The 72,089-nt window shown below is 37.6% G+C and overlaps 3 protein-coding genes, 1 long non-coding RNA gene and 1 pseudogene across 7 annotated transcripts; 3 read left to right on the forward strand and 2 right to left on the reverse strand.

Moving 5' to 3' along the window:
- Window positions 1-30,228: 30,228 nt before the first annotated feature.
- On the forward strand, window positions 30,229-32,442 carry LOC113281885. 3 transcript variants are annotated; one of them, XM_026530787.1, is made up of 3 exons: window positions 30,229-30,505; window positions 30,643-31,864; window positions 32,311-32,442. In XM_026530787.1, the coding sequence occupies exon 2, from the start codon at window positions 30,735-30,737 to the stop codon at window positions 31,788-31,790; it is 1,056 nt and encodes a 351-aa protein (XP_026386572.1). In that variant the 5' UTR covers window positions 30,229-30,505; window positions 30,643-30,734; the 3' UTR covers window positions 31,791-31,864; window positions 32,311-32,442. The 3 variants fall into 3 exon arrangements, with proteins under 3 accessions (XP_026386572.1, XP_026386571.1, XP_026386573.1); XM_026530786.1 differs by having other exon boundaries at window positions 32,198-32,385; XM_026530788.1 differs by having other exon boundaries at window positions 32,302-32,385.
- LOC113279170 lies at window positions 32,065-43,996 on the forward strand (annotated as a pseudogene).
- LOC113281888 lies at window positions 37,031-39,408 on the reverse strand. The gene is made up of 3 exons (XR_003326393.1): window positions 39,148-39,408; window positions 38,561-38,713; window positions 37,031-37,325 (listed from the first exon to the last, which is right to left on the reverse strand). It is a non-coding gene; the product is annotated as an uncharacterized LOC113281888 (long non-coding RNA).
- LOC113281887 lies at window positions 37,321-38,562 on the forward strand. Its single transcript, XM_026530789.1, has 2 exons — window positions 37,321-37,475; window positions 37,746-38,562. The coding sequence occupies exon 2, from the start codon at window positions 37,806-37,808 to the stop codon at window positions 38,541-38,543; it is 738 nt and encodes a 245-aa protein (XP_026386574.1). The 5' UTR covers window positions 37,321-37,475; window positions 37,746-37,805; the 3' UTR covers window positions 38,544-38,562.
- An 801-nt stretch (window positions 43,997-44,797) lies between the features above and the next one.
- Window positions 44,798-48,257, reverse strand: LOC113281889 (amino acid transporter AVT6A-like). Of its 2 annotated transcripts, XM_026530791.1 has the most exons (6): window positions 47,166-48,257; window positions 46,850-47,002; window positions 46,153-46,356; window positions 45,592-46,057; window positions 45,267-45,446; window positions 44,798-45,068 (listed from the first exon to the last, which is right to left on the reverse strand). In XM_026530791.1, the coding sequence occupies exons 1-5, from the start codon at window positions 47,575-47,577 to the stop codon at window positions 45,302-45,304; spliced, it is 1,380 nt and encodes a 459-aa protein (XP_026386576.1). In that variant the 5' UTR covers window positions 47,578-48,257; the 3' UTR covers window positions 44,798-45,068; window positions 45,267-45,301. The 2 variants fall into 2 exon arrangements, with proteins under 2 accessions (XP_026386576.1, XP_026386575.1); XM_026530790.1 differs by having other exon boundaries at window positions 44,800-45,446.
- Window positions 48,258-72,089: the final 23,832 nt, after the last annotated feature.

Here is a 72,089-nt window from a genome sequence, read left to right on the forward strand (position 1 = left end):
TCATAAAATCATCAAAATATTATAAAATTAAGGAAAAAGCACCACGGGACCGTGCTCACGACCGGCCGACTATGCTCTGAGACGCGGACGCCTTGGGGACACGAGCATGCTATCTTGACCGACCAAGATTGGCTCTTTGGCTCACGGAAGCCGGTCCCATCAATTTTCACAGTTTTGACCTAATTTGCACAATTGCTCGTATTAGGTCCAAAACTCTTCCAAACACTTTGGATTTTCATGAAGTGATCGTCAGACGGTCACGTGACAACCCAGGGCCGGTTTCATGACTCCATGGTCGGTCCCTCGCCTCGTCGTGATTAATTAGGTTTTCTCACCTAAGGCTCAGACGAGCATTTTGAATAAATGATTAAGCCAGCATTTAATCATTCTTCCACCAACAAATCGTCAACTCTTCAGGAGTTCTTCGTATTTTCTCACGTGAGCATATGGACACTACATGGTTGATCCACGGTCCCATATAGTCGCTCCCTCCTTCGTCCTATGGTTAAACTTCTGACGAACCATGTATTGATCATCAATTGATCAAATTAGGGTTTCTGAATCCAATGATCATCATTCCAGATTCTAACCTTAATAATTTTACGACGGCCTCGTGGTCATTAATTTTATTAATTATGCTCGGTTCAACGACCAGTATTCTAATTAATATTTTTGGTGCGCTGCCAATAATCCATCAGATGAGCAACACATGCTCAGACGATCAAATATTCAACAATTCATCACATGAGCAACACTTGCTCGGATGATAAATATTTTCTCAAACCAAGGAATATTGGCTCAACAATCATTATTCAACGATCCATCGAATGAGCAATACTTGATCACTTCATCATAAGAATTATACCTCTGTCTCATAACATGTTCAATTCATGAGTTTCAGAACATCATGTTCGACACTCAGCAACTACATGGACTCATCGTCCCATCAAACCACGAGACGTCAATCGTGTCACTTGGGGGGATATCACTTAGGGTTTTGGTCTGGAGGTCTACGACACATGTGTTTAAACACACGATGGAATGTGAGCAAGTCGTGCAGTCAGTTGAAGGAATTCACGAGGTAGTGGGTGGAAAATCGACCAAGTCTCCACATGTTGAGCAACTGGTTTCAAACACGATCTCCACTTTCCCACTCCTTGATTCCATCAACTGTCACACTTCATGGGATCATGGTGTCTAAAATTCCAGCAATATAAATAAGTCTCTGAATCATGATTGAATCAGCATCATCAGTATCATCAATCTCACGTCAAACTGACAACACGAGATCATCAACTCATCAATTGAGCAACTACTCTCAATTGAGCAATTTCAATCATTCAGAGCTTATCATATTCAGAATTCACACACCCACAATCTTTGATTACCATTGATTCAACGCATTTCTCAGCTTCCCTCCTACAGATCAACCCATCCTCTCTTGTGACCGAATTTACTCTGGAACGGTCATTGTCTTGATTTAGGCCGGAGTACTACAGATTGATCTCTCGAATCTAAACCACCCCCTTTGCAGAGGTGCATCTGTGTGAGGTTTAACATTTCGCTCGGTTCGAGGAGTCTCCTCCGTACGGTCGTCTCCTCAATTCCTTAAAAACCAGCAAATCGTTTTTCCCCATCCACAGATTGGCGACCACATTGGGAGATCATTCTATCGGTTGCAATCTCAAAATTTTACAATATGGTTGGTCTTAGGACTAATTCAACTAATCCATATCAAACTCTTTCAAATGGCGTTCCTCATACTACACCTGGCGGTACAAAAGACAGAAGAATCCCAACCTTGGCAGAATTGGCTCAAATTCTAGAGGTCCATACCAGGAACATGGACCTGATGAAGAACACGGTAAACCACATCCTCGACTTTCTCATCAAATTAACATCCGAGTTAGGCGGTACCTCCGCTCCAGAAGTCTCAACACTGGGGACTGAATCGTCACCTGATCCTCAAATCAACAGCTTCACCACATACGAGAAGTCGGTGGAACAAGAGGTCACACATTTGATCGAAAGTCTATGTGAACTCCTACACTTCTCCAGGACCAACGCATGGACACGTTTTCTGCACTCAACCAGATATCATCTAGCGTGCAAATAACGCCACCAACACCATCAGTTGCAGAAGTCTCCCTAGTGTCTGAGCACTCGATCGACAACATCTCTTTTGGAGAAGAAGATCGCATGACGGATGAAGGACACAACCGAGCTTTGTATGTCACTGGTTTCATCAAAGGCACCGAATTTAGAAGAGATCTTGTCGACATCGGTGCTTTTACCAACATTGTCACTATGAAAACTCTCAGTATGGCCAAATTCCCACAAGATAAAATCGTTCGCCATCCCATCCTAATGACAGGATTTGAAGGAAGTCAAATCCATACATATGGATATGCATACATAGATTTGAGGGTGGGGTCGATTCAATCGAAAGCAAAGTTTCATGTGATCGAGCAAGAACCTGATTACCACATAATACTGGGACGCCCATGGCTCCATGATAACAAGGTGGTTCCTTCAACATACCATCAATGCATGAAGGCCCTGCTCGACAACAAGATCGTTTGCATTCCGGCTTCGTCATCTTCTTATGCTCCTGTCTATGATACTGAGTTCCTTGAATCTCAAAAAAACATCCCGGAACCTCCAAACAAGATTCGCAGTATTCCCCTTCCAAGATGGAAGACTATCGAGAAGGATGATGACGATCTGTCATCCTTTGCTAAAATGATCAAGTCACCTACTACACCGACTAAATGCCATAACGATCAGGCTTCAACTCCAGGGTCAAACTTCACGACTGATCGAGATACAGAAGGGAGAGTCATTTATCGCCGACGGAAAGATTAGCAATTAATAGGGGAGAACGATGAAAAGTCTCCCCACCATGAAGAATCATGTCAGAGTGAACTATCACTTGAAGAAGAAGTTCAAACGCCCCATGACAACTACAAGACGACACTGACGATCTTGAAACAATCAACATTGGGACTGAAGACGATCCGAGGCAAATCCTGATCAGTTCAGCACTATCAACGGAGGAGTAGACCGAGCTGATGAAATTATTGAGAGAATATCAAGATGTCTTCGCTTGGATGTACGAAGAAATGTCGGGTTTGGATGACAAACTCGTCACCCATCACCTGCACATCGTCCCTGGTTCCAAAGTTGTCAAACAACCTCCCAGAAAATTTAGACACGAAGTGGAGGAGAAAATCAAAGTAGAAATCCAAAAACTGTTGGCAGCGGGGTTCATCAAACCTATCCTTCATCCAACGTGGCTAGAAAATGTGGTACCTGTTAAGAAGAAAAACAGTCAAATCAGATGTTGTGTCGATTTCAGGAACTTGAATAAATGTTGCCCAAAGGATGATTTTCCTATACCCAACATTGACATGCTCGTCGATGCAACCAGTGGTCACGGTATGTTCTCATTCATGGACGGCTATAGTGCATACAACCAGATCAAGATGTATGAATATGACGCCAACAAGACTACGTTCCGTACTCCCATTGGGAATTTTCACTACACTGTGATGCCCTTTGGATTAAAAAATGCTGGTGCCACCTATCAACGAGCCATGACTGCCATATTCCACGACATGATGCACAAGCAAGTAGAAGACTATGTTGATGATGTGGTGGTAAAATCGAAGACTTGGGAATCTCATCTCGAAGTTCTAAGGCAGGTGTTTGAAAGATGCAGGGAATAAAAATTAAAAATGAATCCTTTGAAGTGCGCATTCAGAGTTTCTTTCGGAAAATTCTTAGGATTCCTGGTCACGGCTGAAGGGATCAAAGTCGACCCGGACAAGGCAAAAGCTATTACCACCATGACCCGGTCAAGCGGTCACAGATTTGCTCGCTGCTTTTCCAGGAGAAGATACAACAACCCTACATGAAGAAGTGCCCGGCGAATTCCCAGATATCTTGGTCATCAAGGAAGAAACATGGCTTCTATACTTTGATGGATCTGCCACCCCTAGTAGTGACACCGGAGGAGCGGGCATAGTGTTGGTGTCTCCATCTGGTGAAGTTTTCTCATATTCGTTCAAGTTGGATTTCCACTGCACCAACAACTCAGCGGAATATGAAGCCTTCTTATTAGGATTATCCTTGGCCAAGCAAGCAGGAGAAACACACCTCGAGATAAGGGGAGATTCAAAATTATTGGTCAACCAGATGAATGGAACGTATTCTCTCAAAGAAATCACACTTGATCCATTCAGAACCGAAGCTCAGCGACTGTTGACCTATTTTGCTGACGCAACGATCGTCCATACTGGACGGACTAACAATAGGCATGTTGATTGCCTAGCAACTCTTGCCTCCAAGCTGCAATTCGAAGGATCACAGAAAATGATCACTGTACAGAGGCGTACAATATCTTCAACTTGGCTCACTCAGATCGAAGACATTCTAGCGAACGATTGGCGAGCACCCATCATTCATGAATTGAGCAGCTCTATTTCAGAAGGCCAAGTCAGCCTCAAGGAATTGAAGAACTACTTCTTGCTTCATGGAGGGATATACTATCAAAACCCTGATGGATCTCTATCACGATGTCTTGAGAGCGACGAAGCGGAAGAACAACTCAAGCGCATAGATGAAGAAGTCTGCGGGCAAACGTTAGTGGTAATACTTTACAGAAAGCTTCAAAGAATGGGGTACTACTGTCCATCCATGGAGACTCAGTCAAGAGATTTACAAGGATCTTGTCCTGATTGCCAAACACCTCCTCATCACTTGGAGTTTTTGACGGTCCACCACACTGGGGACTGGAGGGAGCCTTACATCAAATACCTCCGGGACAACGAACTACCACTGGAAAAGAAGCAAGCAGTCAAACTCATTCAGAAAGCTAAGAGATTCGTCTATCTCGATGGGATCTTATACCGCAAAATCTTTGGTGGAAATTTACTGAGGTGCTTAGACGAACATGAAATCCCTACAATCCTGAAGGAAGTACATGATGGAGAACATCAAGGAAAGAGGAAACTATTTCTTCAAATTCATGAGAAGTATTATTGGCCGACCATGGAAGATGATGCAGCCGCACACGTTCAGAGGTGTCACCAATGCCAAAACCATGGTAATCTCATCCACACTCCTTGTCTCCCGTTGAATTCAGTGAATAGTTCGTGGCCTTTCTACAGCTGGGGACTAGATATCATTGGGAAGATCAATCCAGCATCTTCAAAACAACATGAATACATCATCACTACAACAGAGTACTTCACCAAGTGGGTCGAAGCTATTCCTCTTCGAAGCACCACTGGAGTTACGATTGCTGCCTTCATCAAAGAGCACATAATATGCAGATTCGGAGTTCCTAAGCACATCATCACAGATAACGGAACTCCTTTTGCCAATCAATATGTTGAGAAGCTGCTCAATAAATATGGGATCAAACAAATCTTCTTTACGCCTTACTATCCACAAGGAAATGGCCAAGAAGAAAGTATCAACAAGACTTTGATCAGGATTATCAGTCGGACAATTCATGACCATCCTCGATCGTGGCATGAGCAATTACCCAATGCTCTGTGGGCTTATATAACTGCACCAATGAGCTTGATCGGTACTTCACCATATTCCCTCGTCTATGGAGCTGACGCCATACTTCCAGCAGGAATCAAAATTCCCTCAGCCAGGATTGCAGCATCCAGTGGCGTACAATGGGATGAGGCTGAAATCTCCAAATCAAGAATCACTGAATTGGATATGCTTGAATCAAGGAGAGCCAAGGTGGAAAAATATGTGGAAGCTTACAAACAGAGGATATCAAGATCCTACAACAAAATGGTAAGACCTCGAACATTTCAAGTAGGAGATTTGGTATTAAAGACGGCAAAGCACATTCAACAAGATATGTCTGCTCCTAAGTTCTCTCTTAAATGGGAAGGGCCATATGTTATTATCAAAGCAGTGTCTAGCGGATACTACAAAATTTTAGCAATCAATGGAGGAAAGGAAGGAAACATCATCAATGGCAAATGGCTCAAAGCTTATTATGCCTGATCCATGAAACACACTACCTCTTCATCATTTCAAGCATTTTCAAAATGTAATTTCATTCCTCCAAAGGGCATGCGAATGCTCCTTTGTTCATTAAACATTTCATAAATGAGCAAAATTCGTTCACACCATGATCAATTGTTTCACCTAACTAGAAATTCAGATCTATTCAAAAACAACAACCACAAATGCTCACTCAGAGCAAACCATCCAACAACGGATAGTCCCTGTAAGAAGCCTCGTCAAGCTTCTTCTGAAAAATCTTGGTCTTTGCCTTCAAGTCTTCCACCGCTTTCTCAACCCTTGCTGACTCCAGAGCCAGTATCCTCTCCTCATCTAGTAAAGACGCATTCATGGAAATTGCATCAGCAGCCTCTGCCGCCTTATGAACCTTGATTATCTCAAGACGACGACAGAGCCAGCTTACATTGAATCGCAATATCTCACAATTCGATATCATTTCATCCCATTTGTGCAGTTCATGGTTTTTGACGTCTCGCAAGTGCATCTGATTTATTTCCTCGATGATCGGAAATAGCCCCGCTATCGTGGTTAAAAGGGTTGGAAGAAAACCTTTCCACACTTCTGTGGTAGCAATATGACCATACTTCTTCCAGATCTTGGTGTACAGAGACGCATAACATTTGAGAATCACCGCCGACCATTTCATTGTATGGGAAGGTATTAATCAATGGTCCTTCGAATAAAAGTCCAGCGGTTGGGTATTCACAAGCATGGACACTGTCTCCAGTCTCCACGGATCCTGCAGAATCTTCACATGCCTGGTTGCTACTTTCCTCAACCTCAACCACGGTCACAGACTTTCCACTCTTTCTTCGTCTAGCGTCGACGACGACATGGACATCCGCCTATGATGAAACGAAAGAGTGTTAATCCCGGGACTCAGTACAATCTCAAGAGTTATAGGTTTACTTACAGACGATCCAGCTTCAGCACGAGCCGATCCATACCGGGCAGGAGCTCTAACGGTCCGCTTAGGCCTTGCATTATGAGGAGTAGCATTCTTCTTTTCCTACGACAAATCATTCTTTTGTGATCAATAATCTCGATCGAAAAAAAAAAGTGAAGAAGAAGAAGAAGTGTACAACTTACTGAGATAGACGTTGTTATTTCACGCTTCGACTGAAGATCATCTTGAGAAGAAATACTATTGATCGACATGATAGCAAGGAGGTAGGATCAGAACTTCTCTGCGCGGTGAAACTAACTCAAGAATGGAAGAAATGTTTGCGTGGATCACAGATTTGGAGTCTTGAAGATATATATATATATCGGATAGTCATCACTCGCGAATAGACAATTCAGTTACGAGTTTCGCTGAAACCCTGGGCTTGAAAGATAAATACTGAAGACGCGGAGGAAAATAACACAGTGGGGACTAACCATCACGGGTTGGATGGGCCACGCGGCCTTGTACACGTCAATAATTCTCAGCCGTGTGTTATGTTACTTCTCATGAAAATCTACAAGCCATGATGAATTTGGATGTGTGGACATTGGTTCATGTCATGGATTAGAAGAAATCGACGTTAACAAAATGTTCATCATTCAGAAGAAAAGTCTAATCGAAGTAAAGTTATTTAAACAGTTAAAAGAAGGATATCCACCATGAAGACTAAAAGGGAATGCTCTAACGTTTAAAGAAGATAGAAATAAAACTACTCGTCAGACTCATCGTCATCACTGTCCTTCTCGGGGTTTTCGTCACTATCCTTCTCGGAATCATCTTCTTCAGAGTCACTGTCAGAATCATTGGTGAAGTCCAGCGGACGGAAGATCATATCATCACCATCTGAATCCGAGTCCTCCTCTGCTGCAGTTTCAGCTTCAATTTTCTTCATCATCCTCTGATGCTCTCTTTCATATCGATCGGGCTTGATGTAACGCTCGGATGGTTCCCATGTGATCTCTCCTTCAGAAGCATCAGCATCAGAATCAGAAGGTACCCCATCCAAGAATTGATGCTTCTCCTCAACCCTCTGTCTCTTACGCCGGGTGCGATCTTTTTCACGTTGACGGGCATCCTCCTTTTTGTCTTCAGCTCTTTTCTTTTTGAGTTCAGAAAAAGAGACTCTTCGCTCACCCAACGGAGCATTAGGCTTCGCCCCTTCATGGGAAACCTTAGCCTTTTATTTCGCTACAGGAGCGTCAGAATCCTCATCAGAAGAGCCAGAGTAGGAAGAGGAATACCAGTAATCGTAATTGCTATTGTTGTTGGTCGACATTTTCTGGAACCGGAAGATCAAAGATTACTACTATATAAACAAACCAACATCATCAAAAAGGGTAACTCTGAACTCTTACCTCTTTACAATTCTACTAATGGTAGTAGTTATGCCGTAAGAGTTAACACGATAAAGTTAGTTCGTCTCCTAAAACCTGAGATCACGAATGAAACTTTATTAATTTCCGAAACTGATTTTTCATAAAATCTCGGACACAATTTTCATAATGTGAACATTCACACAACTGACCTATAAAGTTTACAACAATAAAATATTTCATCATAAATATATTGTCTATCTTCGAAGGTTCCTCAAAACCCACGTTTCTGATTTTTCAAAAAAAAAAAAAACAGCAATTAATGCAACATTGCTTACATAAATTCTCAAGAATTTTATCTAATGAAAACAAATTCATGCAAATAAAATATACCATCATATTTTACACAATATATGTCACCGCTGCATATATATAAAAAAAAAATATTTTTCCTTCGTATCGTCGTTATTTGTCTTTAAAACGAAGGTTTATTTCAAAAATATTGTGAAAGCTCACATCTCATACATATGATAAAGTTTTGTATTTACATGAAATCTCATAAGCAAAATTTTATCACTGGACACAAGTTCATCATACATATTTTCCTTCGTGTCGTCGTTATTTGTCTTTAAAACGAAGGATTATTCTGATTTCATGAAAATTCACTTCTTTTATGATGAAACCTTGGTATACATGAAATCTCATACACTAAGTTTTATCACTGGACCTAGGTTCATATTTAAAAAAAAAAATCTCTCTCGAAAATCAGGGATTATAGTTAGTTTTCAAAATTAACGATCGAACGAACATACGTTTTCAAAAACGAGGGTTTTTTCATAAAACTCACACTAATATACACACATGTATATAACTTCATCATGGTCAAAGCATGAACAAATCATGAGGATCATAAACATAAACATCAAAAAAAAAAAAATACACGTACCTGGTCGGCCGGAGTTTGGCCGGCGGCAACGGACGGCGACTGGCGGCGGCGGCGGTGCTGGATACCGGCGGTCTTCTCCTGTTGCTGGCACGTGAATATGAAGAGGTGATGGAAGCTGGACGCGAAAAAAAAAGAAGTAATCCCTTTTATACAATTTTTATTTCCAAAACCTAATTTTCTAAGGATTTCCTTATTGGGTCCGGCCCGCGAATCCTAACCGACCATGGACTCGTTGTCAACACCAATTTATGCTCATCAAACGATGATCCAATCATGAAATTGAAGCCTTCATCAAGTCGTGGTTTGCTCATGCTCTCTAAATCCGGTAACGTTTCAACTTATAACTAAGTTCAATTACTGGTACTATTATTTATGGCCGGAAAATCACCATTTAATGTTGACTGAGGAACACAGCTTTCCTCAGTAAACAGGGGACTTAATGTAGATGGTGGATTTTCGACAAGGGCTAAAATCTTAAACTCATAATTATACGAAGCTCTGATCCAGCAATCAGACGTGAGTATCGAGACACGGGTCCCTCATCGAATTCTCAACGGAGAGTACTTTCTCTCAGAGTACATGTAGATATGTAGTCTCACGACTGGACAACGACATATCTCATGAATACTGAATATTTTCAGTGATTATTTCTATATAGTATCACGAGATGGACGGCTCCTAGACATCTTGCTCTGCTAGTATAGAGCGATAACGTCTTCAGGAACAAACAACGAGTTTACCCTGATTATATAAAGGATATGACTTACCGACAAGCTCATATCGGGATAATTAATGCTCCTAGACAGCTTGCTCTGCTAGTATAGAGCCACAAAGTTAATTATTCCTAATTACAATTGCTTCTATTCCATGGTCGAATCCACGACTGGTCCCATGGAATGGCAATAACAATTGATCATATTCCATGGTCAAATCCACGACTGGTCCCATGGAATGACAATAACAATTGCTCCTATTCCATGGTCGAATCTGCGACTGGTCCCACGGAATGGCAATAAAAAATTGTTCTAATTCTATGATCGAATCCACGGCTTGATCTCATAGAATAGCAATAACTATATTATCTCATTACTCCGATTTCATGATCGAATCCACAACTGGTTTCATAAATGGTAATAGATAAATCTTAATTATTCCGATTCTATGGTCGAATCTACGATCCCATGGAATGGTAATGCTCACTTTATTATTCTGAATTCGTAATCGAATCCTCAGCTGATCCTATGAATTAATAATAAACATCTTATTACTCAGTTTTGTGAATTATTCTCCACTGAATTCCACAATTAGTAATAAATAATCAACAACCGGGTGTCTGAGCTACCTCTAAGTAAGCCCCGATTCAAATGGTGAAAGTGTATTCAACGACGATACACTAACAGTCACCGCACGAACGAGTATTTCAAAATACAACGAAACGATGAACCTATGCAAAATAGGGAAGAAAATAATAAATAATTAAAAATATTGACCAAGGTGCTGGGAACACGGACACACGACTTATCGACCGTGCCCTGGTCACTTCCACGCCAGTTTTATATTTTTAATACATTTTTATTATTTTCCATGATTTGATGAAAATTCTCTCATCTGATCAAATCTCCTTCTCTCGAGGAAGCTTCTCGGTTTCATGGTACTTCCATAAATCCATAACAAATAATATAAAATTAAGGAAAGGAGTGTGGGGCGTGACCATTGGCCAACCGGCCATGCCTTGGTCCCATCCGGCCCCACACCCCATGGTTCCTTATTATTTTATTTTTATTATTATTATTTCTCTAATTTCATGAAAAAACACCTTGATTTTATGGTATTTTTTGCACAAATCATCATATAATAATAAAATAAAATAAAATTATGAAAACTTGTGGGACCGGGCCACTAGCCGGCCGGCCATGCCCTAGACGGTCCCACACGCCCTTTACTTTATTATTTTATTATTATTTTATTATTATTTATCCTATTTTCCTTGAATTCATCAAATTCCTTGATTTTATGGTATTTCTCTCAAATTAGGAAAAATTCCCTCAAATCATCAAAAATACCTAAAAATATTAAAAAAATTATGAAAAACTCGTGGGACCGGTCCATAGCCGGCCGACCATGCCTCCATGGTCCCACACGCCCGTGTTTTTATTATTTTAATATTCGGGCCGCGAGTTATAACCCCAAAGGTGTCACTATCCATATACAAAAACTCCAACAAAACAAATTGTTTACAAAAACCCCATTTAACATAAATTGTCTATATTAGCCTTGTAGTTTAAATCACCCCAACAAAAATAAAAAACAACCCCACCTTTAATTTTAAATCACCCCAACAAAAATAAAAATCAACCCCACCATAATTTCTATTATATTATCACCACCACAAAATACACCACCAGCAGAACCACCACTGTGCCGCCACCATGGCCACCGCGTCGCAAAAAACAACCACTGTCAACCGCGCCACCGCCGTTACGACCACCACCATCACCACCTCCACGCCAACCACCACGCGCACCTCCTCCACCACCGCCAACCCACCGCGCCACGCACCTCCATCGCCACCAACCACCACCGCGCCACCGTCGCCGCCAACCACCACCGCGCCATCGTCGCCGCCAACCACCACCGCGCCACCGCCGCCGCCAACCACCGCCGCCAACCCACGCGCCACCGCCTCACCACCACACCACCACCACCCAACACAACGCCAACAACACCTCAATCCCCAAAAACCACCACCGCGCCACCGCCGACCACCACCACCAACCAGTCGCCACCGCTACAAAAAATGAATTTCATTGATCAATATTCAACAAAATAAGAAAAAAATGATGAAACCAAACAGAAACCTAATTAGGTTTCACCAAAACTAGATGAAACCTAATTAGGTTTCATCATTTTTCCACATATTGTCATTTCGCCAACACAGCTTCAATGATGAAACCAGACCAAAATAAACTAGGCAAAAATGACCAAAACTAGATAAAACCTAATTAGGTTTCATCATTTTTCCACATATTGTCATTTCGCCAACACAACTTCAATGATGAAATCAAACCAAAATAAACTAGGCAAAAATGATGAAACCAAAGTTGGTTTCACCAAAACTAGATGAAACCGAAATTGGTTTCATCATTTTTCCACATATTGTCATTTCACCAATAACCACCGCGACCAACACCATAACCACACTATGGTTGTACGGGTCTGAGTGGCCATAACATAGTTTTGCTACTCCATAACCACATATCAAATTAACTAGTTAATTAATTTAGAATGGAATGCTAATACGATAGCCTCTCCTGCACCGTATCTTTATCATATAATCAGGACTGCCCATTTCAACTCCAGCTCTTAGATGTTCACATCGTTCCTCGATGGATTTTCTTGTCAACAGCCCCGCAAGAACTACAATATCATCCTTAGATATTGTCACTTATACTCAATACATATATTAAATATCAACAAAAGAAAACGCTGGGTGAAAATAGAAGTACTGAAACAACTCAGAAAACAACTAGATGGTTCTACAGCAGAAGTAGAATATGCAAATTAGGATAAAAATTCTAAAGAGTGATGACCGGAGAAGGAAACATACCATTTCTCCTGATTTAGGTAGGAGACCATTCCACTTAGGAATGGCGTGTGGACGCCCTACATATGCAGCATTTGTTCCAGTAATGTCCTGCGGATTTCCAGAACATGGGCGTCAAAGATTGCCTGAGCTTCACTCTCCTGAATACAAACCCAAGAAGCTTAATTAGACATGATAAAATAAACTTTAAAAAGTACTAAAGAGCAGAATTGATCAAAATATAACATGACATTACCTGAAAGCAAACGACAAGATCTCCAATGTCAACTGTTCCACATTTGGAAGGCTCGATAGGGATAGAACGCTTGCGAATTGCCTTACATATATGCATATACCCATTCATTTTACTCAGCACCAAATTTAGCAAAGAGTACTCATTCTTCCTTCAGAAAAACATAATTCAAAAAGATCATGTACCTAAAAGATATAATTATAACTTACTAACAAAAAAGAACCATAAAAGTAGCATGACTGACAACAGAAAAAAGAAAGATACTTCAGACTGGAGTATTACTAATCTAGTCGACAACGATTAAATCCTACAACAGGCACAATTAGCATACTTCAAATGTGGATGATTGCGTTCCTCACAATCGACTCCATCCCTTGTTTGCAAGGCTTAAGCATTCATCGTCATTCGAACAACAAATGTATTATTTTACATCCTCCAAACATTTTTGCAGGTAATTAACATAGAGCATATAAACCAATAGCAGTTAATACAACATGATCACAATTCAGACAATTGAAAATTATTCTTCACAATTTCTAAGAAAACCAAAATCAAAAGGGGGCTAAAGCTGCTTCTACTTCTACTCATCATCTTCATCTTCTTACTGCAATATCAGAAAACTAAAAATAGAAAACACGTCAATAAATTCAAATGACTTCAAACAAATAATGAAATTTTACTCTTAAAGGTTTCAAAGAACAAACCTCTCCATCACTCTTCTTCATAATCATAATCATTCACTTCCAATTTTGATTTCTCGTATTAATCTTCATATATCCTCAGCCTCTGCTTCAGATTCTACTCAACCCCCTACAGAACCACCTCCCTCAGAAGCTGTTGAAGCTCATGATGCAACTGTTGTTACTACAGAACCTCCACCAGCTGAAAATTCACCACCACCAGAGCTTTAGAAAGACCAACAACCTCCTGCAAACCCAACTCCACCATAGAATACCAAACCTTAGATGCCAACACCACCACCAGCAACACAAAAGCATAGAAAACCAAAAATAAAAAACAGATCAGTAAGTACATATATCCACAGATCTAAACCCCAAATCAGCAAAAAATAAAGTAGTTGCTTCAATCTCCAGCTACTGCTCAACCCATTCTCAGTTTAGCCTTCCCAGCACTCACTTCAGCTCTGCAACATCAACTTCTCAACACCACAACTAGCACCAGCTGAACCCTTACCAATCTCAATTCCAGACCACCTTAAATGCCATGGCGTGACTGCACTCAGTTCAACCATCAACTTCAGTTCAGCTCAGCTCAGCCCACACAGTAATTCAGTTCCATTCACTCTTCCATAACTCAATTTACCATTCAAGAATTTCACCTGCAATTGCTTCTTTCCATACTGCACATAGCACAATCTCAATTCTCAACTGCAACCCTAGCCACTGTATTTCAGAAGATCCATAATCCATCGCTCCATTCACTGCAGAATCCACCAGATACAGCACAACACAATACCCATTATTCATCACTGGTTGTCTCCAAAACTGAGTTGCAGATGCAAACCATCTTCTCAATTCAAACCAGATTCTTATCCACCACCAGAATTCATCTTCTACAGCTACAGTATCATACAACCTCCTACCAGAACTCTACTTCTCATCTTCTCAGACTCATCAACACAACACACATCAATTCTATCTCCACTTTCTGTAGTTTTTAGAGCAGCTGCAACTTCAACACTTGAACCCTACTTCGTCTCCAATGGATTCTAATTAAGAGTACAGACTGCAAATGACACTCTCACAAGAGATTAGGGTTTATATTGCGGAATACTAAAATACTTCAAATCACAACAGAAAAGGGAATAACAAACCTCAGATCTGAAGCGCTTCACTTGATCAATCCGATTAAGATAAGCTTACCTGAGGGTGGAGAGAGGCTTACGCAGGTGACAGTGAAACCCTAAAATCAGATGATGAAAGAGTTCCAACTATGAACTCTCATAAACAACCTGAAATCAGATGAGGAAACCCTAAAATTTGATTAACAAACTGGACAACAAACCCTATAATCTGATTAACAAACTGAAACCTAAAATCGGAAAAACTTAACAAGAATTGTCCTCTTTTCTCAGTTTTAGGGAAATGAATAAGAGAAAACGTCTCTCGAATTCTTCACCTCTTAAATCAGCGTTGTTCTTCTCGTGCAGTTCCATTGTTGCTGCTGGTGATGATGGTGGTGGGAGAAGGAGACTGAAGAAAGAAGAAATCAGAGAAGAAGAAGAAAAGGTCGAAGGGTATGTTTGGCTTTTTTAAAAGTAACAAAAACTAAATTTACACATTATTATTTGGCTTGGGGTTTTTGTCCCAGTTTTATTTGAAACGGTTTTTATTTGGTAGAAATAATATGACCGGTTTTTTCTTATCACTAGTTTGTTCACCTAGGGGTTTTGTCACTAGTTCTGTTTAATATTTTGCTTCCATGAACTCATGAAAACTCCTTCAATTCATGGAAACGCCCTAAATTCATCAAATTTCTCAAAATTCATGAATTTTTCATAAAATCATCAAAATATTATAAAATTAAGAAAAAAACACCAAGGGACCGTGGTCACGACCGGCCGACCATGCCTTGAGCATGGCGGTCCCACGCCTCCCCATTCCTTATTTTATAATTATTTTTCATCATCTCATGGTGTTTTCCTCAGTTTCGTCGAAACCCTAATTTTGACATATTTTCTCGAATGGATGCTCAATTGCACGCCAGAAAATATCAAAATTCTCAGGACTGAGATGCGTACGCCTTGGGGACACGAGCACGCTATCTTGACCGACCAAGATTGGATCTTTGGCTCACGGAAGCCGGTCCCATCAATTTTCACAGTTTTGACCTAATTTTCACAATTCTCGTATTAGGTCCAAAACTCTTCCAAACACTTTGGATTTTCATGAAGTGATCGTCAGGCGGTCACGTGAAAACCCAGGCCTGTTTCATGACTCCATGGCCGGTACCTCGCCTCGTCGTAATTAATTAGGTTTTCTCACCTAAGGCTCGGACGAGAATTTTGAATAAATGATTAAGCCAGCATTTAATCATTCTTCCACCAACAAATCGTCAACTCTTCAGGAGTTCTTCATATTTGCTCACGTGAGAATATGGACACTACATGGTTGATCCACGGTCCCATATAGTCGCTCCCTCATTCGTCCTATGGTTAAACTTCTGACGAACCATGTATTGATCATCAATTGATCAAATTAGGGTTTCTGAATCCAAGGATCATCATTCCAGATTCCAACCTTAATAATTTTACGACGGCCTCGTGGTCATTAATTTTATTAATTATGCTCGGTTCAACGACCAGTATTCTAATTAATATTTTTGGTGCGCTGCCAATAATCCATCAGATGAGCAACACATGCTCAGACGATCAAATATTCAACAATTCATCACATGAGCAACACTTGCTCATATGATAAATATTTTCTCAAACCAAGGAATATTGGTTCAACAATCAATATTCAACGATCCATCGAATGAGAAATACTTGCTCACTTCATCGTAAGAATTATACCTCTGTCTCATGACATGTTCAATTCATGAGTTTCAGAACATCATGTTCGACACTCAGCAACTACATGGACTCATCGTCCCATCAAACCACGAAGTCATCAATTGACTAACAAACCACGAGACGTCAATCGTGTCACTTGGGGGGATATCACTTAGGGTTTTGGTCTGGCGGTCTACGGCACGTGTGTTCAAACACATGATGGAATGTGAGCAAGTCGTGCAGTCAGTTGAAGGAATTCACGAGGTAGTGGGTGGAAAATCGACTAAGTCTCCACATGTTGAGCAACTGGTTTCAAACACGATCTCCACTTTCCCACTCCTTGATTCCATCAACTGTCACACTTCATGGGATCATGGTGTCTAAAATTCCAGCAATATAAATAAGTCTCTGAATCATGATTGAATCGGCATCATCAGTATCATCAATCTCATGTAAAACTGACAACACGAGATCATCAACTCATCAATTGAGCAACTACTCTCAATTGAGCAATTTCAATCATTCAGAGCTTATCATATTCAGAATTCACACACCCACAATCTTTGATTACCATTGATTCCACGCATTTCTCAGCTTCCCTCCTACAGATCAACCCATCCTCTCTTGTGACCGAATTTACTCTGGAACGGTCATTGTCTTGATTTAGGCCGGAGTACTACAGATTGATCTCTTGAATCTAAAGCACCCCCTTTGCAGCGGTGCATCTGTGTGAGGTTTAACATTTCGCTCGGTTCGAGGAGTCTCCTCCGTACGGTCGTCTCCTCAATTCCTTAAATACCAGCAAATCGTTTTTCCCCATCCACATCGTTGATGAAGAATCTCCAAAAATTGATCAAAAGAGGGTGGGGTACCTGCAAAAACACTCTGATGCTAAAGTCAGCGGATGTTCTATGAAAGTGTATTGTGGTGAAAAGAATCGAATTCTCTACCTTTTGAGTTGAGATTTAGCCTCTATATATATGCAGAAGGAGATGTAGCTTTAGGGTTTCAATAGTTATCAAAATAACTTCCCCCATCTGTATAAATCCCAAATAACAACCAGATTCATGATAAGATTTGTTATTCTCTCTAATACTTATCATAATCCATATTTATCTTCAATAATTATTATCTTGAATAATTATGATAACTACTTAAGATAATTATCCTCTTTCTGCTGGGATCTTGCAATTATCTTAAATAATATTTAATAATTATCTATAATAATTATTCCATAAGAATTTTAACCTCTTTTATTAAGATCTTATTACCCATGGACTTTTGGGCTTCAATAATAAGCCAAGAGGGTTTCCATAATAAACCGAATTGCGCTTCCATAGTAAGCCAAGTGGGTTTCCGTAATAAACCCACCGGTTTCCGTAATAAACCAAATCCATGCTTCTATAATAAACCTTGTGGGTTTCATAACAAACTCACCGGTTTCCATAATAAACCGACCGGTTTCCATAATAAATCGAATTTAGGCTCCATTATAAGCCTCGTGTGATACACTCTTACGCTATTTGAATAGGGTACAAACATCGCCCCCTCTTAACTCTCGACTTGTCGAAGAGTTAAGAAGATTATAGGTTACATGCGACGGCGTCATGTAAATGACTGTAGGAATGTACCATGGCACAATCTGCTGCATGTCTGGAATGACTTTTCCTGTAAGATATACACATGTTAGCTCATAATCTCTAAGAGCGTAATACATACCTGAAATTCCTCTTCTTAAATATGCAGCTTGTTAAGTCCATACCCGTCCTCGGTTGGCTTTGTATGGAATTCCAATAGCCACTTGGCGTTATAAGTCCAAGTACTGGATTCTTGAATAAAAATCATGAAGCCCATCCAAATTATGTAGCCCATATACATTTGTTCATGACCTGAATACGTGTATTCTCGTCCCTTTTGCGACCATATTGAGGCATTACCAGCGTCACGCTTTTGTGGCCACATGAGATGGTGCCAGCTCTTTGCCGCGTTCATCACCGTTCGTCTCTATTCCTTCATAGATACAAAGTCCTACCGTACTCGATCATCGACCGCCATCGCTACCAGGAAGAAGACATTTTCATATGGAACTTATAAATTTGATTGTCTTTGGAACTTCAAGAGAATTTATCTTTCTTGAAATTTCTAGACAGTTCCGTACTGTATCCTGCCAGCCAAAATCCATGGCCGGTGAGAGTTTGATCCCGCATAAAACTGTGGATTTGAATCCTTGTGAAACTAAGAAACTGGCTCCCTTGGTATCCACTTTTGTTTACCATTTCAAACTCCTGGCCAGTACGGTGTCCGTCATTGTTAGACCCCAAGCCCAGCGTGTTCACGTGGCTTGTACAGCTCTTCCAACAGCCCTTTGGCGGGACCATTACAATTCTTCCACTTGCGATAGAAGCCCACGTGTTTATTCTCAAAGAAAACACGTCCCCTCCAGATCACATCCCTGTCACTCCTTCGATAAGCGACTAGTCTGAGACGACGCCAGCATCTCAATTTGCCGCGTACACCTCACGTCTTGATTTTCACCGCTGCCAGGAAGAATGTGGTTCTTTACGAACTTAAGAATTTGATCACCCTTGGAAGTCCAAGAAAATATGTTCCTTCTCAAATTCCTAGTCTATTTTACTTGCACGCCATTGGTCTTCCACTGTATAAATATGGATGAATAATTATCACAAAACCACGTCTGCAGCGATCCTTCTCCCCTTGCTAGCTTCCTTGGGTAAGTGCGGCTTTGTTCTTTTTCTTTGACATGATTTCTTTCACACCTGGAGTAATCAACTTAATATCCTTTGATCTTGTGTCTTTAATACATCACTATCATCTTCTCAAGGGCTTGCATCGTTCAAGGTATGAACTATCACTCTTTCTCTCGTGACTGCTTTGACTCACTGCATGATTTAAAAATATATGAACTAATCCTCTAATTAGTTGCTTCTTCCTTCTCTTAACCTCCCTGGCCTCAGTATACATGCATATATCCCTTTACTAGATATTGTGATGCACTTTTTACTTTGCCCGTTAGAGAAGAATTTATCCTTCCGAACCAAGTTTGTGACTTCTATATAAGGAGGTTTAGGCTAAGTGTTTTAGTCATGGAATCCTCAATATAAATCTCATAGAGATGTGAGGGATTTATCTCACCTATTGAGGTGGTTATGTGAGAGACCTAATGGTGGAAGGAGTACATCATTATGGTGTTTATGGGATACTTATCGGTGTTGGAAGATATGTCGTTATGGAGTATTCGTATGGAGATGTTGGTAAAACATCTTGTTGAGGAGAAGATCATCTTGGTGGTGTTGGATTAGATTATTGGTGTTGAGCTAAAAGCGTCCATGATAATCTATATCAGGGTGTGCAGAGAAGATCGTCTCATTGTGGTAGATAGTGTGGTAAACATTATCTCGTATGGGTGAAGATGCTACTTTGGATCTTATAGGGCGCTTGTGAGAGTTCTTATGTTCGGTCACGTTGTGGTGAGTCGATGGATTGATTTAGTCAATCAGTTGTGTAATTGTCAGTGGTGATTCTATAATGAATAAAGAGGTCGTAGCCGTTTGGTGGATGTAGACAATATTACACACATTATGTATATTGTTGAACCACGTTAAATCCGTGAGTACTTTACTTCTTGTTGCTTTGTTTATGGCTTGCATCTATGTGGTTCTCTTTCTCTTCTTCTTATCCTAGATCATAGTAAGGTTCATGGAGCAATCCGAGAGATCAAGTGTTTCTTGTTAGCTAATATGTTTCCACAAGATTAGCACGTAGATGGCTCTGAACCCCAACAATTGGTATCAGAGCATTAGGTTAGATACCAATTGTCCCAACAATTGGTATCAGAGCTATAGGTTGGGTAGAAGATTTGAAGAGAAAGTTTTGGATTTTCTGGTTGGAAGAAATTTTGAAGATGAAGGATTTGGTTTCATCAAGTATGTGAGGATTTGATGTTGCAGCTTCCGAAGATGCAGAGTTTGATGTTATCAAGTATGTGTAGGATTTGATTTCATCAGTTTTGGATACAAAGTAAAGTAAGTGTACCTCTAAAGGAATGAGATTATATCAGGTGATCTACATTCGATATGGTCAAGAATTGTTGTCTTGATGTTTATGGTTCTCTACATTGGAGATTTGACATTGATACTTATTGGAGCGTAAACCCTATGCATGGATTCAAGTAAGTTTATTTATTCTTTATACTTCATACTATTCTTGGAACTGTTTGAAAGACCCGCGTAGATTGGTTTTCAATTAATCAGTGTTTGCTTGGCAAGACACAAGAAGGAAAGAATATCATAGTTGGGATACAAATTTTTGGTTTGTATGTTTGTGGAAGTAAAGATGGAATATTAGCATATCAAAGTCTCATTATTGTTCCATATCAAGGAAAACAATAATTTGGTTATCAATCGTCATCAATTGGATTATGTTGCTGCTTGTATTTAACCTGAAGTTGAAGAATGTGAAGATGGATTCATACTCGTTCTGCCTTAGTTGTTTGTTACAATAAGGATATGGGAAAATCTCGTTGTAGGTTTCGTTTTGGAAATATTTTCCGTTGGACAGGGTTTGATATATTCCAGAAGTGAAGAGTTTGATTTTCAGTCTTAGTATTTGAAGCATGTGGCTACAAATAAGTTGCAGGACATGGATCATTGGATGAGATGTGATATTGTTTGTGGTGGAGCTATGGATTCTTATTATTGTATAAGAAACAGTTTGTCGACACAGTTTGTTAGGGTTCGTTTATCTGTGTTGAAGTTTGACATTATGTCGGGTTGAACAATGTTTTCTGGAGTTTCTCTCGTACTGTTTCCGATGGAGAAGCTAGATAGTTTTTGATATTTTGATTCTTGTCTATGACGTTCAATCGAAGAGTTGTTTTTGTTATACACCATTTTAAGTCGATCGGAGCTAGTTGAAGTGCAAGATCGTTGTGAGAAACAGGTTGGTCTATTTGTATTGCGGATACGTTATTATTTTGGTAAAGACCCATTGTGAGGAATTAAAAAGGTATCGCTTGGACACTTCAAGAGTTTAAAGAATAAAGATACAATACTACAATGTGTATGGTGGTGTGGCTACGGGAGCTAGCGCATACTACTTGGAGAAAACACGGTGCATGAATTCGAGTGGGCTACAATTTTGGCGTGTTTTTCCATCAACCTTTTATTATACATTAGCTATTTTATCTCCCGATGATCAGTGTGAGACTTTCTGTTGGAGAGAGCAACATTATAGCAATGATAATATTTGGGGGTTTGCTCATCTGCTATAGTTATTGAAATTGATTTCAATAGTGACAGAGCCTGTAGAGATGAAGGTAGAAATTTCTATTGAGAAATTTTGTTCAGCAACGACATAGTTTCCGTCAAGTTATAAAAACAACAGCGTCGTGAATTTATTGGAGCTTGAGGAAGTTACCGAAGGTTTCAGATTATGGCTGGGTGTGATTGGGCCTTTGTGTGAGGACGAATTATCAGGTTTCGAACGTTGGTGTACGTTTTTGGATCAAGATTGGTAAAGGGATATGCATAAGATAGAATGTGTGACTTTATGCATTGTTACGAGGGTAGCAGTGAATTCTTCGACGATGGTCACAGTTCTATCTGAGTCCGATTGTATTGTGGTTTGACTGTCATGAAGTCGAAACTACATGCTTGCTTAAGAAATTGATAAAAGACTATCTTGACAATTATGCCTGTAAAAGGACATTGTTGTCAAAGCCCGTTGAAGTTGCTGAGGTGATGTATAAAATGATAGTGTGTCAGTTGTTGAAGTCTCTGTGAAGCTGGACACGTGTTTGGTATGTATGCAATGGTTGGAGATATTATGAGCTTTTCTAAAGGAGTAAAACTGAATTGGGGAAATATGATCGTAGAATCATGATCCAATCGGAATAGGCTCGTAAAGCAAGATTCATATATATGAGCTCGAGATTGGCACGCAGTGGAAATGATCCATAGATTGGTTGTATTTGGTGCCAGTTAGAGTCATGCTCAATATGCTTTGGTACATACAAGATAGTTAGTTTCTTGGAAGCTAACATGGAGGCTGGTTTATTATAAACTAACCTGAAGTATCTCGTTAACTCGCTTTCGTGGACATGCTTGTGGAAAGGAGCAAGTGTGTGGTCAGTTGTTTGAAGAAGCAATTGACGTGGATGGAGTTTAGAGACAAAATTGAACATTGTGGTTATGCTAAGATAATGCTTAGGCAGACGCATGGAGGCTACTATGGTAGTTTTATTTGATAATCGATTAGTTATGGATGTCAACCCTAACGGATGTGGTGCGCAACTTGGAGTTAGTGACTTAGAAGAGCGAAACATTAACTTAGGTGGAGCAAGGCAGGCCAAGACGGAGCTGTGTTCGTAGTATGGAACAAGTTCGAAGGTGGCGAAGGCTCAAAGGCGCATAATGACTGTAACTAAGTTCGATTGGTAGCATATGGACAACGATCGTGTATGGTCTGATTGAGTTGGCATGCAATACACTATAATGGTGCCAATCAATGTGGAGTTGTGAACATAAAGGAGTAAGGTGTTTCTCAAGATGTTGCATAACGGATGATCATATGATGATAGTTGTTGAGATGGTCAGATTTTTTCCGGTGGTGGAGATTTGTACAATCACCGGTAGGTTGGATTGTTAAGTCTGAGTTGGTGACGTTCAAGTTTGGTTTGCTCTCTTCTGGTGGAGGTTCTACGGAACAAGTTTGGGTGAACTACATTTCGGTTTGATTCCTATTGAGGATATGTAGGAAACCAGTGATGGTGCAATCGATGTTCAGAAGATGGAGGGATAACAGTTGATCGTCTCATGCATGAATGCATGATCCGAGGTAGAGAATTGTAAGGAAACGTAGGTTTCCTAGTTTAGGTTAAATTATTAGTTTGAGTTAATTACCATTTTAAGATGGGATACCTAAATTGATCATGGTTTCCTAGTATGAGTCGGTTTCCTAATCCAAGGAGGCCAAGACTTGGGAACCAAGTTTGTGACTTCTATATAAGGAGGTCTAGGCTAAGTGTTTTAGTCATGGAATCCCCAATATAAATCTCATAGAGATGTGAGGGATTCATCTCACCTATTGAGGTGGTTATGTGAGAGACCTAATGGTGGAAGGAGTACATCATTATGGTGTTTATGGATACTTATCGATGTTGGAAGATACGTCGTTATGGAGTATTCGTATGGAGATGTTGGTAAGACATCTTGTTGAGGAGAAGATCATCTTGGTGGTGTTGGATTAGATTATTGGTGTTGAGCTAAAAGCGTCCATGATAATCTATATCAGGGTGTGCAGAGAAGATCGTCTCATTGTGGTAGATAGTGTGGTAAACATTATCTCGTATGGGTGAAGATGCTACTTTGGATCTTATAGGGCGCTTGTGAGAGTTCTTATGTTCGGTCACGTTGTGGTGAGTCGATGGATTGATTTAGTCAATCAGTTGTGTAATTCTCAGTGGTGATTCTATAATGAATAAAAAGGTCATAGCCGTTTGGTGGATGTAGACAATATTACACACATTATGTATATTGTTGAACCACGTTAAATCCGTGAGTACTTTACTTCTTTTTGCTTTATTTATGGCTTGCATCTATGTGATTCTCTTTCTCTTCTTCTTATCCTAGATCATAGTAAGGTTCATGGAGCAATCCGAGAGATCAAGTGTTTTTGTTAGATAATATGTTTCCGCAAGATTAGCACGTAGATGGATCTGAACCCCAACAGTTTTCAAATTACAGTTCATTCTGCTGACGGTGGTGAAAACGACATCACCTTGATTCTTTAATCAAGCAGGCATATTCATATATATCCTTTTGTATGCAACATGTCTCTATCAAACGAACCCATCGACCCTTCAGGTGCTTCAAACAATACTGGTCCTCTTAGACATACTTCCGTGAGTGACTCTGCCGTGAGTGATCCCGCTGTTCCCGTGGAATCGTCAAATCGGGTATGTCGCCTGCTGACAATCACTCCTACGACTCCTTGCTATTTTCAGGGGCTTTCCCTCCTTCAACGAACTGGACAACTTTGTTCAGAATCCATAGCCAACCTGGAAAGGATCCTGGAGATTGCATTATAGGGTTATCAGTATGAAAATGCAAGGTTAAAGATCATCTTGGTGCTCTTGAGATTAACAAATGTTGAGGTTAATGAACCTCCAGAAGTCATGCACGGACAACGTGATCATATTCGTACTTGGTCTTGTGCGCGGGCTCATGGGTACGGAGGGAATGCCAATGATTCTTCCATTGATGAGGAAATATACGACCGATCGTGACTAGATATTTTAGAAATTATTTCGCCACTCTGTAGGCTTCTTTAGGATCTTGATATCCCACCCTTATGGTGAATGAAGTGTTTCCTTGGTTTTTCTCTTTGATAGAAAAACACTCCATTTTATCTCTTTAATAAAAAAATTATCAGGATTAAATTAATAACTCAACTTCGACTTTGAGAACATACCTCACTTCGAATGCAGGTTGCTCCCGTAACTTTCTAGGCACATTGATTGCCCATTTGTTCCCATACTGTCCTATAATTTGCCGACTCAATGCTCGTGTGTCTGTGAATAATGAATGTACGACAATCTCTGGTGTACAGGTTGAATATATCTAGCTTTTCGTCATACATTTCTTTTCTTTCATTCCACTTCGCTTTTCGTTTTCTCCTTTTGTTTCATCTTTTATTGAAACACTTTCTTCTTCTTCTCCTTCCCTTTATTAGAAAGAGATTGTATCTATTTCCTTAACAATCGAAATACTTCGTCTTTGTCTTTGTCTTTTATAGAAAGACATCGCACATATTTCTTTAATAAATACATGCAATCTTTAATGTTTTCCTTTCGCTCCCTTCGCTTTATTTTTAGCTTCAACTTTTATTGAAACACTTTCTTCTTTTTCTTCATTAGAAAGACATCTCAATAATTTCCTTTATATTCAAATACTTTGTCTGTCTTTTTCGTTATTAGAAATACATTGCAATTGTTCCTTTGATAACCGAAGTAACTCGCCTTTGTCTTCCTCTTTATTAGAAAAACATTGCGACTATTTCCTTTAATAACCAAAGTACCTCGCCTCTGTCTTCCTCTTTATTAGAAAAACAATGCAACTATTTTTAATAACCAAATACTTCGTTTTTTTCTTTCTCTTCATTATAAAGACATTGCATGTATTTCTTTAATAAATACATGCAAAATGTGTTTTCAATTGTGACTATAAACTTGATTTATAATGTAATCGTGGAAGACTTACCTCCCAAGGCGTTTGTTCCTTCCATATTAGTCTCCCCCATTACTTCCAATGATATTGAAAAGGATGTGTCATATTGTTTGACTTCCTTAACCATGTTGGTTTTGATTGCATGCTAGGCGTCACCTTAGCCGCCCCAAATATCTGTAGAGATATTCCCGAATAAAAAAGACGCCCCCATGTGAAGAAGGAAATAGATATATAATATCTGATCCTCACTTGCTAGATGGATTTGGGCTTATGATATCTTTTTCGTTGCCATCTTATTTCTGGGTTCATCGTGATTTTTCCTTTTGGAATCGCCCTCAAAATGTTGTTTTGGTGTGGCGTGTCCCTCGGTTCCGGACCCTTTCGCCGTACATGAAAACTTTGCTTTCTTTGCTTATCTTCAATTGATTATGATGCTGACGAACCTCGAGCAATAAATCAAAAGAACTTTGAATTCGATCATGTTGCTATCCACGAACCTCGAACTCGGTCACATTGCTGCCCCAAGTGTATGCAAAAGTTTCTCAAATATATAAATTTTTGCTGCCATGCTGTAGGGAATCGAAACACGTTCAAACGAGCCAAAAACCACTCCATTCGGACTTAAAACGAATAAGTTATTGGCGAAACAAGATTTGAATGAAACGCGCTGAACAGACTAAGATTATTGAGTCATATTTAGTTAGACATGTTATGGCTTGCACAGTTGGTTGAGATTGTTGAATACGAGCTGCTGGTCACTCGTTCGAACCCCACCTCGTGCATGCTTTTTTCATCTTTTTCTTGAACTACCCCTTTGAACTTTGAAGTGGCTCACCATGCTGACATTGTGCTGCTGACTGGAATGTCTCGCTGACATGGTGGGGTACTGCAGACGTGGCACTAGCCAACGTGGACATATGCTGATCTGGCACGATATGTAGCTCCAAGCCGACCTGATTAATGACTGGATCAAATGCTGACATGGCACTCCATGATTAGATCAGTGCTGCTGACGTGGTGACATGTCCCCTAGTGACGTGGCACGACTTCGCTGACATATCAACGGGATGACGTGGCAGACACGTGCTTATGCTGGCTGCTAACTGGATCCAAATACTGACGTGTCAGTCTACGAATGGACCGAGTTTGCTGACGTGTCCGTCGTTGCTGACGTGTAACTGGATCCAAATACTGACGTGACAGTCTATGAATGGACCGGATATGCTGACGTGGCTCTGATTTGTCAGCGCTTGAGAAGCACCAGATAGCTGCTGTACGGGAGGCTGGATGAAGATTAGGTTTTCGCAACACTTTCTTCAACAGGTTGTCACGGTTTCTTCAACTGATTCGCAACAGTTTTCTGAAGCTCGCAACGGTTTCTTCAACCTTCATAAAAGTGTCTTCAATCCTTTCGCAACAATTTCTGAAAACTTTCTGCAACTTTTCCTATCTTCCACAGCTTTGTTCGAAACTGCTTAGAACTTTCTGCAACTTATTCAGATCTTCTGCAACTTTAATCAAAACTGTTCAGAACTTGCTGCAACTTTCTCGGATCTTCTACAACTTTATTGAAACTGTTCAGAAATTTCTGAAACTTTCTCGGAGCTTCTGCAATTTTTTATGTGGATGTCGTAGTCTCCTTGCAACTTCTGATCGCAACCTTCTCTGTCAAAAATACCTTAAACAACGTTTTGGGTTTTCTGCAACTTTTCTGGAAAAGTTGTGAACTTCTGTTTTGCTTCTTTCTCAAATGTCTTTGAAACCCTAATTTTCAAAAACACTTGAAAAAATTTTCTCAATTAGGGGAGCACGATCTTTTTCTTCGTTCCCCTTAGTCGGCGCCAAAAGATGTTGGTGCAAAAAATGATCACCCCAACAATCTTCGAGATGTGGGAAAGTTGATCCAATTGATATCGTTGATGAAGAATCTCCAAAAATTGATCAAAAGAGGGTGGGGTACCTGCAAAAACACTCCGATGCTAAAGTCAACGGATGTTCTATGCAAGTGTATTGTGGTGAAAAGAATCGAATTCTCTACCTTTTGAGTTGAGATTTAGCCTCTATATATAGGCAGAAGGAGATGTAGCTTTAGGGTTTCAATAGTTATCAAAATAACTTCCCCCATCTGTATAAATCCCAAATAACAACCAGATTCATGATAAGATTTGTTATTCTCTCTAATACTTATCATAATCCATATTTATCTTCAATAATTATTATCTTGAATAATTATGATAACTACTTAAGATAATTATCCTCTTTCGGTTAGGATCTTGCAATTATCTTAAATAATATTTAATAATTATCTATAATAATTATTCCATAAGAATCTTAACATATTTTATTAAGATCTTATTACCCATGGACTTTTGGGCTTCAATAATAAGCCAAGAGGGTTTCCATAATAAACCGAATTGGGCTTCCATAGTAAGCCGAGTGGGTCTCCGTAATAAACCCACCGGTTTCCGTAATAAACCAAATCTAGGCTTCCATAATAAGCCTTGTGGGTTTCCATAACAAACCCACCGGTTTCCATAATAAATCGGATTTAGGCTCCATTATAAGCCTCGTGTGATACGCTCGTACGCTATTTAAATAGGGTACAAACAGGTGGGGAATGAGAGTAGCTGGTCCATTTATAGATGCAGTTAGAGAGTGTGTAAAATATGTCAAGTCAAGTCAGGCTAGAAAAGAGAGATTTGAATGTGCAATGGCCCAAGTTAAGCTTCCCGCTTCAAGATCTGTGGGTTTAGATGTGGATACCAGGTGGAACTCCACCTTTAAGATGCTAAAGGATGCAATTTTTTTGAGACAAGCTTTTGTTAGGCTAGCTGAATTGGATAATGACTTCAATATACTACCATCTTCTAAGGAGTGGAAACAAGGAATACATATATGTGAATGTTTGGAATTGTTTGATGTCATTTCAACCAAATTTGCTGAGATTAAGTATCCCACAACAAATTTGTATTATAATGGGGTGCCAGAAGTTAATAGATGCATTAAGATTTGGGAATCAAGTGAGCATGAGTATATCAGAGACATGGCCAAGAATATGAGGATGAAATTTGATAGCTACTGGAAAGAAAGTAACACTTTGATGGAAATTAGAGTTGTTTTAGATCCTAGATATAAGAATAGGTGGGTGGAGTTTGTTATGAAGTGAGTATATGGTGTCAATCACTATCAAAGTCACTATAACAAATTTGAGCTTGCACTCAATGCTCTTTATTGTGCTTCTGAAACAAACACCACAGTTCCAGATTATTATGATAGTGGAATGAGTTCAGCTGGAATGGAGATCTCTGCAACTACAACTTCATATGAATTTGGTTATGATGATTTTATTATGGAAAACAATGTCTTTGAGGTTCAGAAGTCAGAATTGGAGACTTACTTAGCAGAACCAGTTCTTCCTAAAGGCACAACCATTGAAGAAATGAGGTTTGATATCTTAAGTTGGTGGAAGAATCATGCTCCAAAGTACCCAACTTTCTCAAGGATTGCAAGAGATGTTTTGGTAGTTCCAGTGACAAGTGTAGCTTCAGAATCTATGTTTAGTATTGGTGGCAGGGTTCTCACATCTCACAGGAGTTCATTAGCTCCAAAACTTGTTGAAGCATTGCTTGTTTGGGTGATTGGCTGCCAGATCTCACTCTTAGTGAAAATGATAGTTGTGTTACTGGTAAGTTTCCTTACATCTTAATATTTTATTTGCAATTTAGATGCTTATTGTACTGACAATGACATTGTCACTTGCCAGCTTAAAATGTCTAACACTTTTGATTTTCCTTTTAAAATGCAGAAGTTCAGGACTAAGGAGTAAGGTGGAATGCATTTGCAGATGCAGTTGGCACTTGGCAGTGGAGAATCTGGAGATGGAGGAGGAATGCATTTGCAGTTGTTGCAGCAAATGGAGATGGAGATGTTTTTTTTTTTTTTTTGTAAAAAACATGGTTTTTTTCTTTTGCTAGAGCATCTGAAGATTCTGAACTTGTTTTCTTGTGTGGCATGAACATCTGTATGTCTTTTTTTTTTGGTGTGGCATGGATTTAGAACATGTTTTGTTGTATTTAAAAATTGTTATGTGCTTTTAGCCTGTTTTGTGTTTGTCCTATGACATGCCGGATGGTAACGGAAAAATATCCGTTATCTGGTAAGTCCAGCGTAACGGTAACGTTTTGAATTTCCTATTTCCGCCGGAAATTAACGGATAACGGATATCCGCTAACTTGTAATGGTAATGGCAGCGGCAGAGCCTTTATCTGTTACGTTAGCATCCATCGACAGCCCTACCCTTAATGTGACCAACTTACTGGGGGCCGGGCACAGAGTTGAGGTCCTTGAGGACTTGGGAGAAGCACATGAATACATGATCGCCGGCTCACCGCAGTTTTCTTCTCCAACTCGCCCTCATTCACACACTCCTTGATGGTAAAACCCTAACAAAACTTCTCTCTCACACCATAATTTTTTCTGCAAATATGTTCTCCAGCAAAACTCTCCTGAAAACCCTAATAATATCCTTGTAAAGCTCGAAACTTTTCATTTGAAATTGAGAGCGTTAATGGCACTCCAACTGCATAAGTTGTTGAATTCTAATTGCTTCCGCCGAAACTTGTCTGTGTCGTCTCCTCCACGCATTATGGTACATCCTCTCTACAGATACGAATTGAATTTATCAGTTATTGAAATGACAAGACTTTCATTATTGATTATTCTTCTTTCTCTTCTTTTTTTCAATTTTATGATTTTTTTTTTGTTATTCTTTGATTGCATCCACAGAACTACATGAAAGGGAACGCATCGTATTCTACTACAAATCCTTGTTTCAATGGTAAATTGGGTCAACTTCAGTTAATAAGCCCAAGAGAGGAATGCAGGATCCTAACAATCGATTTAAGGATTTAAGATTCAAGGTTGGATATGATTCTCAGTTCTTTAGAAGTTTTAGTACTGCTAGGCATCATGGAAATTTAACCAATTTTCCGATTCAATCTCATTTAAGTGTAGGAATTCCGAAATCGCGAACAGTAGGAAGTAGTTTTAGGTTGGCTGTATTATTTTATGAAGGTAATGGAAGGAGGCTTTTTTCAGCAAAGCCGTCGAACCAAAAACCTAAGGTTCCAAGTGCAATAGTGAATAAAAATGAGAATGCCTCTGTGGGAGGAGAATCTAGTCGTAAAGCTTTTTATGCACCTCGGAAGCAGACAAGGACTCTGGGTGTTCGTAGTAGCACTGGCGGTCATGGAGGAAAGCAGGTTGCAGTTGAGAAGCAGGTTGCAGAAGGAAAAGATTCTAATAATCAAGTTGCACAAACTGGGGGCACATTGAAACCGGCTGATAGGGTTACCATAGGTGTCAAGAAGAGTGTAGACGAGTCACCCATCTTAACAGAAGCTAAGGTTAATGGTAATGACCATAAAGGGAAGGCTCTAGCTAATAAGAAGCATAAGTCAGGAAAAAAAGGGCACGTTCAGGATGATACTAGCACCAAAGTCCTCTCTGCTACGACCAAAGCCGGAGATTTTAAAGAAGTTATCGTACCAGAGAATGCTAACGTCTCTGTGGGAGATAGAGGGGAACCGTCCCGCAAATCTTTTTATGCACGTCGGAAGCGGGCCAAGATGTTGGCTATTCATAGTAGCAGTGGTGATGGAGGAAACCAGGTTGCAGTTGAAAAGAAGGTTGTAGGAAAAGAAGTTGCTGAAAGTAACAAAAAAGTTGCACAAGCTGTGGACACGTTGAAGCCCACAGAAGTTCGCATAGGAGATAAGAAGGATGCACAACAGTCATCCATCTCAACAGAAGCTAAGAATAGTTACGGCCATAAAAAAAATCTCCAGCTAAAAAGAAGCATAACTCAAGAAATAAAGAGCAGATTCAAAATGAGAATGACACCAAAGTCCTATCCGGTGCAACCAAAGCCGTAGATTCTACAGGAGTTGCACTACTCGAGAAGAAACCTAATATCGACATACATAGCCGCCACTCTCAAACTTCAGATGTAAGTGTCCTGCACTTTCTTTATTACCAAGTGTCTTTCATGTATTATCCCTTGACACCTTGTTTGTCAAAATTTGGCGGTGTCGACATGTATTGATAATGGTATTCATGTCGGGCACACATGCAAACAGCAACACCTCTGGTAGCCATTGAACATTAATATTATTGCAACTTGCCACTTAGTTTATGAAGCTTGAGAAGATGGAAGAGGAAAGAGAGGAAGAAACGTGGCTGCCTTTTCTTCAATATGAGCCTGGATATGTAGCCATTTTATTTTCCTACAAAAAGTATATGTAACATTAGTGTAACCCTAACTCCCATGCCCCGTGTTTAGTGTTTGTAGGTCGCTGTTGGAGTCCTCGTACCGGTGTCAGATGCACACTCATAACCATGTAATTGTTACATATGCAATTGCGTATTTTGTAACTGATGCTGCAGTTTTTTCAGTCTGTTCCAGTGTGCGGGAAACAGTTGCCAGCAGTTGATTCTCCAGGTTCAGAACGTCAGTCCGAGAAGAAGAAAACTATTTTTTTTTTAAAAAGAAAAGAGCTCCTGAGAAGGATACAAGTAAAAGTTCAGATAAGGTCTCATTGCAACAAAGCAACAGTGTTCCAGGAAAATTAGAACCTCCAATTAAAAAACTGAGCCCATTATATCCTCCCACTGGAAAATCTGTTGTGGTGGTGGAGTCTCTCAAAAAAGCGAAGATTGTCCAAGGTTATCTTGGTGATCTGTTTGAAGTCTTGTCTAGTAATGGCCATGTGAGAATGTTGGTCAGATGGGCAGGAGCAGTGAGGCCTGATGACGACTTCAGTATGGTATGGGGGGTTCCAGATGCTGCTTGGACTCAGGTCAAGAGTATGAAAGTTGCATTAAATGGGTAAGTTTGTGAGCTTATCCCCACTACGTATTAGACATATTCTTTACGATGATGCTCCCTATTTATATTTATTTATATAGTTTGTTGTTTCATTCCCAGAGCGAAAAATCTTATTCTTGCATCTGATCCTAGTTGTGAAGGAGAGGCTATTGCTTGGCACCTTACTGAGATGTTGCAGCAGCAAGATGCATTGCATGACAATATTACTATAGCTAGGGTTGTCTTTAACGAATTAACTGAGTCTTCTGTCAAAGCTGCTCTGCAGTCTCCAAGTCTCCAAGAGACATAAACATGGACTTGGTTCATTCTTATCTTTCAAGAAGAGCTCTTGACTATTTGATTGCATATAACTTGACACCGTTATTAGATAAGAAACTACCTGGTTGTCTGTCTGCTGGACGAGTTGAGCATACAGCTCTGTCTCTTCTATGTGATGCAGAAAAGCAATTGACGAGTTCAAGCCACGGGAGTACTGGACTTTAGAAGTGGAGTTCAGCAATAAAATTGTGGATTCTTTGAAGAAAAACTTCTCTATTAAATCTTATTTGATTAATGCTAGATCAAAACAGTTAGAACAGCTCTCTACAAAAGCTACTGATATTCAGAAAAAGATTACGTCATCCTCTTTTAAAGTGGTGGGATGTAAGAGGACAAAAACACGAAAAAATCCTCCTATGCCATATATAACATCAACTCTTCAGCAGGATGCGGCTTATAAATTGCATTTTAGTGCCTCAACTACAATGATGGTCGGTATGCTCACAGTCTTCAGGTTTCTTATTTGCTATATAGTTGCAGATTGTCCTTTTGTTGCCCTTTCTGGGTGTTAATACAATTCTAAGAAAACTCGACTTTTGAATTTCATTTGATCTCAGTCTCATAAGCACTGAGTTCCATAACTTGCGTGCTCACTTTATGTGCAACTTCTTATAATTTATTCTCATGTGGGCCTATGCTTCTGTTTGAGTTCAGCTGGCTAAAGGGCTTTATGAGGGAGTAAAGATAGCAAACAAGGAGGCTATAGGCTTGATAACATACATGCAAACTGACGATCTGCACGTAGGTATCAGTTTCACTGTTTTTTTTTCTTCTTCTTAAATATTGTGTTGTTTGAACTGACCTTCTAGTTATATGTAGATGTATATGTATGTACGTGCGTGTGCGTGTGTTTATATGATACACATGTGTTTATTTTGTTGTAGGGTGTTTATGTTTGCTTCCAATTTAGGTGATCTGAACTACAACTTATGGCATCACTTCAAGATTTATTTTTTATTTGGACCTTGTTACCGTTTATACCAAATTGTATTTTTTGCACTCAGTTTCTAATACTCCCTTATTGTGTCTTTTCCATTTAAGGTCCCTGATGCAGCTGCAGAAGACGTACACTCCTTGGTGTTAGAAAGGTGATTGCAATATTGTATTTTCTGTGTGTGAAGGTGCTTAAATTCATGATGTTTGACACTGTTCTAGTTTATTGCATTTTCTCGTAAATTTGGAGTTAGATTCTTTTTTGCAACGTGGTTATCTTGAATAGATAAATCTCTGGAGCAGCATTGAATAAATCGGACAAATTTAATTGGTGCTTATACCTTTTCTAGGAAATGTTTCCTTTTTAAAATAAAAAGAGCTTGAGCCAAAGCAGTCCTTGGGAGTAGATTCATACACACTAAAATCAAGAGTCAAACTTTTCCATCTCCATCCTGCATCAAATGTGTGGTAGCATATTATTTTTGCATAGGATCCTGCCCTTTCCCAACTTCATTTTTCTGCTGAGTTTCACCTACTCTTGTTATTTAGGTATGGGCAAAAATTTGCATCGAAGGGCGCTCGTAGGTACTGTACAAAGCTCAAGAATGCTCAAGAGGTACACGAAGCTATCAGGCCCACTGACATACGAAGGTTACCATGTAATAACTAAACAGATGTTACTACATTATGATTTGACGAGTTTCATCATATTGCATGCCGGACCTTTCATTTAACTGTTTAGGGCCAGGGTTATTGGTGGTTCACATTTGAGATGTCCCTTTCCTTTCAGCATTATTAGCTGGAGTATTAGATGAAGATTCCTTGAAGCTCTACACCCTTATTTGGTTGAGAACAATGGCATGCCAGATGGAACCAGCCCTGATTGATCAGGTATGGCTGCATTAGATAGAAATGCTGAAGTGTACCCTCACAAGGAACTAATCCAATCGTCCAAGTAAATATTATGTTGCTCGTTGAGTGATACAAGTCCATGTACTGATTGAGTTTATATTGGCTGAATCTTGTTTAAACTAGATACAAGTTGATATCGGTGCTGTTGGCGAGTCTACACTGCTTCAATCTACATGCTCAAGCGTTGAGTTTCTTGGGTACCAAACAGCTTATAAGGTGATCTAGGTCCTATTGTTAAAACTATGTTTTTTCACATCTAAAGAAGTAGCGTTTGGCATGCCTTCCCGATAAGATTGTAACCTTTTCAACTGTTGGTTGAAGATTTTAATTTGCCGAGTAGTTGCCTTTCCGTTTTAATTTCCATGTCAATGTTTTGGTTATTTTGTGAATGGATGAATTTTTTCTGCTGAAGATATCTTGACATCTCATGTTAATTTTCCTTTTCATTGATCTTTTCATGCTCTGTACTTCTTCTAGGATGCGGAAGCTGCTTCAATTGCAAATGACATGGTAGAAGTCGATGCTTGCAAAGAAACTTTTAAGTTTTTGTGTGCACTAAAGGTGGTGATTTTGAGAAATGCTCATCCCGTAGAATAATGTCTCAAAATTGGTAGCTTTAATTTTTTGATGCTTTTTTTGCGCTGTCTGCTAACTTTTTTAGCTCAAAATTTCATATATTTCTAGTCAGGGGATCCTTTCTATCCTGGTAAGGTGGAATTGAAACAGCACATTACTGTACCTCCTCCGCGTTATACTGAGGGTTCGCTGGTATATTTTCACGTTCTTATTCTCTATATTTGTTGTTTTTATTACTTAGATAGATGTAAAACTGTTGTAAGTAGATAAAGTTTTGGTCTTTCAATTTGTGTTTACATTTGCCAGTAGGGCTCATACTACGTTTTTCTAAGATTGGGGTTCGAAGACCATCTACATACGCCACCACAATCAAAGCTTTACAGGTATTTCAGTACGCGCTTTGTGTTTATGTCCAAATAATATGTCTTGGAATTGACTTGATGTTTTTGGTGCAACTAGAATATCGGCCTATTTGATATGCTTCTCGTACATGTTTTTTTGGCAAAACACTGTTCTCTTCTTTCGCTAGACTATAATGTGCTACCATGTAAACCGTCAGGTTTGATCACTTTGTGACTCATGGATCCTGGTATTTATGTGCCCTTCACTGTTCTGTACTTTTGTTAGATGTAAGCAGTTAGTTACTTTTAATTAACTTCTGTGATACATGGTTCTTGTATCCAGATTGACAGTTTTACATTTTCCTGATTTTAAGTTGGCATGTGTTGAGTTGAAAATCTGAGTGATATGATGTTACCTGAGGTGTTACGGAAACGCAAAGCAACACAGCCTATTAATTACTTCACATTACAAAGTTAGCCATGTTATTTAAAATTAGAAACGTTATGTCTGTTGAGTATGATGAACTTTAGATCTCTGAATTCATGAACCTAGAAAGTCAGTGTCACACATGCTGTGACCGTATAAGTATGGACAAGTAAAGCAAGTCGACGCATGAGAAAACCACCGTATTCAATTGCCGTGTTCATGTTTGAATCGATGCTTATGTTTATCTCCTCAAGCTAAATACTTGAACCTGATATGTTATATTGTTGGTGTCACCAGGAAAGAAAATATTTGACGGTAAAGAATCGAGAATTATATCCAGAGTTTCATGCTCGAATGGTATGCACATATCTTCTATATATTTCTTTTCACACTTTATTCATTTCTAATGCCAATTAAAGTTGTCTGCTACGTTGATCGATCTCATATCTGGCATCGCTCTGTAGTGCCTATTTGGAATTTTCTCCCATTATGTTTTATCAGTTTCTGGTGCAAGTTCTCCTCTATGTTTCCTCGGGTCACTTATTCTTTCCTTGTTTACACAACCATATACCTATATAGATGCATGATGACTTCTGAGACTTTATATAATAAATTGCTACTGCATTATGTGAATATCTATGACTGTATTTATGAAAACAGTTTTTAACTTATACTCCCTCCGTCCCACCATTAAGTGACCTAGTTTGAATTTGCACAAATTTTAAGGCAAATGGGAGAGAGAGTGACTTCCTATTATTTTTTCCATATTTGCCCTAAAAAAAACTGAAATACCAGCTACGTCTTCCCTCCAATCTCCAAATCGACAAATTCACAATTTCAACTTTCGTTCTCAATACAAAAACCCAGAATATACGTGATCTCTGTTTACTGTAAACTTCAGGTGATTCAATCAGAGATTTCTCTTCACTCATAAACTTCAAGTTTGATTTTTACAGAAACAAAGTTCCAAAATCAAATTCAGATCTCTCTTTACTGTAAACAGGTGATTCAATCTGAGATCTCTATTCACTCACAACTTCAGGTGATTTGTATGTACCCATGATAAGTACTCCATCTGAAAAATCAATAAGATAAAGTTCATCAAATCTCCACCTGAAAATGAGATAAATTTCAGATCTGAAAAATATCAAATCAAATTCTCAAAGCAGGAGTATTGTAAAGCAGGAAAATCAATTTGAGTTTCAGAATAAGCAAAACTTCTAAGGTAAATATCTAACTCTTTACCTCATTTTCTAATCATCTTAAGTTGTGAAGCATAGTAGCAGATGTAGAACATTGCACATGTAGGAGCAATCAATTGATTTTAACAGATTTCAGAAAGAAAGGTCAAATTAACTGAAGAATCTGCATCATCTAATTTGCAATTACAAACAATTCATAAGAACTGGACCAGATCAAAACACAAATATGTGGGGAGTATCATTTTGAGTACTATGGTGAACACATTCCAACCCTTTTTTATGCAATAAAACAGATGCAGAATGCAATATTAAGCTTGATATCAGAAATTTGCTTTTGAAAGAAGTGGTTCTTCATGACAAAAGCAACAGAGAATTACTACCTTCATCCGGAAGAAACCGAACCATATCGTACATGTCAAAGTAAAAGGTACATTAAAAAGGTCATGTTTTTGGCAGCAATAGCTCGTCCTAGGTTCGATGAGTTTGGGAATGAAGTTTTTAACGGAAAAATAGGTATATTTCCTTTTGTAACAAAGGAGGCAGCAAAGCGAACGAGCAAAAATCGTCCGGCTGGAACACTCGAAGATAAACCAATTGAATCAGTGAACAAAGACGTTACAAGAGCTTGTTTGATTAAGAAATTATTACCAGCCATTCGGGAAAAGTGGCCAAACTATAATGGGGAAACTATCTACATCCAACGAGATAATGCGAAACCACATATGAAAGTGGATGATGAAGAATTTTTAAAAGAAGCCGCAAAAGAAGGTTTTGATATTAGGTTGAGATTCCAACCTTCACAAAGTCCCGACATGAACGTTCTTGATCTAGGGTTTTTCAGGGCTATACAATCGTTACAGCACAGAGAGGCGCCTACTACTGTTGGCGAACTTTTATCGGCTGTGGATAAAGCATTTAATGAATTATCGGCACAAGCTCTGAATGACGTATTCCTCTCATTGCAACTATGCATGGTAGAGGTTCTAAAGCTTCATGGAGGAAACAATTATAAATTGCAGCATATAGGGAAAAAGAAACTTGCACGCATTGTGAACTTCCTACTCAAATCGAAGTGGATAAGAATCTGGTGAAGGAAGCAACTAATTACCTCTCATGTTTAAGACATTTCTGCAATGCTGGCGAAACACATGGCAATGATATCATTATGTAGTTTCTGGAACAAGCCTTCCAGCTGCTTGCAAAGGTTACTTCAGCAAACCATACATAGTTTCTCCAGCAAGAAAACCTCGAATGGTTTTATCTACATAGACAAACAGTCACAATAAGTTGTTCATTTTCATGTAATTTTACATGGTTTCATTTCACCGTGTTGGTATTTTCATGTAATTTTACATGGTTTCATTTCAATCAGCCTGTAATCTTTACACTCATAAGTTCACATGAAGATAAGCTAAACCTTTTGCTATCTCCAGGCAAATCTTATGCCTTCTTGGCCAGTTCAAATTCAGTCGCTTTCTTCTTTACCTAAGATGGTGAAATTTCTAGTAACTTACTTTTGTTAACTCTATTGTACGTTTCAAATATGTAAGGCCCTCAACAGAAAGATAGGGACCTATAAGGATGTAACTCAAGTTACATTTTTTAATCTAGAGTATCATGAAACCTTACTTCTTAAAAGTCTGAGAATAAAACAAGTGGAACCAAATAACGAGCAGGACACACATAAAAACAAACCTGAAGCTGCTCCAAAACAAAGCGCAGACCCTTGACTGTTGCATTGACAAAAGAAACATTTGAGTTATCTCCATCTTGAGAAATCCCTCCTAGCTCATTCATCAACTTTTTGTGTGTATCCATCACATCATCCTCGTTAGCAGGAGCTGAAAGCTTTTGCAGGGTGACTAATGCAAACTCCAATGAGTACTGAAAATTAAAAGAAATATGAAGATATGTAGCTGATGAATTCCATATGGTGACACAAGTGGCACTTTATTCCCCTGCAAGTAAGACATGAAACTAGTTAACCTTGTGTGCATACACAAATAAACAATAAGAACATCATAGTTTATGTTTCTTCATGCCTTGGCCGCGCATACATCATAGTCTCCTCCTCCAGCTAAAGCGCGCCGATGACTTGAAAGTGGATACGATGAATTAGAGACAAGTCTACGGCCGGGAGTGCCAATTAAATTGTTGGATTCATGGGAATCAGTATTATGAAATGCTGTTGTGACGCTGCCAATGTTGTACAAGTCATATTCTTGTTGCTTGCTACATGGATGCCAAGTATTAGCAACACTCTGTGGGATGCAAATCTTTGAGATGGGCACTTGTCCTATCGTCAGTAGCAATGAAATGAACCCTAGTAACATTAGCTCTGCATAAACAAATTAACCAAAACCCAAAATTAGGAATCCTATAGAATCATCATGTTTAATAAGAGCAAACCCCATAAAACCCAATTGGTTCATTTGTACTCCCTGTATTCTCATCTTCATAAGAGCAAACCCCATAAAACCCAATTGGTCTTGTTCCTCATCATCTCCTGCTTTCACAGAAAACCCATAGCAACAACTCGATTTCTGTAATTTGAGCAGTAGCAAACCCATTTGAGAACAACCACCAATTCCTTCTGTTACTGACAAACCCTAAATCCACCATTTCAGTTCTTCAAACAGATTCAATCCATCTTCATTCAACAACATCTGCTTCAATTTCTTCTCTCGCGGCTCAGATTCATCAATTCAGTCAAACCCATATCTTTTTTCTCTTGATTTCACAGAAACAACATCTTCTACATCTTGATTCATCAATAAAATTTGATCTAAACCCTATATCAGATTCAACTTCAAACTTTGGAAGATTTATTCATAAAATCAAAACCCACACAGAATATGTTAAGTTTAACCCAAAAATGTAATCTTTTTATCAGATTCAAATAAAATTGAAGATAGAAAAACTAACAACAGAGAAGATGAAGATGATGAAGATGAAGATGAGAAGACGGAGATGATAAAGGTGATGGTGGTCATCGTAGTAGAAGAAGAGATGCCGTTTGACGGTGATGGTGATGGTGGTGGTGGAGATAGGACCGAAGAAATGGAGAGTGAGAGTGAGACTCAGGAAAAATGAAGGGAGAAATGGGGAGTGAGAGTGAGACAGTGGGAAAATGCGTGACATTTAGGGAGAAGGAGAATTTTAGAAATTCACCCCATTCATTTGGAATAGATCATTTAATGGTGGGACAAAATTAAAAACCAAGTAGGTCACTTAATGGTGGGACGGAGGGAGAGTATAAAGTAGATCCTTTTATCTAATTACTCATTCTCTAGTACATCATTTTTCCTATCGGAGTCCATCTTGTTTTTATTTCTAAATTTAGCGTATTTCTAATTGTACGAGTTTATTCTTCGAAAAGAAAGATACCAGTCTACTCTTTCTCGATCTATCAATTGATTTTATTCATCAGATATCTATATATTTCAGTTGCCTCCTGATGGTTTGTCATATAGATTGCTTCCCAGGAAATTTTTGAGCTCTCTGATACGGGTCTATTTTCAGGTATCTCAATTTCTCTCTCACTTCTTCTCTGAGGTGAATGATTATAGTTTTACAGCTAATATGGAGGATGAGGTACGCATCTGGATAACCTATGCATACATTCCTTCTATCCCATGTGATCCCATTTTTTAACTTGCACTTAAAGACATACATATCTACTGATTGCTCCTGCTAATGGTTATGCTTCAAATCTATTGCTACTCTCTACTTTTGATTTATAAATCCCGAGACGTCGTGGTTCATCTTTGAAGTTAGTCTACGCATGGGCGTGGTTTGATTTGAGTCTATCTGCAATTTTTATGTTCTCCCTCTGAACACTAAGTTGTCCTGGCGCAGCGTCCAAGTGGGAGTTTATCATGCGCCTTAACTAATCCTAGTCATTTCAAAAAATTGACATCTTACCTTTTTAATTTTCCCAGCTCGATAAAGTATCTGCTGGGTTCTCTGAGTGGAAAGGACTCATGAAAGATTACTGGACACGCTTTAGCAAGTATTGCAGTCGGGCTGGTAATGCGAGCTCGCGGCAGGTACGAAATTAGTTCAGTCATAAAGTGAAGACTTAAAACATGTAGTTATTGATTGTAGTGACATGCATTTTCACTTGCAGATCGAAACTGTTATGGAGAAAGCATTTCCCGATTTCTTGTTTGGTTCACTTCCTGGAAAGAGCAGGACATGCCCTAGGTAATTATGCTATAGTGATAGTTTCTGTCTGGATTATATTGATCTTTTAGTTTCTAGGGAGAGTTCATCGATGCAGTTTTACCAGATATACTATACTACGCAATATGACCTCAGCAGATGTGAGGTGGAAAGTTGATCTTTTAGAAAATATTTGCTTTAGAATCACAGTGTCTTACAGCTCAAGCTAAGGTTTCTTTAACGGATTTACTGCACTTCTGCACCTTAAAGGGATGTTCTCTTCTCCGGATTACAATGACAATGACTGACTTCCATCTGAACAATGTTCATGGGAGTCATCTAGATGTATCAAAATTGATTTTGGATGTCTGCTAATATACACTTTCATTGTTTTCCACCATTTTCTTTCCCTTCCTACTTTCTGTCCCTTCCTACTTTCTGGTATACTTGAATTTTAAAATTTAATTTTCTGCAAATTTTGTTAGCATCATTTTATCCTTAATTGTAACACGATGCAGGTGTAAAGAAGGCAATCTGATTTTCAGAATTACTGGGTCTGCTGCAGGTTACTTCGTGGGTTGCGATAAGCACCCGAAATGCAAGTTAGTATCTTACAATATCCATTTGTTTTTTGTGTACCAGTCCAGCACCTTTACTCTATGTGACTGTCACTATGTGGTGAAGATAGAAATGTTGTAGGAACTAATTCTTGATTTCTTTACATATCACTAAAATATCATGTGGATTATGGTTAGATTACTATCCATATTGATGTGTTTTCTTTTTTCTTGCTTCCTTAAATGACCCACTCTCTGTTATGGTGGATATAGGTACGTTAACCCTATACTTCGGGATGGAGAAGAAGAAAAGGTCAAAGAACATCCTGATGAAGAAGAGTTGTTTGATGAACCAACAATAATAGGCATGTATCTTGGTTCTGATGAAAAGGTTTGTGAATTATGATTGATTGCTCTTTTTCCATTGAGATTTTTGTAGTTGTTAGATTTCATTTCTGTTTCATGAAGACATATTTCATGGTTTGCATCTATGTATATTTACACTGTCTTTTACTTCTTTTTTCAGATTTATTTGAAGACTGGTCCTTATGGAGGCTATGTACAGCTTGGCGATGATATGAAGGGATTTACACCGAAAAGAGCTCCTCTTGGCAAGGTATGCAGTGTATTCTAAATCAATCAGGTGCCTCTCACTAAATATGTTGGAGCTTTGATCTGCAAATATCATAGCCAAATGCATGAACATGTGTTGAACTCACGTATAAAAACACCAATCTGGACTAGAGTTTTACCTTGTTTTGTTTGTGCCAAAACCACATGTTTAAGAATAATATTTAATCTGTATGTCTATGAAATGATATCTTTCCTCGCACTATTATCAGATGGCTCCTAGCTCGATAACCTTAGAGCATGCTCTTGACTTGCTGAGCTATCCTAAAACATTGGTAAGATCTGGGAGAATTTGATTTTTTTTTCCTAGTTTTCCAAGTCACTTTTTCTTTACTGGTTTCCCGCTCACTTGGTTTCTTGTTTCTTTTTAGGGTAATCATCCGGATGATGATAAACCAGTATTCCTAAGGACTGCTCCTAAAGGATACGCCATTAGGCATCATCGAACAACTGCTCCTGTACCGAAGGTATTTTTCCGAGCCTTAGATAACATAGTGATGGAAAGGAATGCGTATAAACGCCTAACAGTTGGCTTCTGGAGACAGTAAATGAAACCTGTAATTACCAGGTTACTAGCTGAGTAGCAAGCATCTGTCTTTGCTATAATCCTGTCACAGTTATGTTTATCCGACAAAGCTACAGTTTTGTATATAATTATTTACAGAAAATTACAATAGCAATATAGCGACACTGCTTCAGGTGGCACAGAGCCATATATGAACTGCCATGGCTTATTTTTCTCCTATACTGTATTTTAGTGGGACATAACTACCACATTGCTTCAGTTACATGTTTTCCTATGTTCTACTTCCTCTATGGCAATTGTTGAAGATTCTTGCTAATTTTGATGTGTTGGGATGTCTAGAACATGGATCCAAAGAAAGTAAATTTAGAAGATGCATTGAAGTATTTATCGGGTAAAGGCGCAAGGCATGCTGGGCGCCCTAAGAATAAACCAAAGGCTGAAATCTACGAGGCGTGATAAATGACAGGAAGCTTCATTTATGTAGTGGTATAGTATAATAGAAAGTGCTGATTCAGTTTGCTGTAGATTTTGCTGAGCTACTGGTAATCTGTTTTAGTGTTTTCCTTTTATTTTGTTGAGGTGATCCAGTAATGTTGGATTGCCCTCTCCATTCTTTGTAAAGTAATTCAATCTGTAATAAATTTTTGTTAGTTCTGGTTTTGGTTTATTTTCATCGCCCACTTTACTTGGTAGCTGGAACAAGAATAATTTCGATAGCTATCCATTCTACTTCCCATCTTTGACAGGCAAGGTCTCATATGACTGGTACATGATTTAGGTCCATCAAAACTATAGTAAGGGTATATTTGTACTTTTTTCGGTGCACTATACAGTAACTCCGACCAAAGATAATGCATGCGATTGATGATGCCGGGATAGATGCAACCACTTGAATTGATAAAACTGTATGGATATGACGGAAGTTGTTCTGAGCTGATAACATGCTAATTCCTACACACTACTGGTGTACAAATTTTATAGAAGCCGGAGCGATGTTATGTTCATGAGAAGGGCCTTGATGGTGTGTATGGGTACTTTGTTCAGGATGACAAGTATTATTGGCCAAATTGATCGTGATGAAGGTTACAGCAGCACTCTGTTTATCGGAATGTTTAGCTGCATTTGCATGTCTGTTTGTTCATCTGATTTGTTCTGTTCTAGCTCAACGAAAGAGCAAGTATAATTTCCTTGATTAAAGGACTATCCCATACAAAAATATACTCCGATTTGATGCAGCTGGTAATCCCTTGTAATCAGCTGCACGTTTAATTTGCTTATTCACAAGTGTGCTTCAACCAAGCCAAGCGTGTTTGAGCTCATCACCAAAAAAAAAAATCATTCTATGCTCGGAAAGAATTATAATACTAATACAGTTCTGTAATTACCAAGTCAACACATCTCTGATCAGGTTCTCTACTAACACCGGTATCTCCTGACCCTGGCGTGCCAAAAGAAATGGGAAATGGTATGCGCTCAAATATAATAGACTTCTTTTTCTTTAATTCAAACTATAATATCACTCGAATCCATACAACATTGCAATCTGTATCTACTTTCACAGTACTACACAATCTATCGTCCCACACAAGAATGGGATATAGCAAAAGAAGCTAAACAGATATACCTAGTTTATGATTTTTGTTCTTTTTCCGCCAGGAATTCGTTTATGCTTAATGGCAGAGCAACTCAACTCACAGATTGAATACTGCTACTAATTAATCTCACACCCTAGAAAGCACCAACTTTCTCACTGTATTCATACATAAACTGGTCTTCACTTTGAATATATTCATATATAGCAAAAGAAGCTAAACAGATATACCTAGTTTATGGTTTTTGTTCTTTTTCCGCCAGGAATTCGTTTATGCTTAATGGCAGAGCAACTCAACTCACAGATTGAATACTGCTACTAATTAATCTCACACCCTAGAAAGCACCAACTTTCTCACTGTATTCATACATAAACTGGTCTTCACTTTGAAACTGGAGACGATGAGTTCTTCTTGATAAGAGCATAAGCATCACTATATATGGCCACCAAGTTTGAGAAAACAGCAAGCACAATCATAAAAATAGATATGATTTTATCCTTGCGTGTTGCTACCCGATGAGGATCCCTAGTAGAAGAAAAACGAAAGTCAGAAAAACAACCCTCTTAACGATATATTTGAAGGACACCGAGTCTTCAAGGAAATTTTCATTATCATAACTACTAGGTGTTGATACAGAAAAAGAAAAGAAGAACGAAGTTGAAGAACTTACTTGAGAGTAATGGCAGCAGGAAAGATGAACCCAATGCAAACTGCAGCTGTAGCTCCAGTGAACTGAAAAGCATCCCAGATGCTAGGTATAAAGTTTGCACCCACAAAAACAATAGCGATGAGCCCAGTGCTGATCATGGCAAATCTCTTATTGTCTAAAGACAAAGGACCGGCTGTCGGGAACAACAGACCATCCATGTTGAGCCTTAGAGCAAAGAAGATGATCGGGAAGACAAGCATCAGGTGCAGGGCGTAGCTAACACGAACAGCATCGTTGAGCAGTGAGCTGTATGGGATACCAAGGTTGGTGTCGAAGTTCGCAAGGACATCATCTAGAGTTGAGTCGCCGAACAGGAGAAACCCAAAGAAACTTGTTGTCACGTACACGGTTGAGCAAAGTGCTAGTGAGCTCCTCACAATTGATTGTATCTGAGAAGGGACTTCCAGTTCATTGTATATTGGGTGCACTGCATAAAATATCACAAGTTCTTAAGAATGAAAATCTCTTCAAGATTGACCAACGACGAAATTATCTAGGAGTCTAAGACAATGATTTGCTTACCATTATAATGACAAATGTAAGCTGTGACGAGAACAGGTACAACTGTGAAGAGGTTCCAAACCGAGGTCAGATTAGGTACTTCAGGAATCAATCTGGGCATCGCTATACTTCCATTTATCAATTTGACAATCGTTATTCCCGCAGTAATGATAACAAAGACAACCGCCAGAGCAACTGATAAGGCAGAAGTGTATCTCAACGAATCTGCAAAACAAATGAATGTAAGAAATTCTCCTCATCGAAGAGGTCAGCACTATATCTTCATAAACAAAAAGGAAACAATGAGGAGAAAATTTAAATATTGAACCTACGGAGAAATTCAAAATCTTTCGTCGATTTCCTTCAAAGGAAAACTGGCATTAGAACTGAAACCGAAGCCAACATACACATAAGGTTTTAAATGCTTCTACGTAGTCTATATGTAACCAAGATACCCTATATCAGGCTAGACCAAGACTAATAACTTGTGCAAAAAAATCAACCTACAAAACAACTCAAGAATCTGCGGAGCGCAAATAGCAGAGGAAATAAGATAACATCCCAATTCCATGTAAATGAATTAATAAGAGAATGAAGCAATAGTGTTGTAGCAATTCAGGAAATTTAGGCATTCAGGAACCACATAGCAAATCTATTTACACTAGGTAGATGTTTCACAATCAATATTTGATACACAAGTCGCAGAGAATAAACTTACCCACACGCTTGAGGCATGCTAATGGGGCAAATACACCAAGTGTGGTGAAAAGCAACACAAAGAACCGCCCGTTCCACCAATGCACACCAAACCATCCTTCTAAGATACCAGAATGATGTGTTCCACTTGCAGATGTTCCAGAAATTACATCACCTTAACATTCAGATCACAAAAAACAAAAACACACGTTAAAAGAAAATATAATTAACAACAATCATTCACACTCATGAATCCATGATCATAACAGTGTAAAGTAACGAAATGAAGGCAACATGCAGCTCAAATAAGTAATCAAAAACACCAGAAATTACCATACCGATGATAATCATGTACACGATAAGCACTCCAACATTGTTAACGACAACACAAGCCTGCAATGCAATCCTCCCATACTTTCCAAAAGTATCTCCCATAAGCTCTCCATAAGAAACTGTTTTCCCTGCTTTACTAAACCTCAATAACATCTCAATCGAGCACTCGGTCAAAAACGCCATGAATACTATCATTAGTATCCCAGGGACAAGTCCAAGAACCTTCATAGTAGCAGGCAAAGCCATAATACCAGCACCAACAATAGTTGTCGATAAATTAAACACTGCCCCAGTGTATGAACCTCCATTGAATTCATCAAATTCTTCCTCTTGATGCTTACTAGGTAACAAAGGTGCTTTCTCATCAGCAACTTGTTTGTTCTTTCTTTGCTTCCTCTCTTTTGGTATTATTGTCATCCTTCCTTTTTCAAGTTCAACTTAAAATCAAAACCAAAATCAAACCCACACAACAAGATCTAATCTTTTCTAGCCACAAATACAAATATCAAAACCTTCTGAACAAATTATCAAATTTAATCCCAAACCCCCAAAATCCAATAAAACCAAACAAATTGAACTAAAATGAAATAATTAACAAAATTCAATCAAAACCCAGAAAAGAATTAGATCCTTGTACAGAAAGACACAAAATTTAACCAACAATCTTCAGAAACAAATAGTAAAAATCGAGGAGAATTTTTAAGAAACCCGTAAAAAAACTAAGGAAGGAAATTTTGTTAAATTTTTCCTTTCCTTTTCTCTCTCAACAAATGATTGTTTCTTCTCCTCAACTTATAAATTGAGATTTTTCTCTAATTCCGATCGCATATTGTATTTTATTTTTCCTTCCTCCAAAGTTCAACCTTATCTAATGAAGAAGACTTGGTTGAAACAATATATCACCTCTTCGCGTAATGAAAAGTCCTCAAAAATTCGTCTTTTATCAATAATTCATATGTTTAAATGACTGTATGAGTTAAGGAATTTGGATATTTTTACCTTAAATTAAAGGTTTATCTGTAGAACCCTAAAATTGATGATGAACAGTAGTGGTAGGTTCGAAGATATTGGAGAAAATGTAGATGATTGGCCTTAATCCCCTGTTATTCCTATTTATACAGTCATTATCTTTGAATCTCCTGCTCAAATATAGCAGTAAATTAATTGGTTTCCAATTAATAAACGTTGATGTTCCTTAAAATACGGAAAATCCGATGGTCACGATTTGTGTATATGTGACATTCTGTGATTGGTTGAACTTCAAACGACGGAGTCCGACCGACAGAAAGTAGAAGAGTGAAATGAAACGAAGGGCAGGACCTGCTTAGAAGTCGCGAGTTCGTCCCGGTATGAAAATAAAATCAAAAAAACACCAACGTTATTTTAGAAGGTTATTATTGGGGCGTCACACTCCAATAGAGGGGTTTCACTTGGATTCTTAATGTCCAAAAAAGTGGTTATGGGATATCCTAACACATATACAAAATGTCTAGATTATCCTTTAACTAGAAGTAATTTTACGTCCAGGTTTCTTTTAATTCTAACCGTATAATTTTATTTGCATGTAATTTTACGTTCATGTTTGGATTAGTTCCAACCGTAGAAGCTCATCTTACGTCCAGGTTTCTTTTAATTCCAACCGTAGAATCCGATTTTACGTCCAGTTTTCTTTAAGTTCCAACGGTAGAAGTGATTTTACGTCCAGGTTTGGAGATTTTACGTCCATGTTTGGATTAATTCCAACCGTAGAAATTTATTTGCATGTAGTTTTACGTCCAGGTTTGAATTAGTTCCAACAGTAGAAGCTCATTTTACGTCCAGGTTCCTTTTAATTCCAACCGTAGAATATGATTTTACGTCTAGGTTTGGATTATTTCCAACCATAGAAGTGATTTTACGTCCAGGTTTGGATTATTTCCAACTGTAGAAGTTTATTTTACGGTCAATTTTTCTTCACACAAAAACTTTGTCATATAATTCACCAATTATACAACAAATTTCGTTAATTTAATTTTTATCTAATTAAATTAAATTAAAATTAACTAAATAAGGATTGTTTAGTCATTACAAAATTATTTGAGATAAGGGGTTTTTGATATTACTTATGAGTGACCCGTTTTTGTCCTATTAGGTGACGTCCCTCTAATGGAATGTGACGCTTCAATAATAGCCTACTTATTTTATGATGCCGGGCATGTGAGTTGGCAAACATTAGTGATTTGATTCTATTTTCAGTGTCTGGTTCTTTGTAATCTAATCACACCTTACATGTACAATTCCCACAAGTTATGAGATCATGTTTAAGATTCCAACTCATTAGTGAGAAGGGAATAACACATGCACCAAGATTCCCTCGTTTATTAATTAGAAAGAAATAAAGAATTTAAGATTCCATCTTTGCTCTTACGTTTTGTAGTCACCTGTGTCGTGGCTGACTAAGGAGTGCAAGCTGGAATGCTGGCAAAAGATTGCTATCAGGAAAACTAAATGAGCATATTATGTAGTATTTAATTTTTTATTTTTTGAAACTGGAAAAACATCTTAAGCAATTGAAAATTGATCGAAAAGGTATAGTTAGAAAATTTCAAGATTGCTAATAGCGGTACAAGATTAGATGGGGTGTACCAATACCATAAAATAAGACAAAATAAATTTTCATATAAGATAAAATAAGTTTTGTTTTGGCTTGATTCATCCCATATAACGGCCTAGTACCCATTAGCGGCCTTGGAAAATTTCTCAAATTTTACTACCAGTCACTTCAGTTGTTACTTGTTTTCTTCTTTTATTGTTTTGTAAATGTCAATAAATTAAAAAGTTAAAAAAAAAAGATACAACTTGACTCGAGAACTAGCATAAGGTTGGGAAGATCTCAACCCAAAAGCCAGTGGAACTTAAATTAAAGAAAAAAAAGGACAAAAAGTGTTTTTTCTAATCCCTTTGTCCCGGCTTAGATAAAGATTTTAGGTTTTTTACAAGTACCATATTGTTAGAAGGTTTTTCTATATTTTCTAATAACTTTTTGCTTTTTTCTTGGTTTGGAATCATTTATAAACTAAATATAATATAAGCTCAGCTTCCCAAATGAAATTCTTAAATAATTCACTGTATTTCAAATTCACACTGAAATCTAGGAATAAAAAACTGGAAATTTGAATATTCTAAGAAGTATTAATGAGGGTAGACTTGAAAAATTTATAGTCTCTTTCCTTTTTATTAATTTGCGTGAAAATATCTAAACCTTCATCTAAACTCGGACGGAGGGAGTATTTTTTAAGCATAGGAAAAAGAGTGTAATATAGTTATAAACCAACAAAAATCATTTTATTTTGGTTTTTGGAAAAATGGTATTACCTCATTCATTAATCATAAAATATGCGTGAAAAAATATTAACAATCATAAAACGATAATCTTCAGTAATGAAGTTACTCGGTTGATTTCAATGTCTCGGTAGTTCCATAATTGGTTTGCAAATTTCTAAAAGAATATATAGGTCATATCATTGACGGCCTTTGTTTATGGCTAAATAGTTACAATAAGTTGATAAGAGAGTTATATCCATTATGCAAATCTTTTTTTCAAAATAAAATTGCCTATATTGAAGTTAATGCAGTCCGAGATCTTGATAGAAATCATCACTAATGCTATATCTTATTTGTTTTGCTTTATTATCATATATTTCGGTAAACAACTTTAGAATAGTATCCACTCTACTACATTGCCTACTTTCAATTTATTTTTTTGTATAAGAACTTCTTCAGTTTGCGTAAAGTCCTTTGGCTTCTCTTGTGTGTTTTCTATCGGTTAAGGGTATTCCAGATGTTACTACTAGTTCCATCATTATGATAATAACAATGATTCTTGTACGTCTGAAGATTCTTTTTGTTTGTTTTATATTTCCTCTCTGACCACTTCAAATATCTGAGGAGCATGCCGCAAAAAAGGATGGTCCCGAAAGAAGTACACCCCATGATGGTGAACCTCTCCTTGTGATCGGGATGAGGTAGATGCCTCCCAGCCGTATCACTCATTGGTTTTAATACAAATTTACATGGTGTCATAGTTAAGTTTCCTTGGGTGTAACAAACTGTTAATAAATATAACTATTTTTCTTACCGTTATTGAGATGTTTTGTTGGGTTTCCTAAATGAAAACATAGAGGTACCAAGTACACACCCGACTTTTTCGTTCGGCAACCTGTATGGACAAAACCTAACAATTGCAAGTACATCAATGAATTATCCTTGACAATATGTATATAGAGTTTATATCTCTAACCTCTACTCAATCAGTATGTATATAGACATTGAGCCCATGAACCTGATTGGTAAGCAGAGTACTTGGACGATCTCAAAAATCAATATCCAAGATCAATCTACTCGTATCCAAATAATTCAATCGGAATTCTTCCAAGTAATTAAACTTGTTATTTATCTTTCAAGATTCGAATTCTATAAGAAACTAGTCTCATAATCGATTACAATTAAGCGGACGTATCTACAATACGTATAAACCTATGTAAATCCAATTATAAAGATAAATAATACAATGTGGAAAAGGAAAAACACAAGACACCAGAAGTTTTGGTAACGAGGAAACCTCAATAGAAGAAAACCCCGGAACCTCGTCCATATTTGAACACCAAATTGTATGAAACCTCTACAGACACTAGCCTACTATCAGACTTCATACTGGAATATAGTTGAGACCGAATCCACCCTCCAAGCGATTCAGTTACAGTCGTGCTCCTTACGTCTTTTGAACCTCGAAGGTTATAAGCAATTGATTCTCTTAGATGACGTCCTTTACAGCCTAAGAGTTACTTCAATCTAAGTGAAGACTTTTGATATCGATCTGCCTCTAACAGATAAGCGTATTTGATTTACGTTTAGATTAAAGATCAAGGTGAGGAAATCTGTTTGCAATAGACAAAGCTAGCAAACCTCAAAAATCCGAAACCTACGACTCCCTAAGAGCATCCTAGATTCTTAACCACCTCTCAAGAACAATCTTCAAAAGATCAACTAAGATCATTTTCAGATATCTATCTTGAGGAATCACAAATTTTGAGACGAAGAGAACTTTGTGATTACTATCTATCTTGCCTGAAAGAGATTACAAAAACCGTGATAATAGAAAAACAAGTTCACGATCCACGAATTATCAAGGTAAAGATAGTCGGACCTGGCTTCACAAATCCCCATAACGAAGTATTTTAGTCGTACAACTAATTATGTTTCTCAGAGGAAACCTAGGTCTATAAAGGACGACTCTAGAATCAACTAGGACACAAAGCGTCTGGGATTGAATTTCCCAGTTGAAAGAGCATCTCTATTTATGGATTTTCAAGGACCAGGGTTTGCTTAGAATTCAATCTAAGATAACTTGAGAATCAAGCAAACACTTTTAGTTCTTAAAAATACAATAAAAAATATACAATAGGAACCGGTTCTGGAACTATGTATAATGATTGTTCAGTTTGGAAAATATGCCAAAGAAAGTAAAGCAATTTGATGTTCATTTAAACACCTAAGAATTTAATCATGATGCATACACATAAGTGTTTGAGTGATCAATGAAGTCTTAGAAGTGTTTGAGAGAGTTATAGTAATGTTAAGCATATTTAAAAAATAAGTCTTTCAGCATATACCAAAATCTTAAACTGCGACAGTTGGTACAACGGTTCGTGAACCGTTAGGCTTATTCACGAGTCGGGGGCAACAGTTCGTGAACCAAGTTCGTCAACCCTACAAGACTACCGAACTCAGTTGACCACGGTTCATGAATCGGGTTCGTCAACTGCTAGCCTTTATACCAACTTTCAAACTTCAATTCACAACGGTTCGTGAACAGTCACCAACTGAACTTGCGGTTTGCGAACTGGTTCGCAAACCTTTTGTAGTTTTGAAACTCAGATATCTATGTTTTGCGATCTGGTTCGCCAACCTACCCTGATTAAAAATATCAGAAAGTTCAAATTTCTCTCTTATGATGTTTGAAACATTCCCACATGATGAAATCATTTTCGTGGGCAATTTTCAATTGATCCACAAATTAATTCACACAAATAAATTATTTAGAACTAATATTGTTAAAGATTGTTTAACATCTTTGCTTTGAATCATATTTCGAGATTTTTAACAAGACAAGCTTGACTCAAAACTTCTTCTTTGTAAATCTACTAGAAGTCATACGACATCGTCTCAAAAAGATAGAATGGTAAGATAGTGAGTAAAATAGAATGGTTCAGTATTCACATACCTGATACCGAAGTTTTCCAAATGTCTTCGCCGATCTTCAGTCTTCAAGGGTGATATCTGATACTCAACTACAAAATTTTAACCCAGTCTGAGACTTGACTTAGTAGACTAGAAATCAAGATATAGTTTTGATCATCTTATATTAACAACAAGCTTGAGATAACAAAACTTTTGGGCTCAACCAAGTAATGCTCTAACAATCATAGCTATGTTAAAGTCCTGAAGTTAGTGGTTTGGATATTAATTTTTGAGATCGTCCAAGTATTCTGCTTAACAATCAGGTTCATGGACCTTGTGTCTATATACATGTTGATTGAGTATAGATTGAGATATTAACTCTATATACATATTGTCAAGGATCATTCAGTTGGTTTATTTGCTATTGTATTAAGTTTTGTATATACAGGTTGCCGAACGAAAAAGTTGGGTGTATTTGGTATCCCCTGCATTTTCATTTGGTATCAGAGAAGGAAAACACTATTGACCTAATAAGTTTGTGTTTGAAGCGATCTGTGTTATGGACAAGAGTGCAATCTTTGTTAAAGTATCACAAGTTGTTAAAAAAAATGTTTTCGTGGACTCTATTAATGAGATATGATCTTCCCCAGTCTCTAAAATAGATAAACCTTCTGTTACCATAAAACAGGCTATTATTGACAATTGTTATCCTTATCATTTTTACTAATGGATCCGATTCAGAAGTAGAAAGGGAAGCAACCAAGAAAAGTGTTGAGGTTCTTAGTCGTCTGGGATTCAGGCTTCCGACGTTAAAAGGATGAAAAAAAAAGTCAATAATATTATTGGAAAGGTTAATGAAAAAGATTCACAAATCAGGATTCTTCTTGAGGAAAAGGCTGAAGTAAATTTCAAATTATTTCACTTGAGGCTCAACTTGAGAAAAACTCCTTGGAACTTCAACGTTTACTGGAGACTCCTCCAACTCCATGTAATACGTTTGAATATGAGAAATTATCCTTATCTATGGCCAATTTAAAAATAAAAGAGTTCAAAGAAGTAATTTCCAATGACATTCATGACAGCTCAAGTAAATCTCTTTTAGAAGGATATTATCAAAGTCTTACCACTTTGACAAAAGATGACCAGTTATGTTTCTCTGACCAAGAAAAAATTGTATTTCCCATAAAGAAAAGTTCTTGTACTAAGTTTGTGCAAGCTGACTCTGTCAGGGTTCATAAACTTTGCTATATCTGCAAGATATAAGGAAATGTTCAGTGAAAGTGTAAGCTTAGATTGAAAAGTAATCAAATCGAGTGTATTCAAGAAACCTTGGGTCTCATCTTAAAAGAAGTTACTGACATTCAAAAGACAAAATCTTCGAATTTAAAACTAAGGATATTGATTATCGAATCAAGACACCTTCAAGTAATGCTAGTAGATCTTACTCATCAAATAGAACAAAGAGCACAAGTTTTGGTACAATTGCTAAGAAAAACCTAAGAAAGTCTTCACAGATGTGGGTTCCAGTAAGAACTCAATTTCTTGGAAAATATAATGATTTACTAGTTAAAGAGACGAGTTAACTAGCAAACATGGATTCGATGATTTCATGTTACAATGATCTCATAGACAGGTTATCTTGCTCCTTTCAGAGGCAAAAGAACTCAGGTAAAGTTTCTAACCTCATCTCTTTTCATGACGATAGTGAGTTTTATGATGATAATGAGTTTGACGATAGTGCAATGTAGTCACCAGACTGGAATTTATGTCATGCAATCTTATGAAATGGGGTAAGGAAGAGTTCAAACATATAGACATAGCAGTGGAAGTTACTCAAAGGAAGCTGGTGGAGATTTAGAAGGTGGATCACTTGCAAGACACAAGTGAAGTGGAAAAGAATCTCAAGATTGTCCTAGAAAATCTGGAGGTCACAAGGCATAAGTTCGGTGAGCAACGTAATAAATCTCGCTGAATTCAAGCTGCTGACAAAACACCCGAGCTTTTCACCTATCAGTCATGCAAAAGAGAAGGAAAAACAATATACCTTCTAGTAAGTTGGCTAGCGGAGAGTGGACTTCAAATCCTAACACCATCACAAAAGAGTTGTTGTGCCATTTTGAACGAATGTATAAGCATGATACTTCAATTCCATCACCAGACTGGAAGTTATGGCATGTAATCTTATGAAATGGGGTAAGAAAGAGTTCAAACCTGTAGACATATCAGTGGAAGTTACTCAAAGGAATCCAGTGAATATTCACAAGGTGACTCACTTGTAAAACAAAAGTGAAGTGGAAAAGCAACTCAAAATTGAACTCGGAAATCTGGAGGTTACAAGGCATAAGTTCTGGGAGCAGCGCAATTAATAAATCTCACTGGATTCAAGCTGCTGACAAAAACACCCAAGCTTTTCACATGTCAGTCATGCAAAGGAGAAGGAAAAACAATATACCTGTTATTAAGTTGGCTAGCGGAGAGTGGATTTCAAATCTTGACACCATCACAAAAGAGTTGTTGTGCCATTTTGAACGAATGTACAAGCATGATGCTTTAATTCCTTCCTGACCACGTTACTTCCCTGTAAAAAGCAAGCTGCGAGAATATCGAAGTAATTAACTCAATTTTATTCCATCTAGTGAGGGGATAAAGATAACGCTTAATCATATTGGTGATCTGAAAACCCCTAGTCCGGACGGGTACCCTGCTATTTTCTTCAAAAGATGCTGGCACCTAGTGGGAGATGAGGTAATTAATCTAATCTAACATTGCTTCATCTCGGGTCCTCTGCCTGCAGGTATTAATCACATTAAACTTATCTTAGTGCCGAAATGTAAACCCCCCGAGATAGCAGATGATTATAGACCTATTGCCTTATGTAATGTGATTTATAAAATTGTAACTAAGCTTATAGCTAGGAGACCAAGGCCGTTTATGGATGAACTAATATCTAAGAATCAATCGACATTTTTGCCAGGTAAACAGATCCTAGATAATATTATAACTGCTAAAGAATTAGTTCGCTCTATGAAATCATCCCAATCAGTGATAAAAAATTTGCACTGAAGCTCGACATGAGTAAAGCTTATGACAGGGTATATTGGACTTTTTTTTTTAAAACATATACTCATAGGAATAAGCATTGTCGGGTCTCTGATTGTTTTAATCATGAATTATACATGTTACTGGCTCTTTCTCTATTTTGGTAAACGGAAATCCCACGAGCTTATTCTACGGTGAAAGAGGGATTAGACAAGGATGTCCCCTCTCTCCCTACTTATTCATTCTTATATCTCAGGGTCTTTCTTGGTTGATGGAAAAGTTAGAACATGCTAACATATACAATGGCTATAGAATTAATAAGTATGCACTTGACGTTAGCCATCTTATGTTTGCACATGATTTGATATTCTTCGGAGTCCTCAATGACAGCACTATAACTTCTCTTCAAGACATTCTGCATATTTATACAAGTTGGCCGGGTCAAAAGATAAATTTTCAGAAATCTTCAATTTACTTCACCAAATGTGTCAACCCTACCAGATAAAGAGAGATACCACAATGACTGGGAATTCAAATAATGCATGTCGGTGAGAAGTACTTAGGCACATATATACTCTAACCTGATAAACGTCTTCTTCTTTTAAATTTCTTGAAGACAATATGGATAACGAGATTGCGGGCAGAAGGAGGTACTTGCAGGTAGAACTACTTTGATTCAAGGTGTGCTTGCGTTAATCCCCCCTATATATTGCTTACTGTCTGGCACCTAAAATCATCCTTGCTAAGCTCACTAGAACTATTAGAGATTTCTGGTGGGGTCACAATAAAGACAAAAGAAGAAGACATTATATTGCTTGGGAGAAAAATAATGATTATAAGGCTAATGGTGTCCTAGGACTAACGAAGATTGAGGATATAAACAAGGCTCGGATTGGAATTCTTGTTTGGCGGTTTTTGAATGAACATGACACTCTTTGGGCGGTTATCTTGAGAGCTAAGTTTGTTAAAGATAAGAATTTCTGGAGATGCAGTCGAATCAGCAATTGCACAAGTACTTGGAGAGCGATGATGTCCGTACGAGAGATTATGAGGAATGGTTGTTGCTGGCAGGTGGGAAATGGTACTAATATCTCCACTTGAAAAGACCCATGGATCCTTTCGAAGAGGATGCTGTAAGGCCAGAGGTTAAGGTGGATGAACTAATCCTGCACAACCTAAGAGATGAAATCTGGACAAGATGACTGAGATGTTCACCTAATGGGAAATATCCCACATCAGCAGCATCCCGCTTACTAAAGATCATGAAGATAAGCTAATCTGGACTTTAAGAAACAAAGGTGATTTCACATCTAAGTCTTTCCATATATTACTGGCTTCCACTAAAGGTAATACTTCAAATTCTGCCAACTATGATTTTAACTGGAAGGAGTTTTGGAGTTTAAGAACTATGCCATCAAATATACAAACCTTTATATGGAGGATAATTCACAATGTGGTTGGTGTGCTAGCCAATGTTGGTAGGTTTGTACTAGGCTATGATATGAAATGGACGCTATGCCATGATCAAGATGAGACTGTAAATCACCTCTCCTTATAATGTCCCAACACTCAGGCTATCCTATTTGCTTCCCACTTATCCCTGCGTGTGCTACTATTAAAGAGTTGTTATCAAAGGTTCTTATGATTGAAGATGGTGGCTACACATTTGGGTCTCTTGCGTGCATCTTATGGAGCTGGTGGAAGGTTAGAAATAATCTCGTGTTTGAAGGGCATGTCCCATATTCAGAAAAATCCTTAGTGAAGCGGCTTCCATTTTCTCCAACTATTACAATGCTATGAATTACACTTCTACAGAGGAAAGTGTAACTGTACATGCTAGTATTCAACCGAATCATAAGTGGTGTCCTCCACCTAGTAATGTCACTAAACTGAATGTTGATGCCAATACAAAGGATAATAGTAGTGCTGTGGGGATTGTCGCCAGGAATGACAGAGCTGGGTTTATGGGTGGCCTATATATTTGTTTCCATGAAAGCTCACCGTTCTGTGTTGAAGCCTGTGGATTTGTCCATGTGTTGAAATATGCCAAAAGCAAGGGGATGGACAACTGCATTGGGGAAGGTGACGCGCAAGTAATAATTAACCTCATCAACTCCAGTGCTCAAGACTCTCCTTGGAGAATTAGGTATCATCTTACCGAAATCGGTAGACTGATTAAAAGTTTGGAGGCTATTCAATTTCATTTTATCAACAATAAATGCAATGTTGTTGCCCATAACCTAGCAAACTATGCTAGAATCAACCATGTTACTGAGAAATGGTTGCTCTCTGCTCTCTCTTATATCCTAGCTGCTTTGGCAGCTGATACCTCCTCTGAGTTGTTTTTTTTCCTTCTCTTGCCGTATTTGTGCTTCAGGAGAAAAAGAAAAAGAAAGGTTTCTCTTAAATGTAGCCCACACATTTATTAACCATAACCCATTTAAAATAAGTGCTTCAGCTAACCAAACATAACTTTATAATCATTCTACATAGCCCACAAAATTATATACAATTATTATATGTAGCCCAAAATAATAAGATAATCACTAATCCCTAAATCAACATCAACAACAACAACAACAAAAATAAGCTAATTATCCAATTAAACTTATGTAAGATATTGAACATAATTAATGTTTTTGAAGAATAATCAATCCACTCAATCGATTTTATTGTAATTATGATTGAGAATAAAAAAACATCATCTTAGAGATTTATTTTTTATATATTATGGTTATGGTGTTCTAGGAGAATGGTTATAGGAAAATAATAAAATCTTAGTCAATTCAATTTCGATTGATGTTGTTGGGGAATTTTTTTAAGAAAACAATTAGAATACCCGATCAATATTAATATAATCATGATTAAGAAAAATTATTTTAGAGAAAATTATGATTAAAGTTTATTTTGTTTTGGGGGAAAATAAGAATTAGGGTTTATATATCAATTTGTGAGAATACTAAAAGAACAATGATAATTAAATTAAGTATGATTAAGAAAAAAGAGTTAGGTTTATGTTGATTTTGCGTAAAAGGGAGATTTAAGTTTAATTGTTAGTAAAGAATTAAAACTTGTTTAGTTTAAGAGGGTCCTCTTAACTTGTATACCCGTATACATGTTAAGGTGCATTAAATTAACATTTTTTTGCATTGGAAACAAGATTTGTTTGTTTTATTGCAATGAAAACAACAATTCTTTGCATTGGGAACATGATTTGTTGTTTTTAGTGCAAGAATTACCAATTTCTAGTAGAATAAGACAAAAAAAACACAATTTCCAATATCATTAAACAATTATTTATTAAACCTTAACATGTATAGGGTATACAAGTTAACATAACCCTTTTTGTTTTAATTTTTGGCTTTTCATTTTAACTTAAACTTTTTGGGCAATGATTAATAAATGTGTGGGCTAACCCTTTTCCCCTGCATAGTATCATCACTGTACTGACTAGATAGGAGCATAACATTTAGCCAACTGGAATAATCAGGATTGCTTCCTTTTAACATGCAATCGTTTTCTCCGAATCAAATTCGACCATTGAAATTTTTTGGGAATTTTAACAAAATGCCACACTTCCTATTTCCGGTTTAAGAAACTGCCACCGTTTTTTTCAAAATTTATAAAATGCCATCTCTGTTAGCATTGCCGTCCAGACCCACATGGTTGGTCAAAAGTGTGCTGACTTTGGTCAAGATACCTACACGTATCTAATATCGACGACTCAAGATGGCGTGCACTCGATTGCTACACGTGGCACTAATTAAATTACTAGCATATCCTTCGCGGGAAATGAAACCAAGGGTCTCACTCTTTCTCGTTCCATTTTCTTTTCTTCTTTCTCTCTCTCTCAGTCGCTCTGTTCTCCAGCGGAGAAAATTAGGGTTTTAGTAAAGATTTTGTTTAGGTTTAGATTCTAAATAAAGGATTTAGTATATTTCAAGATGAAGAAGGGAAACGGGAGGAAGAACCAGCAGTAGCCATGGTATGATTCCACAAACCCTAACTTCGTTTTTCTCCTTTAAGTAAACCCATCACTTTTTTCATCTTTTTTCAGTTTTTTACTCAAATCGATGTAGTTTCATGTTAGGGTTTTGTTTGTATTTCAATTTTCATATGTTGAATTGATGTGTGCAGAAAGATGAGTCGATGCAGTTGCTTGTTAGGGTTTTATTTTTATCTCAATTTTCGTAGTCAATTGAAGCATGCAGAAGGATTAGTTGATGTTTGATTTGAGTATGAATGATTATGGTATGAAATTGGGGATTTTTAGAGATTAGGGTTGAAATATAGGGGTTTTTCTATGTGAAGTGTGAAATTTGATGAATTGTGTCTTTGTTTGTTCATTTGCAGTGGTTATACACATTATCCATATAGAGACATCATCGTGTTTTTTGTGGAGAGTCAACTGACTTTGTTATTCCCTCACATGGATAGGGATAAAATTGACCTTAAGGAATTTGAGCATATGTTGCGTGTTACAAACAAAACTTATATTGGTATTGGATGGTGGACCCATGTATGCCTGAGATTTTGGTTACAAACAAAACTTGTTCATGTTCTGGGAGCATGGCGTACCTGATGAAAAAGGCTTCATATGTTTACAAATGGATCTTATGAATTCAGAACTTGGGAAGGGTGATAATTACTTCATTAAGGCTGCAATGGAACAACCAGTGATAACAATTGATGACACTCCTAAGAAGACAACTAACAGGATTGCTAAGAGGCCAACTTCAAAGGAAAATTCTGTAAGTAAACCACAAGTAAATCCAGAGGTACATCATCATTTGTTGGTGAGTCATCTGCAGGACCTAGCATTCATGGAAGACCACCAGCAGGACTTAGAACTCATGGATCTATTCAAGATAATCAACTTTTCAACCAGAACTTTGTTGGTATTATATATGTGAGTCAACATCTTTCAGCCAGAACTTTGCTTTAGACACTGATTCTGGTCTGGACATGTATATGTACCAGAAATCAGTTTTATTTTGATGGGATAATCTTACTTTATGAATAGGAATGATATTTTTAGTTATGAACTAATTCTCATTACATGTTAATAGTATTTTCAAGATCCTTACATATAGTATTGAGACTGAAACTAGATAATAGTCTTTCTGCAGCAATGAAAAGGTGGTCTGAAACCCATCTAAAAGCTTCACAATCTGTGCAGATCAGACTGTTATCAAATTGTTCACATTTTTTTTTTCACGTGCACCGAGTCACGAGTTAACTCGTAACTTAATCACTGGTTAACTCGTTCTAGTAAACTGATTCAGGGGCTTCAATGTCATTTTATATGGATGATTTAATGCCACGTATGCACTAACGGAAACTAACGTCAGCTAACTATTTTCTCAAGAAAACAGAACGGAAAAAGCCAAAAACGTGGCATTTTATAAACTTTAAAAAAAACGGTGGCATTTTCTTAAACATGATATCTAAAGTGTGACACTTTATTAAAATCCCCTTTTTTCTAAGAAATACGTGTTTGGTTTGGCAACTCTTTTAAGGCATTTATTTCTTTATTTTTGTGTTTGGTTGCCTATTAAGACACATATATATTTGTTTAGATATATAGTAGTGGCTAGCAAGAGATTAGTATGTAGTAGTACTCAACACAAATGAGCTAATCCTATTTTTTATAGGTGGCAAATGAACCTATTTTCTTGCCACGTATATATTGCTTATGAAAGGTACATACTGCATAAGAGTTAAGACCGCCTCATTTGAACTGATCCTCATTTTGAGATTATTGATTTACAGATCATGTATGACTGTATGAGTTATATTACTGTTTAATAAAAGTTGTGATATCACGTTGTAATTGTACACATGTTACTTGGGATCCAGCTCTTTTTAGTAGTTCCACTAGCATGTAATGGTCACGAGCTTCCATTTTGAACCGTAGGTGATGCTCTACTCTCTAGTGTTGGGTGAGAACTCGGTGAAGATTCATACATATTAAACATCAATTACGTGGAGGATATTATTTCAGTAAACAGAATTGGCTAGAAAATAAGTTCCCCAAATGTAACCAGCTCTACAGTATGCTACATATGTATTGTTGAATTTCGAAAGATACGTCATATCTTCCATACACAAAATTACAAAAATCGGAATTAAAAAAATGGGATGTTGATAATATCACCAAAGAGGTTGTTGCAGTTTTCTTTACTATCCAAGTGTTTTTCAATACAATAATTTAAAGAAAAAAGAATAAAAAACTTCTGTTGAATCTTGATCACTTCAAACTAGGTTTGATAATTTTAGTACATTTGAATCAGAAAGGTAATTTTGTTTTCTTGGTTTAAATATATGATGAGTCGGCCTAGACACGGAAAATCAACAGTGCAATGTACCAAGGATAGAGTTTTGCTTTTCATGCTAAATGACGTCTAAAGGAGGAAGATAACGACTGATGTCGACGTATCTACGTTGTCAAAGATGGAAACATGAAAAGCGTAAAGATCATATTGAATTGGTAAAGGATGATGACTAAGAAGAAGAACACATCTTTAATGCTGATGTTCTATATCATATATGTAGATTTTCTGATACATATCTTACGGGGACCAGTTTACTTTCATGTATACACTATACAGTGGCATCACGGTGCCTAGGTTCTCCAAAACGATAAGCATATTAAAAATGAGTACACAAGGCATGCACTTACTGGTCAACTGTTTTTACAATCTACTAGAATTGTGCATTACCTTTTCGAATGCGCTACTGTTGAAAATGAATGGTTACCGTAGTTTGTTATATTTTTCGACCAAACACTTCTAATTTCATTACGAGAAATTTCACCATCTTCGTCGTCTGGTTGTGAGTATTGTTTGTACGGTGAATAAAATTTACGGGGCCCGTTAATCAATCCCGTTTAATCCATGAAAGAAGATTCTAGGAGTTTTCAGAAGTTTTGTTGTCCAAGATGCTTGCATATTAAGTTTATATCAGAATTAGGATTACATAAACTACGTAAATGCATTTATCCTAAACCCTAAGAATATAAGGAATTCTAGCTAATCCGAAGATTGTATTTTGATCATCAATAAAATATCTCTTACGGGATTCATCCGTGGATGTAGGCATCACTCGGCATACCACGTTAAATTCTTTGTCTCCTTTATTTTTCTTCAATGCGTTTTCTAACCCTAATTTCGCACCATTAACACCAATCAATCATGTTTAGTGCCTAAAAGTAATTTTGGGTGCAAACATAGGCGCCGACTAAGGGGATTCGTGTAAAAGAATCGTGTTTTTCCATTGAGAAAAGTGTGGAAGAAATCATGCCCGGATTCCTGGAAAAATCAGCAAAAAAAAAAGTTAGGATTTTAGAAGAAGACGACCAAAAAGTGTTATGAATGGGGAAAGCGTTGCAAGCATGAAAAAACTGTTGTGAAAGCAAAGCAGAAAGCGTTGCAAAATTAGAAGCACAAAGCAACAGTAATAGGTGTTGCATCAAGCGTACAAAATCCCAAGTCAGGTTCGGTTCGGTACCAACCACTCGAGCATAAATTTCGGTTCGGTTCAACCGTTTGGCTCCAACCAGCCACCACATCAGCACCTATATCCAATCAGCGACAACATGTCAGCAAACTTTGCACTGTCATCTGCCACGTTAGCACCATCACGCGCGCTTCGTTAAAATCTTGTTTAACTTCTTCGTTTTAAGCCCGAATTGAGTGATTTTTGGCTCGTTGGAATCGTCTTACGATTCGCTACAACATGAAGATAAAAAACTATATGTTTGAAAAACTTTTTGTGCACTTGGAGCAGAAACATGATCGAGTTCGAGTTTTGTGGATAGCGACATGATCGAGTTCGAGATGAGGATTGCTTAGACCCTCCAATATTAACCTTGCATCACATCGCAAGCACCTAAAGACTCACTTTGCACGTGAGCACTTAAGTCTTGCTTTTATCGTAAGCATAAAATATCGTCTTGCACGCGAGTATGAAATACTTGCACCTAGGCAAGCATAAAGTCTCGTCTCAGCCACGAGTCCAATGCCCGATGTTGGTCCGCACAAAGTCTCGTCTCGACCACGAGCCCAACGCCCGATGTTGGTCCAAAGACTCGTGCTCAACACAAGCAACAGCCAGCCTGCCCGAGCAGCGAGCATTACAACCTTGTTACATTGCGAGCAAAAAGCCTTGCCACAGCCGCAAGCACACACATTACATTCAACTCAAGACTCGACTAGCTCTCGAGCATCACAAGTCCACCACGTGGAAAAAATTCTCGCCTAGTACATTAGCAAATTTCATTACAGGTTATCACAGTTGGGGGTGTCTTTGTAATATCTGAACTCACGCTTGGGGGAGATTTACGTCATCGACGGTCGATGCAAAAGGTAAAACAAACTTCTTAACCCCCAACAAGTTGTAGGTTAAGAGGGGACGATGTTTGTTCCGTGAGTAAAATTTATGGGGCCCACTAATCAAGCATGTCTATCCCGTGAAAGAAGATTTCGGAAGTTTCCAGAAGTCTTGTTGCCCAAGTTGCTTGCATATCAAGTTTATATCAAAATTAGGGTTACATAAATTATATAAGTACATGTATCCTAAACCCTACGAAGATAAAGAATTATAGGTTAGATAACCCGAAGATTGTATTATGATCATCAATAAAATATCACTTGCCGAACCACATTAAATTCTTTCTCTCCTTTATTTTTCTTCAATTCGTTTTCTAGCCCTAATTTCGCACCATCATCATCAATCAATCGTGTTTAGTGCCTAAAAATAATTTTGGGTACAAACAAGTATCACCACAACTATCAAGATAATTTTGCCAAATATAACTCTTCATAAAGAGATAGAGTGCCAGATTCGACGTAGATTGTTTCAAGACTAATATCAATGCATATAAAAAGTAAATCTAAACCATTTTCTTGTTGTTAATTATAAAAATTAATAAATTTCCGTGCCTTTTGTTATATGTTTCGTCTAAGCTCTTTTAAAATAAAGAGTTTTTTTTTGTCTACGCCCCCTATAATATAATTTCCATTGATTCGCAGTCCTTTCTGTTACGTTTTCGTACATTTTAGCGTTAAGGTAACATGTGGTGTACATACACGTTTTTCAATCAAGCCATCGAGTGCATTAAAATTTCAAAGCGTCTTTGGACATAAAAATCACAAGCAAAATTGAATAAAACAAGAAGAAAGCCAATGTTATTCAGTTTTTATGGAATTTTGCTAGATTTATTAAGGTTCAACATACCGTTAATCAACCAAATCAATAATCGAAAACTAAATAAACAACAAGATCTATTTTCCCACCAACTGTACTACTATACGCTTCTTGATCCCAAAGAAGTCTTTAAATGAAGCGCACGTAAGAGATTTCACCTGATTAGGATATTTTCCTCTCCAATGAGTATTAAGAGAATACTGCTAATGGGCATCCTCACACTAAATGCGAAGTCCTGTTCGTCAGGGGACAAGATTTCAAGAAAGATAAACTTCACTATTTATATTGACCAAGGTAGTTTGGACATCAAGGAATGATCAAATTCGAAAATATTAAAATGTACACAATAAGCACCTATTTTTTCATTTTTTGTAAATATTCCAAATGTTGTCCAACTAATATACCAAAATCTTTCTTGGATGTTAACACAATATTAGCTAGCATAAATAATATACTTCACTAATATAACACCAAGCGATGTGCTTATGCACTGAGACATGAATGGTACATAAATTTCGAACATCATAAAAGATGTTGTGGAATATTTCGGTTTGAGATCTCACCTCAAGTATCAAGGAAAATACTTGAACATTAAGTAATAAGAGTTTAGCACATTATCAAAATATTATGTCGACATTGTGAACTTTCCATATTAACCAAACCGTATTTCCGATAACCATCAAATCCCTAAGTTGATTGCCAAAATCGGAAAAACGTTTTATTCGTTAATCAATGGATCGGTCCAGCTAGAGATCCTTGTGAATGGACCGGTCATACTATAGATTCTTGGGACTGGTCCTAGTAGAGATCCTTTCTTAAGGGATCAATCCTACTAGAGATACTAAGGATTGATCTTAGTAAAGATCCTTGTTTAAGCGATCGGTCCTAAAATAGATCCCTTCATTCCTTCCGACTACGAAACACGTTTCGCAAGTCTACTTCCTTAAACTCATGTAATAAACGTAGTTTTATAGGCATGAAATCAATCCAAATGTTACGGATCGGAATATTACGCCTGAAGCTCCATGGCGCGCAGGCCATAACTCCCTGATACGCCACTCTGATGCTAGTAACCGGGTCGTAAAACTTCTCTTTCATCTCCGTAAATGCACATCCATTTACCTTTGCAAGCATGCTTAGCAAGAATGTTTTCTTAAAACTTAGCTTACACACAGTTCCAACTTTCCTTGTTCAGTGAAGGGTATAAAGCCCTAAAGGCTATTGCAATGCATTTCTGAATGCATCTGTGGCTTCCGAGTCTTTCCCGGGCATAAGGCATGCCTTGGACTTTCGGATAAGCCATTGCAAACCTATTTCTATCTTCCATACTTATATTAGGAATTGTTGAGAACATGCACTAATCCGTCTCATGTGAATGATGCATCATCCAAGCTCATACTGTGCTTTCCTTGCATCATCCTTATGATGCAAGTAGCTTATATATATATATATACATGCAAGCCCAACCTAACTTTCATACCATCTTATTTTCCTTTCCTGGCCATGCCCAATGCACCATTGGTGCATGCCTTACGTCAAATTCCTTGATAAAAAGTATGAGCATCCAAGGAATGCACTGCAACTTTATGGAAACAATCATTCCTTAAATTGCATTGTTGAGCCAAATGATATGAGTTACCATTCACAATTGTATGATATGAGCGACAAAGGGTTGGACCATCAATGCTGTGAAATGAAGAGGGTTCCAAGTACACCATAATCTTTTTGATATCAACTTATATGACACATACTTGCATGATCTAATATAGACAGAGACTGTCAAGAAGATAACAACCACAAGATGTTTACTTGGTATATAGTATAAGTTCGGACCGAACCAACTATGGGATCAAACCAAATGAATATTAACGTTCAAGTATATTTACTTTAATCATAACTAAAAAACTAATTATAATTATGGAAGGAAAAATAAATAAATTGACACAAGATTTTGTTAATGGGGGAACCGCAAATGCAGAAAAACCATGGGACCTAGTACGATTTTGAATACTCTCGTAGTTAAGCCGCTATACAAAGACTACTACCAACTTCGTATAGTTGAGACCAAGTAAACTAAGTAAAAGTTACCTAGTTCCTTCAGTATCCCTACGCCTACAACCGATCTGGCCAACGCATATGAATCCTAAGATAGAGTACGCTAGCTTAAGTTGCTTCACCCGCTATGAAGACTTCTTGCACTTAACTCCTATGGATCGTCTTCCGAAATAGTAAAAGACTAATCTGTACTCGGTAATCTCTTTACCAACCTCAAAAACTAAATCAGAGATGTTTGTTGAGATAAACAAAGGCTCTTCCATTTAAACTAATAAACTCCTTTGTTCGGTTTAGACAAACCAAGATCTAGATTATCAAAATAATCAGATCTAGGTTCACAACCTATCAGATTCGGATCCTGAAAAGAACCATCAAATGATAGATCGTCAATTTATACGAGAATCTATGGAAGTCTATCAAAGATAAACAAGATATGTCGAATCCCAGTCAGTCAAGTGTGCACGAAGTATATCACAAATATCGGAAACCAATAAGAAATCTTCTTGTCTTCAAATCTTTATTCTTTAATGTACCATCACAAATAACTTGATTCCTTTGCAATCGATCACGCACATAAGGAAGTCATTAACAAAGGACGATCACAATCCTATCTTCAGACATAAAACAAGTCTGAACTTTGTCGATCCTTGATCTAATTTGAGTGACCTTATGTCAGAAGAGAACACTCTCAGAATAATCAAAATAGGTGAATATCAATGTTTAACCACCGTTCATCAATCAAATCAACAACCGAAAACTAAAATAATAATATGATTTTAGTTCCCCACCAACGATACTTCTAGACGCTTCTTGAGCCCACATAAGTATTTAAAGAGCGGACGTAAGAGATTTCGTCTAATTAGGTTAATCTGCTCTCCAAAATAGTATTTGTTAGAGCATAGATAGGTTGAACCCACCAAGCGTTGGTATGTAAGTTTGGTTGTCATATTTTAGTGAATCAAAACTCATTTAAAGAGTCGTTTGATTATATACTAGAGTCAACTTCGTATAGGTTAGCTTGAAAGTGTTAGGATATGCGACTTACAAGTATTACATGAAGACTTAAAGAATGTGAAGAAGTATGAAGCTACAACGACAACATCATCCTTCCTCTTCAGGTTAGTAATATTTGACTTGAACTGTTTTTTCCCTAACGTATCTTTCAAGTCGTGCATATTGAAAACATAACTGCGAAATTGTGTATGAAACTCTAGTTAGACATAGTATTAAGGAATACAATACGAAGTTTATTGCTTAACCATTAAACTTTGTATATAATACATCGACATGATAATATGAATGTTATTGTGATTATGTATGGGTATGAGTGAATATTTCATCTTAGGAAACAATGTTTTACATTCATTTAAAGGAAGTAAGTTCATAAACTTGTTTTGTGAATCGAAAGGAAAATCGCTAGGCTTATTGATATTGTTATTCGTTGCAAATATATTTTGAATTACCAATATGTGTGTTTAGTATAACCGCTCATAAACTTGTTTATGTATCTTGGTAAAACTAGTCACAAGGCCTGACTAATGTATTGGTATAACTTTTATTAGTGAAACCGATCTTAAGTAATCACTCAAGATGGTATGATTGATGCCTTGTAAATAAAAAAATTTATCTAGTCATTGGGGAACCGATCCTAATAAGAGGTGCAACAAATTTACAAGAGGGAATCGATCCTTGTAAGAGGTGCAACCCGTTTTTAGTAGAACCATCCTATGAACATGTTCAACAAGTTTGTAGTTTTGGGGGAATCGATCCTATGGACATGTGCAACCGAATACAGATAGTTACTATAAGTTGTGGGGAACCGATCCTAGTACCTAGTTAACCGAATTTTGGTAACTAGCGTGACTATGCACAATACTCACATGGAGGTATAACGTTTTGGTAGAACCATGAAACCCATAATTGGTGATTTGATAGGATAATCAATAACATAGTTCTTGGAATTCAGTCGAAGCAATTCTAAACTTGTTTGGAAGTGTGGCAAATCGTTTCCAAGATTGTAAGTATGAAAAAGGACTTGCAAAGTAAAGATGTTGACATACTTTAAACATGTGCAGTATCTCTTATCATTAATTGTTCAAAGATATTTCTTAATAGCTAAAGGAGAATCCCGGGATCGAAATAAATTGAGAATCTTTTAATTAAGGTTTTTTAGTTTTTATATGCTATTTGATCTCCAGCAATTAAATGCATATCTTTAGAAAATAATAATTAGTAATGTGCATTTACTGATTATAGATTTTTCTATTGGGATTTCGGTCAATATTTGGACAGTGCATTTCCAGGAATTATGAAAAACGATTTTGTGTTTATTGCATATCTTTGAGGATATTCGGTTTTGGAAATTCCTTGGTGTCCAAAGTTCCTTGTCTATAAATATTGAAGTTTTCATTTCTAGCAAACTAATCCTCAGAGCCAGCAAAACTACCTAGTTGTGTTGTTATTGGTGGAGTCGCCTATTCGGAGAGAAAAGTAACCTAATTAGGCGAATTCTCTTACGGCCGCTCAGTTTAAAGACTTCTTTGGGATTGAGAATCTCTATTAGTACCCTTGGTGGGAAACTAGATAATTACAGTTTATTATTAGTTTTCGACTGATTTGATTGACTAACGGTTGTTTAACTTTGATTGCACCTAGTTTGTTTATGATTGAGAATCTTCTCTTCTGATATAAGATTCACTCAAACTAGATCGAAGTTTCGACGGGGATCTTTAGAATGTTTGTAGATCTAAAGACGTCTTGTGATAATCCAACGTTAACAGACTCCGTTCTGTGTGTGATTGGTCACAAGAGATTCAAGTTGATTGTGTGCAGGTGTTGATTGAATATTAAAGAAGATTTTAAGACAAGAAGACTTTTTGGGTTCATAATCTTTGGTGTGCACAATAATTGTTTCGGATGGAAAGGGATCCAACTATAATTGGTTTATCGTTGTGATAGATTGGATTGATTAGTTGAGTAGATCGGCATCAATACACTTCTTTGTGATTAATATTATTGATTGCATAGTCTAACAATTACTTCGGTAGTTGTTGAGAGATTGATCTAAGGACCCGACAAAGGAGTTTATTGGTTAAACGGAAGATCCTTTGTGAAAATCATGTCACGTTGTTTGAAAAGAGTTGTTACCGAACTAATTTGTTGTTCCTTTGCTGTTTGGAATACGAACCAAAGGAATTGTTCCAAGTGCGTGACTTATTAACAAGTTGGAGGCGCAGGGATACTGAGGAAACTAGGTGAACTATAGGTTTAGTTACTTGGTCTCAACTATACGAAGTTGGTTTGATTTTGTATAACGGCTTAATTATGAGAGTATTCAATTATGGACTAGGTCCGGGGTTTTTCTGAATTTGCGGTTTCCTCGTTAACAAAATCTTGCTGTGTCATTTACTTTTATTTTCTGCAATTATAATTGTGTTTATTATAATTTAAAGTAAATTACACAAACGTTAATTCCTACTTTACTTGATAGACAATACCTAGAGTTTGGTTAAGTCCGAACCTATTATCAAGTAAACATACTTCGTTGTTGTATTATCTCGATCTTGTATCAATAGACGATTACACGAAGTGTGAACCGATTAGATGTATTCTCTTGACTAAGTCCATAGACAATCACTTTCGGAAAAGGACTTACAGGTGGAAAAGTTTTAGATTGAGGTATATTTGGGTACCCTCGTCTTTTCAATTGGTATCAGAGCAGGCAAACACGAAAAGATCTAACAATTTGTGTTTGGTGTGATCCATCCTATAAGAAATGAATTCGAGTTCTCATGAATCGACTTCGATTAACGTACCGCCAAGATTTGACGGATGAAAATATCTATGGTGGAAATATGTTATGAGATCTTTTCTTCAATCAAGAGACTTTAATACATGGCTATTAATCGTCAATGGTTATGATCGCCCGAAAGTAGCAAATTCGGAAACTGAGTTTAAACACTTAGTAGATTACTCAATTGAAGAAAAGGTTTTTGCTAAGCAGAATTCAGATGGTTTGAATGCTATTGTACATGTTGTAAGTCGTGATCTACAACATTACGTATCAACATGCCTAACTTCGAAAGAAGCTTGGGATAATCTTCAGATCGTATTCGAAGGAAACATTTCATAGAAAGAAGCTAGACTTCAAACTCTATTATCCGACTGGGAAAACCTTCGAATGGATGACAACGACACTTTTGAAGAGTTTTACCTCAAACTCTCTGAGATAATTAATGCTTCTTTCTCTCTTGGAAAGATTATCTCTGAAAAAGATATAGTATGCAAAATTCTCAGATCGTTGCCATCAAGATACGATTCTAAGAAGCATGCAATCATAGAAGAAAATGATCTTTCGACACTCTCACGAAGCACACTTGTTGGAAAGTTAAAGATCTTTGATCATGAAT

This window comes from Papaver somniferum, chromosome 5 (assembly GCF_003573695.1).
Source record: "Papaver somniferum cultivar HN1 chromosome 5, ASM357369v1, whole genome shotgun sequence".
In the NCBI taxonomy this organism is placed as follows: Eukaryota; Viridiplantae; Streptophyta; class Magnoliopsida; order Ranunculales; family Papaveraceae; genus Papaver; species Papaver somniferum.

Bases quoted from the DNA above. Each gene is read 5' to 3' on its own strand.
- LOC113281885 (XM_026530787.1), top strand. From the start codon at position 30,735: ATGCAGGATCCTAACAATCGATTTAAGGATTTAAGATTCAAGGTTGGA.
- LOC113281889 (XM_026530791.1), bottom strand. From the start codon at position 47,577: ATGACAATAATACCAAAAGAGAGGAAGCAAAGAAAGAACAAACAAGTT. The intron at 46,058-46,152 runs GTAAGCAAATCA...TATTTTATGCAG, and splicing joins TTACATTTGTCATTATAATG to TGCACCCAATATACAATGAA. The intron at 45,447-45,591 runs GTAAGTTCTTCA...TTCTTCTACTAG, and splicing joins CCTGCTGCCATTACTCTCAA to GGATCCTCATCGGGTAGCAA.
- LOC113281887 (XM_026530789.1), top strand. From the start codon at position 37,806: ATGACAAAAGCAACAGAGAATTACTACCTTCATCCGGAAGAAACCGAA.